Below are 72,089 nucleotides of genomic sequence, written 5' to 3' on the forward strand. Positions count from 1 at the left end.
TCACGTGGGCACGACACTTAACCCCTGAGAACCTGGGCCATTAGCCCCGAATAAGGCTCTGACTATTCAATTATCTCCCATAACTACAGAAATATCTCCTCCATTATCGAAAAATCAACTGCTGCTCAGTTACTTGTGCACATTAACTACCACTTCTAATATTGGACTATAAAGAAGGGACTTAAGAATAAAAGGGATTAACCTCAATCAACGCTTCTTCAAGAAAATCATAACTTCAATGGATTACTTCAAGCTCCTGGATGAAATAGTTGATGAAAGTATAGATATTTTCTCACAGTCCTTCGCAATAGATGATCGATTAGCTTTTCTTTAGGACATTAGCAAAATCCCAGAGCAAGAGCGGCCTCCTCTAGAACTTCTGAACATCTTTGAACTTTAGTGTCTCGGGCATATGTTTGTTGAAGCAGATGTTGAATTTAACCAATGCATGGCCGCCTTGAGATGCCTTTCAGCTCTCGGCAAAGAGTGTCGTGGCCTACCAGCTCGCTTCAAAGCTGCCTAGAAGAATCAGTTGCATAGGACTCGCAAGAACGAGTTCAATCATGGGATGTTGCAGTCGATGACCCATGCTCACGACCGTCTTCTTCATGATTCGGCCGAGACCAATTGGTTATTTCCCGATCGTGATTGACCAGGGAGCTTCGAGCTTATCACATTCAAGGATGCCCAGCTAGAGCTCTACAGGAGTCGTATCGCCATAAGTGAAGCTGAGGAAAGAGCGGCTGAGATGGAAAAAAAATGGCTCTAAACAGCCAACTATCCTACATAGAACGTTCTTCGTCTAAGCTAGCGAGTCCACAAACATCTTGGAGCAAGAGAAAGAATCAAGCGAGGGAAGCAAAAGTTGTTGCTGCCCAAACTTTTACACACACAAAGTGGGCCATGGGATGATTTAACCGTCTAACCCTTCTCTTCAAATCAACCATTTTCTTCTCTTTTTCTTTTATATATATACATTCTTTCTACCTCAAACTTATGGCCTTCAGGCCTTTATTATAAATTGCTTAGCTAGGCCCCTCGTTTAAGGGCTTTTATTTAATTTACTTCTAATTCTCTTTACGGAACTAGGCCAACCTGATCCCTGACAACTTCCCACAACGGAGGGAAGTACTGCTTCAAAAACTGGCCCTCTATAGGCATCGGGGCAATATTACCATCTAAATCTTTAAGGAGATACGCCCTGGATTTTAAAGCTAGCTTGATGGTATATGGTCTATCCCAAGTGCGGGATCATTTTCCCAATGCTCAGTCTTTCTGTCCGATAGGAAGGATCATCTTTCAAACCGTGTCTCCTTCCTTAAAAGCTTTTCCTTTAACTCTTTTTTTGTACGCTCGAGCCACGGTTGCCTTGTTGGCCATGATAGAATTCAAAGCGTTAACGCAGACTTCGTCCATCCCTTCAAGTTCAGCCAACATAGCTTCTGTGAATTCGTCCGGACTTAACTGTGATTGATGGGCAACTCGCATGGATGGGATCATAACTTCTAGTGGCAAAACAGCTTCATGCCTGTAAGTTAGCATAAATGGACTCACCCCCATACTAGTACGAGGCGATACCCTATAGGCCCACAAGGCTTCAGATAGTTTAAGGTGTCACTCCCTTAGGTTTCCTCGTATCATTTTCCTCAAAATATTTTTGACCACTTTATTACTAGCCTCAGCCTAAGCATAATACGGAGTCGAATGGAGAATCCTTATCCCATATCGCTCAGCCATGGCTCTTGTTTACTTAGCCATAAATGTTGCTTCTCTATCCATGATAATAGATTCAAGAATACCAAAACAACGGATTATGTTATTCTTTTTTAAACTGATAATATCCTCCTGATCGACCTTATGCATAGGTCTTGCTTCAACCTATTTAGTAAAGTAGCCGGTCACCACAATAATAAATGAATCCATCTAAGTTAAAGGTGGATAAATCTATCCAATCAAATCAATCATCCATCCTCGAAATGGCCAAGGCTTTATAATGGAATGCAATTCGGCCGCAGGTATGTGCTGAACCAGCCCATTCCTCTAACAAGCCCCGCAGCCTTTAGCGTATCGGAAACAATCGGCCATCATCTCGGGCTAAAAGTATCCGTAACATCTAAGCATGAGTTTTATTTTCCTTCCCGCTTGATGAGCCCCATAGACACCTTCATGGACCCCTTCCATGACGATATTGCTTCATTTTTTAATAAACACTTAAGTAGAACTCCATCGGCCTCTTTGCAATATAATTCATCATCAATCATGACATAATTTATGACCGATCTGCTTATGTCTTTGTCAGTCCTAGTTCGAGGATTCTATAGGTATCCCATAAGAGGGGCTCTCCAATCGTTTTCTTCAGCATCGATTAGATGGACCTCTACTAAGCTTTCCCTCCAAAAAACCGATGGTAATGATCTTTTTTGGACTGTGATCAATCAACCGGCCGATCCCTTCCAAACTTCCAACCCTGCTGCCAATTGTGCAATTTCATTGGCATTTACATTGTAATTTTGACTTACATGCTTTAACTAGACATCATCGAATTGCTCCAATAATTGGATAGCCACTGCATAATGCGGTAATAATGATGGACTAGTGCGCTTGAAAAAACCAACCATCTGGTTTATCACCAGTTGAGAATCCCCAATGATCACTTCATTTTTTACCCGCATTTTTAGCAATATTTCCAAGACGATTATCATAGCCTCGTACTCGGCCTGATTATTAGTACACTCAACTTCTAACAACAATGTGTATTCTTATCGATTCTCATTGGGAGCAATTAAAACTATACTGGCCCTAGATGCCTCGTGGGTCCTTGAGCCATCAAAGATCAATTTCCAAGGCTCAAACTGTGCAAGATTCACATCCATAATACTGAGAAAAATATGCTCCTCTAAGTCTGACGGATGGGCCAGAAATTCTGTTATAGCCCTTCCCTTTGCCGCTTTCTACAGTACGTTGTGCAAATCAAATTCAGATAATGCTAGTACCCACTTGTCAATTCAATCGCTCAGAATGGACCGATTTCACATGCATTTGATTAGATCGATAATGGAGATTACATTTACTTTTTCGAGTAACAAATAGTGTCTTAACTTAGTGGCTACAACGGATAAAGACAAACATAGTTTTTCCATGGCCGAATATCGAGTCTCTGCATCAGGCAACACTCGTCTTAGATAATAGATTGCTCTCTTTTCACAAATCGTCCTCCTATGCTAATAAGGCTCCGATCAATCCTGCAGATGCAGCTATGTATAGAATAAGCGGCCGACCTTTGATAGGAGGCATCAACACGGGTGGCTTCGTCAAGTATTCCTTGATCTGATCGAAAGCAAGCCAATGTTCTCCTTCCCATAAGAATTCGGCCCTCTGCTTTATTTTCAACAAAGGAGAAAAGACGTTAGTCTTACTGGCACAGTTAGATATGAATCGAGGTAAGAAATTGAGATGGCCTAAAAACTTTTGTAATTTTACCTTGTTCCTTGGCGACTTTGTATCGATCACGGCCTAAGCTTTATTTTGATCAATTTTTATTCCTCTTTGATGTACGAGGAACCCCAAAAAGTTACTAGCTGACACCCCAAATGTATACTTCATTTGATTCATTTTTAACTTATGGACTCGCATTCGCTCAAAAGATTTACGCAAATGGACCAAATGATCTTCTGCATCGACTGACTTAACCACTACATCATCAATGCAGACTTCCATAAATTAGCCAATCATATCGTGAAAAACGGCAGTCATTGCCCTCTGATATGTTACCCCAGCATTTTTCAGGCCGAAAGGCATAACCACCTAGCAATAAGTGTTTAAGGGTCCCAGGCACCTCAATGTTGTTTTTGGTACGTCATCCAAGGCTATATATATTTGATTATACCCTAAATGCCCATTCAAGAATGACACAATCTCATGTCCAACAACTCAATTAATTAACTGATTGACCATAGGCATAGGATATTCGTCTTTGGGAGTGGCTAGATTTAGATTTCTAAAATCTACACACACTCTTATTTTACCGGTCTTCTTCATTACTAGGACCACATTTGACATCCACTCAATCAAAAGCCGTTCGATTTCTTCTTTGACTTTGAGAGTGACTTCGGTCGTCATTCTCCTGGGAGGCTGCTTATGCGACTGATATCCTTCTTTGGTTGGTAACCTGTACTCGACCAAAGACCTATCCAGCCCTGGCATATCGTGATCGTTCCAAGCAAAATTGTCTGTGAATTCCTGTAGTAACTTTATTATTTCGTTCCGCTTGGTCGGTCGTAACAAGTTGCTTATAAATGTGGGTCTTGGATCCTGACCCGTCCCCAAGTTCACTTCATCCAACAGGTCTTGAACCTACAAACAATGTTCTTTCACTTCTTCTAGTAAGTCTCTCATATTGAAACTATCTTCCTCAGCCGCTTTATCTAGTTCAGCCAAGTTCATAAAAATTCCTTCATCGTTTTGTTCCAGACTCTCTTTGATCCTCTTTATCCTAGCTGTGAACTCAGCCAGGCACACTATGCCTTTAGTTGTCGTAATCATGGCAACTCTTCGATGATACATCTTGTAGCCGACCGATTGAGGATTAAACCCTTCGGCTGGGTTTCGCTTCCATGGACCATCATAGCCTGAATTATACTGTTCAGGTTCTTCTTTATAAAAATACCTATTGGTCGTCCATATTTATTTCTCCCAATGAACCTAATGGGCCATATTTCTTCGCCACAATAATAAGCTTCGTTGGTATTTGATGAGGCAAAAAAGGGCTTATTATCAGCCAATACGAGCTCAACCCTATTCTAATTCCAAAATATAATAAACTGATGAAAAGAAGAGGGAATACATGCAAAAGAGTTAATCTAATCTCTTCCTAACAGGGCATTATAGCTTGACGAAGAATCGACAACAAAGAACGGTGCCAGAACAAATTTAATACCTATTGTAAGATCGACCGACAAAACATCATGTGTGTTAGTAACGTGGCCGGCAAAATTGCTAACCGTTACCTCGGAAGGAATCAAATCAGTTGTAGTCTTTTCCAATTTGGCCATCATTCTCTTTAGCAATAAGTTCACTACAACTCCATTGCCTACTAAAATTCTGGTCAAAGGACATCTATCTAAATGAGCTAAAATATATAACGGCTTAAGATGATGTGTCATATTAGTAGTGGGTCTGTCGATAATTACTCTGTCGTTACCTCCATCGGTCACCACGGTGACAGTGTCGGTGTGTGACACCTTGCCCTGTCTCCCTTCATCACAGGGGAAAGAAGCATGTTGAATGATAACTAGAGTAGCATGTTCCTCCACATCACCTGGTATTGTGTTCGGTTGAGTGGTTCTTGCCTAAAAATCAGATGGCAAAGTAAGCACCATATTACAGTGAAATATCATCGGTGGCAGTGAACCAAACACGATAATATTACCAAAACCTGATTTCATCAGTCTGACTAGGGGTTATATTTTTTTGTGAGGACAGTTGGTGAATCAGTCGCCACAACCTCTGGCTTATCTACAGGAGTTGTGAGTTCACTAGGTAGCCATTCTCCCGTTGGGAAGCAATCCTCACTAAAGTAATCCGACATGTTATCAGTATCATCTTCCTCTTTAAATTTTCTAGGTGCCTCGACATTTTTGAGGATAACTCCATTCTCTTGATCAGTAGGCAGAGCAATTGCTTTGACCGCTGACGAAGGAACTTGCCAAAATGGGCATGGCAGCTTGGTTTCCGGCTGAAGATGAACTTCATTTTCTTCTTCTTTTTTTCTCCTCAGTGCGACCTTATTTCTCTATCAACGATGCTTCTATGTCCTGGTCATATTTTTCGGGGTCATAGGGAATTTTAGATCTGTAAGTCGCTTCCATATCCCTTCCCGCGTAGCAAGTGGTTTGACCATTTGTGTAGAAGACAATCTCCAATGCTGTTGTCAGTTAGACATTGGCTGCTCTGGCCATTGGCAACCTTGACTGCTTCCATGGTCGTGACTTCCAGGACGATCCTTAACCTGCCAAGGAATTTTTCTGGCAGAACGGTCGCATAGTTGATGATTCTTATGCCCATATATGTCTAGATATTAAGGCGTCTGCTGTTGTTTGGGAACGCACCAGCCGCTCGTTCTGGGCAGACTTTCTAAACCAAGTTCCACTTTCAGTCAAGGTCAATCCATCAAGTCGCTTGTGATCGTATTTATTTCCATGTTGGCTGGGAATGGATCGGTATCAATTAGCATGGCCTCTTTTTCTTTTTCCCAGTACATACCTAAGCGTGGATGCTTGTGGAATTTGATCAAGTCCAATTCGGCATACTGAGTTCCCCTTAAGGTTGCAGAAAGCGCAGGGCAGCTAACCATTTTAATGATCAAGCTAGATAAGTACTCTTATGGTGATCTAGGAAGCAACGGACAGTTCAGTACGAGTCAGTATCCTCGTAAGGCTGTAAAATATGCACGGGCTCTACTATACATTTCCGATGTTAGTATCGATCAGGAGTGAAAGGGTTGCGATTGACAGCCCGTGCAGGGACAACTGTAACGTTTTCCTCAAACCCTCACGATATGTGCGAGTTATCTATTTCTGAACAATCAGCTAACATACACATAAAGGCAAGTAACAAATTCATATCACAATTCATGACTAACCGGCAAAAGTGGGGTGTCCACTCGCTTTGACATTCTGTTGCACACGACCTCCACCAAATAGGGGCATCTGTAGACACCCCACCCTAGGTTGATAAGTTGATTGAGTTTGAACTGATGGATGGTGAACCACACCCCAATCCTAACCCTAACACTAGAAGCCTAAACCTTATGAACCCCAATCATAAACCCTAAACTCATCCCATTCAACCCAGTAAGCCTAATCAACCCAGTCAACCTAGTTCTAAACCCTAGGAACCAAAAATCCTAAAGCCTAGAGTCAGCTCGACAAGTCAACTATACTCGGTCAGCCTACCCAATCCAACAACCCAATTGAATCACCTAGTTAAGCCTAAAAGCAAGCCTGAACCCGAGTCCAAAAGCAAGCCCAATCGAAGAAATAGGTAAAACCCCAAAGTAGCAACCTTACAGCAAAGCCTCCACACGCTTGGAGGAGGCTACATGCCAAAGCAAGTACAAGTGGGGACCGGCAGTGACCATCTTGCCACTGGCCATATTGCACTCCCCATCTTTGGGGTGGCATGTAACACTCTGAACTTTTCAATACCCGAGTATTGAAAGTTATTGAGTGTTACCATGAAATTTAACTTATTATGTACATGAGTATGATACCAATCTAGCTATCCTAACCTTACATATATTCTCCTACACGAATTTGACCGTTGGGAACGATCTCCGTCCATAGATCAAGTTATCTGACCGTTGATTTTAAGATAGGATCATCATATACCTAAATATTTTCACTTGTTCATCATAACCAACCGCTCAGTCAAATATGCACTGTTAAATAGAGACATCTAACCGTTCACTTTGATTTTGGACCACCCGATAGTAGTAAACTAGCTACTTGATCTCTACATCTACTCATACACACGTCAAGTTGATATTCTGATCTGTTTATCTTGTTCATCACATATGAATATGCTTAACCTACCATAAGAACTACAATATGAGAAACTTACACATGTGAACAAGACACTCAAATCTAGCGATACACATGTTCTACCCTTAATCACTCCAGAAACTCATCTTGTATTCTTCCATCTACAAAATTGGCCATACATATACCTATATTCACTATTAGAGTACTAACCATCAAGTTTTTCTATTTTAAACATGTCACCTGACCATTCATTGTATGGTTTGATATATGTACATTCCTTAATTAATTTGGTAAAAAACTCTTTATTCATAATGATTTACATATAAATCCTTTCGTAAGAATTACTTAGAAACATGCCTATAACCATGTAAAACCATTAGATTTTCTAAAACTCTCATGTCAGCAAAAATTATGAAGATGTCATTAACCTCGACCTCTGAATTCTAGATCACATAGTTCCCATGATCCGTTTGATGTGAAAATTTATACTATGCCTATGTATCATAAATTAACCATACATGTCAAATTTCGACCTTTAGATTATTATAAAAGTGAACCAATTGACAAATCAAGCCCTTAACCATTGATTTTGGTATTTATTGAGTGAAGAAACCTCGTGAGTAGTCGTAGTAGGATATTTCCCTTTATATGAATGACTTGGATTACCCATAATATAGACCAAGTACAAAAATATGAAAACCTCACTTTGGTAGACTTTTCCTTAGGCGAGAAGTTATCCTTTCAAAGCCTATCAACTCCTTATAAATCTGAATCTTCCAATTTAACCACTTCCTTCCGTCCGTCGTGACTCAAATTTGGACCATACTCTGGTCTCATATGACTACAATGTTATACAAAATTTAGACCCCGATTTATAATCTTGTACCGTTGAATGCTGAAGCCAGTTCCTTCCTTTTGATACAAAAGGTGTATTTTAGATCTAGGCCTTTTCCACCATCGATCAACGACTAAATTTTTCTCAATCGTTTGTTTATCCTGACTACACATTTTCTCCAAAATTAGGCCCTGATCATTAAGTGTGGACTATTAATTGAGATCAAGTTTTTTTTTACACCCGTTAGGATAATTTTCAAGATTGGTCAATCTAAATTTCGGATCACCAAGAAAATCATGTACCCGGCTCTATTCGATGACCCTGACACAATGGATGAATTAGATTTAAAGAAGGTCGTCAGAAAAGGAAAAATTGAAGAAATTCAATCCAAGTGTGATGTGAAACACGCCCCTCTCATACCGCTCACTCCCTTTTAAAAAGGGGACGTGTGTTCCCCTCTCCATTCACACGCCCAACGCCCAAGGAGAGAGAGAGAGAGAGAGAGAGAGAGAGAGAAAAAAAACAGAGAGAGAGAGAGAGAAAGAGAAAGAGAAGCCTAGACGTCATCTTCCTTCTCCATATATATGATGTCTCCCTCTTACTCAAGCCATGTTGTGATTCATATGGAAGCTTTTCTTGTAAAAGCTTTCATACAAGGACATCTAGCTAGGGATTAGATCGAAGGCTAAGGTGAGGGATTCCTTTAAGCTTATATTAACTTGAGTTGATATGAATTATTTTGTTCCCTCATATGTTTTGAATCCTCCATGCAAATATTTAATTTACCCCAATCAATTATTTATCTATTGGGAATTATGGTTAAGGTATGATTTTATTTTATTTTTTGTTAAAGTGTTATGTTAATTATTCATGATCTTTTTGAATTTAGGTAAGGGTTTTTCCTTTAAGCTTACCTTAATTTAAGTTGATATGAATTACCTTGCCTTTTACCTATTCGCGTGTTACTTTAATTCTCTCTGTACAATTGTTTAATTTACCATCAACAATTATTTACCCTTTGGGATTATGGTATGATGTTAATTACGAGCAATCTTCATTATTTTTATAATGGACGATGGATACAAGTCTTGCCCTTGCTTTACCAATTTTGTTAACCCTTGCTACTCTCTTCTTTGTTAAGTTGGTCATTGTCACTCTCCTCTTTGTTAAGTTGGTCATTGTCACTTCCCTCTCTGTTGAGTTAGTCATTGCTACTCTTCTCCTTATTTTATTAGTCATGTATTATTTAACTTTATGGCTTGGGCTTGTGCCTTGGAATTCTAAAAATCACATAATTTGAATTATCTATGCAAGTGATGTGTTAGAGGTATTATAACTAGTGATTCAAAAATTTATCGTGCAAGTAATGTGTTACGAGTAGCGGCCCTCTTGGTCGGCAAGTAATTCCGTAGTTTGGTTGGCGTGGTGCACAATCGATGTAAGTAAATTGTCATACATGTTACATCACTTTTTTTGGGATTAGATGTCACAAATAGTCTCTTCATGAACACATCGTGTTACGTAATTCCTCCAACCGCGTTGTTGTGTCGCCATGAGATGTTCGTATAAATCCACGTTAACGTTGTACACACCGGCGAATCTTTCTAGTTATGAGATGCGGGGCGAGTCGGGTTTCCATGAATTGTATTCTACATTGTGATGATCACTACATATGATGAACCGCAATCACTTTATTAGGCATGCATTCATGTAGATTGGATGCGCATGTTAATACCTCTCGTAGTGGTGGAGTACGAGACGTATTAGAACTCTTACTTTACTTCTATGAATCTCTTAAATTATTGTTAATCTTAAAGGATAACCATCACTATAAGTAGGGCGTTAACCCTTTCCAATCGTACAGATGATGCAGGTAACATACAGATTGAAGACCTAGAGGACCATCTCCCTATAGAAGATTATACTGAAAGAATAAGAAGATAGTTTTATGAATTAATTTTATACTTCCACTGCGAACTCGATAAATGTATTTAGTTCCCATTGAGAGGGCATTTGATTATTTACTAAATTCTTTTACTCTAATAAAATAATCAATACAGTCGATTTTATTCTCATGAATGTATCTAGATGTGATCTCAATTAAAAAAAAAAAAAAAAAAAAATAAGCGCGATTTTTAAAGCATCCAATTTATACATTATTAACACCCGATTTTCTCGAGCACGAGTATAAACTTTGGCCGTGAAAATTCGCGATGTTACATGGCATCCCTCAAACATGTGGAATCTCCCATTTCTAAACCCAAAGTGTGCGATGGAGGTGTAATTACTCCAATGTCAATCACCTTACCCAATTACACTTTTTCCACCTCATCCAATTCATGAGATGATGCCATGTGACAATATCCAATCTTAACGCCTCAACCACCTTTTGCCCCTCGGATCACCAGGAATTACAAGAAAATCAGGTTTTGAGGCTATAAATAGCTTCATCCCCTTCTCATTTCAAGCATCCAAAACATCCAGAATGGACTCATCCACTCCCATTTCAAAGCCTCATCATCCTTTAGAGGTTCAGCCATTTAGCCATCCTTCCACCAAGGAGAGTAAGAGCCCGTTTGGCCAGGCGGATTGGAAGGGATTGGATGGTATTGGAAGGGATTGGAAGTTAAATCCCGGGATTGGTCGGGCGTGACAAACAGACTGGGTGATCTGATCCCGAGATATTGCAATCCCATGGATCTTAAGACAATCCACTGACAACACCATCATTACCTTTAAATCCCATCCAATCCACCTTAATCCGTTCAAATTTTCCTGGGACATGTTTGGTTCGAGGGATTGGAAGGGATGGGAAGGTTTAATCCCGGGATTAGCCGAGCGTGCCAAACAGACTCGATATAGCAATCCCGGGATATAGCAATCCCATGGATCTTAAGACAATCCACTGACAACACCATCATTACCTTAAAATCCATGCCATCCACCCTAATACCATTCAATCCCTTCCAATCCACCCAGCCAAACAGGCCCTGAGAGAGAGAGAGAGAGAGAGAGAGAGAGAGACAGAGAGAGAGAGAGAGAGAGAGAGAGCCTAACGCTGGTCTAGCCTAGCCTAGCTAGAGTTCAAGCCTTGTGAGCTTCCCAAGTTCAAATATGAGCCATTTGATTTAGTATACCAGTGTTCAAGCCTCATGAGCTACCTAAGTTCAAATATGAGCCATTTGATCTAGCCTTGCAATATTACCATTCATCCAAACATCCAAGATTCAATCAGTTTCATCAAATCAAAGCATTAACATCGTGCAATATTCATTCTCTTTTTAACCCCCTTGCTCCTCATATATATCAGCATTACATCGCATTCCATCGTTTTCTTGTATCTGACCGATATGCTTATGCTTTACGGCTTGCCAATATAATTGAAACTGGCCCACAAAAACCTTAGCTAGTTAGTTATCATTTTATCCTAAACATTAATACATCTTCAAGCATCCCATAATCCCATTTCTACCTACCGTGCACCCTACACTCAATCGTTTTGAACGTATGCTCTACGGCTTGCCGATATAATCGGATCCTGCCTATTAGAATTTTGAATCGATCAATCACCATTGTCATTACATCGAATTACATTTTCTACACGCGAGAACTAGTCTTATTCCTCGAAAATTAGTGAGATCATGTGAAGTAAAGACCGTACATCTGCACGGACAAAGTAGATGCCTAACCCCAACACCTTCCCTCTCTCTAACTACGGCCCCTTAATTAAAATCTTTAGAACGCAAACTCATGAGTCATATTAGGATTAAGAATCTTCAGGTTCTCAATCTTAAACTTTTCTGCAGGGTCTAACTGATTGTAGGATTATAATAATTAGTTTGAGACGACCCTCGTCAAATATAACACCTTTTTACCCCAAATAAAAGCCCTCAAGCGAGACAAGTGAAAGAGAAAATTGATTTCCCGTCCCTAAAAAATCCTCCCTCTAGCATCCACGCATCCACACATACAAGTCATAGTGGGCCCAATCAAAAAGTAACTCCCAAAGTCCTTGTCCAACCATGACTTGACTGCTCCTGATTTTGACCGCTCAACCATGAGCACTTAAATTAACTTTCAGATGGCACCTTAGTCCCATGCAGACTAGAGATCAAATTAAAATTAAAATAAGGACCACGTGTGATTCTTGAGGGCCACACCAAAGGAAATAATTGAGAGAGGAGTTGGCCCTTAATTTTTAAGGTGATAATTATATAAAATTCACTCCAACCATTAGATTCCACACAAAAATACTAGCTTTGTCACTCCAACCATTACATTCCACACAAAAATACAAGCTACGCCGTAAATATATACCCATCATATACATATATGTTTCTCATGACCGCACCTAAATAGTTTGGAAGGCCGGTGAGCATTGTCCTGTATACCATTGTCCGCACTGAAATACATGCGGTCCTTTGGTCCACCTGAAACACAGATGGAACTGACTTTTGAGAGCTTGGCCTAACATGCGACAACTGACCTGATGGTCGGGATGGATTCATAAACATCAGGGTCAGACCGACCGAAACCACAGACAGGATTGTAGGTTGTGGAATGATAATCAACGTGAAATGATAGTTACATCGACCGTGAGATGATAGTTACATCAATTAATAAGGCAGCTTTTTTAAAAGCTTATTTGAAAAAAGCACTTGAATATAAATTCCATAATAGTTAGGTGGTGATTTTTTTTTTCTAAATCACTTCTACAAACTGCGAAGGTAGAACATTGGAAGAAGAAAAACACAATACTCTGTCGATAATCAACCATTAACCAGTATTATAACCGCAGGATGTCTAAACAGGACTCACGGAAAGATTCGGGGCGAGTTTGTCAGAGGCGGTGCAAGCCAACGGTTGGACCACATAACTATGGCAGAAATCAGCTCCCATATTGTAGTGAGGCAGACCAAACCAGAGAGAAAAATTGCAAGCCATTGATAAATAGCAAAATGAATGTTAGGTCCATTCTATGAGTAGATTTGGTTGCTTTTTGCCCAAAGGTCTCTCTCTCTCTCTCTCAGATTTGGTTGCTTTTTGCCCAAAGGACTCTCTCTCTCTCTCTCAGATTTGGTTGCTTTTTGCCCAAAGGACCTAATCAACTCGTTCTTGGCTACACATAGCCAGACCCAATCAACTCATCCGTGACTACACACAAGTCAGACCTAACGAACTCGTTCGTGGCTAAACAAACAGAAGAATACAAATCCCAGGCCTAATCAAATTGTTCATGTCCACACACTAAGCAAGGGCCAATCAACTCGTTCATGGCTACATTTGCCACCAACCAAGTGAGAATGGGGTCGTGTGAAGTTGAACAAACAGAATCACTGATTGATCAGATATAACAATGTAATTTCAATTGATTTATTTTGGGGCATTTTTTACTGCAACCAACCAGGCAATGAATGTCTGAAAATATGGTCGAGAACAATAGGGCTTCCGTAGAGGAACTTACAAGCAAGTGATAAACACATATGGACCAAAAGAACGGATGGGGAGTGTAAATCTCCCAGACATGCCTGGGATTTTAAACAATGGCCAGAATTGCCCAATGGGAAATCTTTTGGGCAGATCTATATATTTCAGGCTGCGGAAATTGAAGTCCCTGCCCATTTCCAATTTTCTTAGACTCAAGAGACAGAAAGCCTGCGAGTTTGCTCAAACCACCATTTCAAACGGCAAGGAAAAGGAACATTAAGCTAAAAGCAGTAATCTGTAATGGTGGACTACTGTATGCCGATGAACAAAACGATGAAAAAACAAAAAACTGTTGAAACATTAAAACAAAAGGCCTCTTCAAACTTACTAATCCAAATAAAGCTTGATTCCTTTTAAGTGAACACCCCCAGCTTCAAACTAGAAAAATAGAAGGCACTGCAGCAGCAACTCTCATCATGGGCGCACTGGATTTGCCACTCCAGCTGGACGTGGTGCTTGCCCGGGCTTTGGCATATCATCCTGCAGAAAGCACACAAATGAAAACGTGGTTGATATAGACACCAAATAGAGGAGCTGTCACTTGTACAATGTCATATTAATCCATGGAAGATGATATATGCACGCACGCGCGCGCACACACACACATATATATATATATAGAGAGAGAGAGAGAGAGAGAGTCACGTTCTCCTGCAAATGTGCACAGGATACTTTGGTGTGGGACAAAGGGGGTAGGCTGGGGCTCATGGTGGACCTCACCGTAAGTGAATGGTAGAAGCTTAGCCGCAAGGCTAAAAAATAAGGTAGACATGTGATTTAGGTGAGCCATATAATGATAAATAGTAGGAGAGAGGATGCCTACCCTTAATTTTTATGGAACCCACTGTGATGTTTACGTGAGATCTACTCCCAACCATTAGTTGCCTCATAAAATGTTATGCATGTGTACAAAAAATTAGGCCCATGTGTGATTTATGTGGGCCATATCAAGTGAAACAATTTGGATGGTGGACGTCCAAGCACTGTTTCCACTCAGGTGGACCACCTGAATTACGGATTTGGCTGATTTTTTAGCCATATAGCTAAATTATCACTATACAGCCTATGGTCGGAGTAGATTTCACATGCACATCATGATGGGGGCCACCCTTGATTCATCTGGACCACACCACAGAAAGCAGTGGGAAGCGTGACATCCACCATTGAAACCATCCTAGGGCCCATAGTGATGTTTAAATGTTCATCCAAATTGTTCATAAGGTCACACTGGCCTGGATGAAAGGGAAACACAAATACCAGCTTGATCCAAAACTTCTGTGGCACCTCTGATGTTTTCAATGGTAGGAATTCGATTCCCACAGTTTTGTATGGTGTGGTCCACTTAAGATTTGAATGTACTTCAATGTTAGTCCCGTACCTAAAATAAGATGAAAAAATGGATGGGCAGCACAGATAAACTGCATACATCATGGTGGGCCCCATGGTGTCTTCATGGCATGGTAAAGGTGGTAAAGGATGGTAAACACCTCAGTACAGAATCCAGAATTAAATTTACTTAGTAGCCATCTAGTTGGGGTGGATCCACTATCATGTATTTGTAAAATCCACTCCAACCATCAGGTGAGTGACCCAATTTTAGGTCTCAAGCGGAGAAACCAACTCCATCCGTGATTCAGGTGGACCTCATGATTCGAAATAACAAAGGGCAACACTCACCATCCAAATTTTTTCCCTTAGTGTGGCCCACATGAGTCACGGATGGGCTTGATTTTTGGGCGTTAGGCCTAAAATGGGATAAAACATCTGATGTATGGAGTGGAATTCATATAAACATCACAGTGGCACCCACCTGAACCAACCAGGCCTAAGGACTGTGAATAGCTTACTTATAAACATCACAATGGCACCCACCTGAACCAACCAGGCCCGAGGACCATGAATAGCTTTAGGTCTGGTGCACAGGAAGCCACCGTGCATATTATATATATGAAACGTCACATATTATCATGACCTCCTTCCAATAGGGAGTGTAAATAGCAGATACTGCAATCCACTATACAGAAAATGCCAATAAAATTCATCACGCAAGCAAAGGTTGATATTCAATGAGATACGGTATGTGCCAGGAAATGCATGATCTAGAGTTGTGTATGATGCAATATTATTTTGCCAAGGCCTAAATGATGCCCACAGAAATTAATAATTAATAATAATAATAATCTACTTCAAGAACCTGGGCCTGTGTCTATTTGATGAAAGCTTTAGATGATTCAAAATCCATGAACAGACCACAATCACAAGCTTCAACATATCATCACCATTATCATAGCACCATCGCAGCTATTTGAGGCCACCTTTAGGAAATCATGTTTAGCTAATTGTTCCTATCCAAGGCTCTATCCTCGGGGAAGCGAAGATCATCTCACCATCCCTTCAATCCAAGTCCCTCTTGAACCCTCTATTCATATTAATGTCCTATGTGTTTCCTACATACCAAGGGGGTATGCCACATGCAAGTGCATATGGAGAGAGGACGCGCATACTGAGGGAGGTGTGGAAGCTGGAGGAAAAGGTCGAGGTTACATGTATGGAGAGCGAATCATCCCAAGTGATTTCTACTGTGGGCCACCAATCCCCACTTTTTTTCAATTCCATGCCCAAGTTGACTTTTAAATCTGCCACAGTTTTGGGGTTGACTTGCTAACATGAGCCAACACATCAGATGTACGAAGTGGATATCACAGCCATCACTGTGGGTGCCACATTGCCTTGCAGATGAGGTCCTAATAATACACTTCGTACATGCTACATGCAAAGAGGAGAGATTGGTGAGGGTTACTAGTAAGAAAGAACTGAAAGGACAAAAATGTCCTTAAAAAAACAAGGCGTGTCTCTTCATATTACTAATTTCAGGAGGAACTAGCCAAATACATTTTGCAAGCAAAATCTAAGACGTTGATGGCTTTCAACACGTAAAATTCCAATTACACATCAAGCAACATCAACATTTTCAAGTTCCCAAAATATCCCTTAGCATTGTTTAAAATGTCTTTCCATATCCTTTAAATATTCAATGTTTGAATCCTCAAGAAAACTAATTGCGGGGGTAAAATTATCCCTGCTAGCATTATATACAAGCACAGTGCATCAAAATCTTCCACTAGAAAGCATGAGCCCAAGAGTCACACCTATTGTCGGGGAGATAAACCTCATCCAGCAATTTAGGAAGATTTTCCATGATTTCAAACACAAAAGTACCACAAATGTCTTCGAAAGTGCAAACTCCAAACCAATCTACCCCTATGGGTTTAGTAGCAGTCTTTAACAAGAATCTCTCTAAAAGAGAGTAGTCTAGGAAATAGATCAGCCAATGTCACATATCCCAGCCAGGTGCCCCTGGCATCCTCAAATCTCGCACTCTTATGGGCTTTAAAATGTCTTTCAAATATTCAATGTTTGAATCCTCAAGAAAACTAATTGCGGGGGTAAAATTATCCCTGCTAGCATTATATATAAGCACAGTGCATCAAAATCTTCCACTAGAAAAGCATGAGCCCAAGAGTCGAACCTATTGTCGGGGAGATAAACCTCATCCAGCAATTTAGGAAGATTTTCCATGATTTCAAAACACAAAAGTACCACAAATGTCTTCTAAAGTGCAAACTCCAAACCAATCTACCCCTATGGATTTAGTAGCAGTCTTTAACAATAATCTCTCTAAAAGAGAGTAGTCTACCCCCATGGATTTAGTAGCAGTCTTTAACAATAATCTCTCTAAAAGAGAGTAGTCTAGGAAATAGATCAACCAATGTCACATATCCCAGCCAGGTGCCCCTGGCATCCTCAAATCTCGCACTCTTATGGGCTTTATCACAAAAGTACCACAAATGTCTTCTAAAGTGTAAACTCCAAACCAATCTACCCCTATGGATTTAGTAGCAGTCTTTAACAGTAACCTCTCTAAAAGAGAGTAGTCTAGGAAATAGATCAGCCAATGCCACATATCCCAGCCAGGTGCCCCTGGCATCCTGCCTTTGCAAATCCACAAAATGAGAGCCTTGCTTAAAAGCAATAAAAGATATTCCATAATACTAAACGATATGACATTGCCATACATGCTCCTAAATCCAAGGATTTGTAGCTTGATTTCCAACAATGGATTTTAGGATTTACCAAATTCCAATCCAATGCAAATTCATGAATTTAACAAGTTCATGGATTTATAGTCTCAATTCCCTGCCATACATTCTCCCAAATCCAAGCTTGATTTCCAACAATGGATTTTGGGATTTACCAAATCCCAATCCAATGCAAATTCATGAATTTAACAAGTTTTGTGGATTTCTCTAGTCTCGATTCCCCACACCAAACATTGCCCCATCCCCTTTCAAGTATATAGCCTACCACATGAGATGATCCTCTCCTCCCACCACTCCTCACCGAGACCAACCCCTCCCATGTGCAAGCAAAGACTAGCTTTTCGCCCTCTCCCTAAACTTAATCCCCTTCGCTCTTGGCTTTTGAACATCCTCCCATTAATAAGAGATGAACTTGCACTATCCTCTATTTCCCATAAGAAATCCCTTATCCGCATAAATGTTGTTTTGAAAAGCGAAAGATATAGTGCAAAGATTTGACAAAGTAACTTTTTAAGTTATGCAGCCACCAAGGGAAATATACAATCTTCTCCTTGAAGTTCAATCTCTTCTCAAATCTCTCCACCACGAGATTCCAAATAGATACAGCCCTCGGAATTGTGCCAGGGGGAAGATCAAAATACTCCATAGGCAATGACTCCACCTCACACCCCAAATTACATATCAAACCTCACCACTAACACCCAACGGCACTCCTACAATCAGATCTTGCCAAAGTAGCCCCTAGACCATAGTTACCTGGATCACAGGCTGCTCCAATATGTGGTAAGGGAACTGGTACATGGTATGCTACTTCATACATGATACATTAGGCATAGGATTATTTAGGCCCTTAAGTTCATAAACTAAGCATATACCAATGATCTACTTCTACCCAGTGCATTTATCAGCTGCACTCTTGCCTCTTGGTGTGCCAAGAAACAAGCCAACTATATCTCATTCCAATGTTGAATCGAAGTATCATTCTATGGTATCTACAGCTGCTAAGTTGTATGACTATTGTGGGACCTTCGTATTTCATTGTGTGGCCCTTCTATCATTTGTTTTGATAGTGTTAGTTCTCTACATGTGTGGCAATAAATCTGTTATTCCATGCATGTACAGAACAACATCAACATTAACTACTATTTTATTCGAAAGTTGCTTCAAGGCATATTCAAATAGCAATGCAAATGGGTCCAATTAATTCAACGGCACATTGGACTCGACCCAATAACAAACAAGTCAGTATCTCAAGCGGGGTGTCCCGTATCGGCCGATACGTATCGGTAACGGCCAATGCCGTTACGCGATACGGGGCCATAACGGGCAACCCACCGATATTGTAGCCGCAACGGCCGTTACGGGCGTAACAGCCGTTACTGCCCAGTAACAGCTAGGGCGTAACGGTCAGAAAACGGTCACTTTTTTTTTAGCTTTTTAAAGTCCGTTTTTTCACTTTTTTTGAAACTTCTTTCTTCCAAACTCTTCCTAAATCATTCTATTACTATTTTCGATGAATCTTAGCTTGATATTTCAGATAAAAACAACTTACATTAAGGATTTTATTGATTCGAAGCTTCGTGGGCCATTTTTCAAAAATTCCTCAAAAATAGGTATTTATACTTTTTATTGAATGTTTTACTATTTTAATGGTATAATATGATGTATTAATCATAGTAGAACATGTTTGCATTTTACAGATTCATGAAGTCATTTTATATATTTTTTAATTTTTTTCTATTTACGCACTATTTTCGGCCCTTTGTTTAATTCGAAAAATCTTTTTTATTGAATGTTTTGTTGTTTTAATGATAGAATATGCTGTGTTAATCATAGTAGAACATGTTAATGTGCATTTTACAGAGTGTTGATGTCATTTTATATTTTTTTAATATTTTCTATTTACGCACTATTTTTGGCCCTTTTTTTGAAAATTCGAAAAATCATTTTCTATTGAATGTTTTGCTATTTTAATGATAGAATATGATGTGTTAATCATAGTAGAACATGTTAATGTGCATTTTATAGATTCTTGATGTCATTTTATATATATTTTTTTATTTTTTTCTATTTACGCACTATTTTCGGCCTTTTTTTGAAAATTCGAAAAATCATTTTTTATTGAATGTTTTGCTATTTTAATAATAGAATATGATGTGTTAATCATAGTAGAACATGTTAATGTGCATTTTATAGATTGTTGATGTCATTTTATATATTTTTTCAGTTTTTTTCTATTTACGGACTATTTTCGGCCCTTTTTTTAAATTCGAAAAATCATTTTTTATTGAATGTTTTGTTGTTTTAATGATAGAATATGATGTGTTAATCATAGTAGAATATGTTAATGTGCATTTTACAGATTCTTGATGTCATTTTATATTTTTTAAATTTTTTCTATTTACGCACCATTTTCGGCCCCTTTTTTTAATTTGAAAAATCATTTTTTATTAAATGTTTTGTTATTTTAATGATGGAATATGATGTGTTAATTATAGTAGAACATGTTAATGTGCATTTTATAGATTGTTGATGTCATTTTATATATTTTTTAATTTTTTTCTATTTACGCACTACTTTCGGCCTTTTTTTTGAAAATTCGAAAAATCATTTTTTATTGAATGTCTTGCTATTTTAATGATAGAATATGATCTGTTCATCATAATAGAACATGTTAATGTGCATTTTACAGATTCTTGATGTCATTTTATTTATTTTTTTATTTTTTTTCTATTTACGCACTATTTTCCGCCCATTTTTTAAAAATTCGAAAAATCAATTTTTATTGAATGTCTTGTTGTTTTAATGGTAGAATATGATGTGTTAATCATAGTAGAACATGTTAATATGCATTTTACAAATTGTTGTTGTCATTTTATATTTTTTTTAATTTTTTTCTATTTTCGAATTACTGACTTTATGTTTTTATTTTTTTATATTGGACAGGTTTTAGAGCTTCTTAAGGTTTAGAACATAAAATCATCTTTATTGATTAGATTCTAAAACTGTATATAAATTTAGAATAGCGAGTGCCGAGTAGACTGGACTCACAATCTCACATAGACATAAGTCATACACTCATACTCATATCTAATCTATATCTAATTATCTAGTATCTACCTAAACCTAAAGAAATGTCTGGGTCTGGCCAACAGGTACGTGAGGATATTGGATGGCAACATTGTCAAAGGGTTGATGGTATTATGCACCAAATGAAATGCAATTATTGTGATAGACTAGTGACTGGTGAAATTACCCGTCTTAAACAACATTTGGCACATCGAAAGGGTCAAGTTGCGGGATGTACTAGAGTACCGAAAGAGATAATGATTTTAATGTAAGCTAGTCTGAATGAGTCGAAGGGTAAACGTGGTACTGTACAAAAGAAGAAAGATGAGATTTTGGATGCAGATCGACAAGAGGTGTTTGGTCCTGAATATATGAGCGTTCGTGATGAAGATATTATTGATTCTGACGAAGATTCAGATCGGGAATTAACTATAACTAGGAGAGAGCTTGCGTCTAGCTCGTGAAGAGAAAGAACATCGCCGCATGTTTGGCGCGCATGGGTCAATACGTGATATGGGGGGGGGGGGGGGAGTGCAACTACTTCTGCAGGTGGGCGTGGGGGTAGGTTTGGTGGGTTACGACGTGATTGGGAGCCGACGACAGACATCTTCACGTGATGCCCTTATACGTTTGAATGAAGAAGTAAATGAGCCTAGAAGACCCTCTATTGATCCAATCCTATTTAGGAAAGAATCAACTAAACAAAAGAAGATAAAACAAATGTGGAGTAGAACTTTCATTAAGAAGCTAGGTAGAGTAGCAGCAAAGTTATTTATACATGCCAACATACCTCCTAACGCGGCCAATTCTCCATATTGGCAAGTGGTAATTGATGCAACAGCAGAAGCAGGTGAAGGAATAAAAGCTCTCACAACTAAGGAGATTAGGGGGAAATGGACAGATGCAGAGTATACGGATGTGAAAGCATACGTGGCTACCTTTAAACCTGTATGGAAAGCCAGAGGATGCACGATCATGTGTGATGGTTGGACTGGCACAACCAGACGCAGCATGATCAACTTCATGGTGTATTGCCACTTAGGAAGTATATACCACAAGTCATTTGATGCCTCAAAGGTAACCAAAGATTCTAATTATATTACTGGACTAATGGATAAAGTTGTGAAAAAAATTGGAGAGGAGAATGTAGTGCAGATTGTAACAGATAATAAAGCATCATATAAGCTTGTAGGACATAAGTTGATGAATAAGAGACGACATCTTTTTTAGTCACCATGTGCTGCCCATTGTATTGATCTTATATTGGAAGATATTAGGAAGAAGAAGAATGTTAAGGAAATGGTCGAAATGGCAAGAGAAGTGATGGCGTCTATTTACAACCATAATCAAGACTAGATTCGCAACAAACTTTATAACATTAGAGAGTTTATTTCAGCATAAGGGAGAGTTGAGTGAGATGTTCGCTTCCCGAGAATGGCTCAACACAAAAAATGGGCAAAAGACGGACACCGGTTGAAGTTGTGAACACCATACAGGACAAATATTAGAAGAGGATCATGTCGATCCTAAAGGTGATGGAGTCACTAATGAGGGTACTTCGTCTTGTTGAAACCGATGAAACACCTACCATGGGCTTCCTATATGATGCCATGGATAAGGCAAAGTTGGCAATTCAACATGATTATAAAAGCTGGGAATCTTATTGGAGGATGATCGACAGGAGATAGACAAAAGGCAAAGTTAGCAATTCAACGTGATTGTAAAAGCTGGGAGTCTTATTGGAGGATGATCGACAGGAGATGGACAAAACAACTCCATCACGATCTTCATGCAGCAGGTTACTTCCTAAATCCTATATACAGATATGCCCAATCATTTGTTGCAGATGATGAAGTTCGTATCGGACTAAAGAATGTGATAATGAGGTTAGAGCTTGACTTAGATATGCAAATAAAGGCGTTGAATGAATTAAATACATTTGGAAACCGCCTGGGTAGCTTTGGAGATGCTCTTGCACCACATGTAGTATCCAGGTTGCAACCGGCCGAATGGTGGATTAATTTCGGAGAGAGTACGAAGACTCCAAAAAATTGCAGTAAAAGTTTTGAGCTAGACAACATCTTCCTCTAACTGCTAAAGGAATTGGAGTTGTTTTGCACTTATTTATTCAAAGAATAGGAATAGATTGCAGATTAGGACATTAGATAGACTTGTCTTTATGAACTACAATATAAAACTAAGAATGCGATGACATCATAGGAGCATTAAAGCCGCCGATGATGCAGGCTACTGTCCAATAAACGTGGACAATATTTATGATAAGGATGACCCGCTTCTACCTTGGTTGGAAACAAGGGAAAAGCAAATTGAAGAGGATAGTGAAGAATTGAAAATTAATGACCCAGAAATACGCAGAGCGCAACAAGAAAGTCGTGCAGATGTGTTGGACCTATTAAGAGGGGCAATGTTTATGCCAAGTACGGCTCGAAATCAATAAAAGAGTACGAACAGTGGTAACATGACCGTGTTGGATGATGGTGATGATGACCCCCCTGCCCCTGGTGCTGACACTTCTGGTGTTGCTCAGCACCCTATACAGCCGTCTACATATCGCGATGCCGATAAACATCGAGGTAGAACACGAGGTCGGACTTGTGAGTGTACCGAGTCACGATACAGCCAGCAAGAGGAGAGTACGTCTAGTGGTGCACCGGGTCCAGTAGGTCCAGAACATCAGCAGGCTCATGGTCCTAGTTATTATGATGGATATTCTTATGGTCAATTAGATTATGATTATGGTGGTTATACTGAACCTATTTCATCACATTCATGTTGGAGTAATCCTCCCGATCCATATCCATATGATTCTAGATATCCGGATCCAAATCCAAGTTACTCATCACAGCAGATGCACTCTCAATCTCAAGAGTCTCAACAGCCTAAGTACGGGCACCAGTATAGCTATTCAACGGGTACTAGTGGATATCCTTACTCGAGGTCGGAGTCGTTGCCTAGTCAGGATCAGTCATTCTCTGGTTTCGTTAATCTAGTATTTCCTTCTGGCACTGGATATTATGGATATGCAGCACCTACACCTATTGGTGAGCCTCAGCCTGATGATGACGATGACGATGACGATGATGTGGAGGTCGAGCAACCACCAAAAAGCAGATTTTCATTTTGGTGGTGACTTGTGATTGTAAGTATATATTTGTATTAAAGTATTTGCAGCAGACAACTCACAGTAGTATTATTGCAAGAAGCCAAGCACACACTTACACTGCTGAATGTGTATTTAAAATAGCTCCCTTGACAACCAATCAAGTAATCCTTAATCAAGTTGCAGGAGAGTATATCAGACACTACTAATTATTTTTTTAATTCTTGACTTGAGGATGACAAGTCACAGACAGGAATCACAGTCACAGCCACAGGTATGTTCCAAAAATTCCTCAAAAATTATTGCAAACACCTACAAATGTAAGATATTTTCATATTACATTCATTCTAATATATTTATCATTGATAGTAGATAGTTAGAAAATTAAGCATATGAATTTTGTAGTCATATTCAGGTTATCTGGTTCATTAATTCATCAGACAGTCCGATACAACTTCTCACCAAAGAGTGGTCCGTTACACCACCATAAACATGTTCCAATTTATAAATGAATGCATATTTGGAGTGCTTAGAATATTCCGAATTTAATCCATATTTTTTTGGCTAAAAAAAAAAAATTTGCACCGTTACGGGCCATTACTCCCCTGTATCCGTATTGGTATAAGAGGGCACTGTTACACCAACCGATACGAGATACCTTGATCTCAAGTTGGACCCCCAATTAGAGCAATTTGGGTCCAAAAATTCATCTTAATTACAAGGTAGGTTGGGCTGAAGAACTCTCAAAAGCAACCTGAATTAACTTGCCTCATGCACGATTTTAAATGGATCCAAGTTGAACCAACCCAAAATTAATGTGATCCAAACCTGGTTGAGAGCGCAAGCCAAATCTAAAAATTCCATGTATCTATAATATATAACACTAGTGTTTGGCCAATTTCACCTCCACAGTTAGTGTGCCTAGAACGGAGAACTTTGAATATTTAAAAGACATAGGACAACATTTTAAATGAAGTTAGGGGTTATTTTGGGAGCTTAGAAATGCGGCCAGCGTCCAACGTACAGTTTAGATTTCACCCACAAAAAGCCACCAAACAGCTTAGATATACAAGCAATGATTAGCAATTTTGCCCATGTAACAATAATATGAAAAGACGTAAAGCTTTGGTTTCTCTCAAGGGCATTTTTATCCTTTCAACTCCTACCTACAAGTAGCCCGCACCCACCTCACCTTCCGTGTATAGCCCACATAAGGTGTACTATTAGAAAGCTCATGAGACAAATGCTACAAGGAGCCCATCATGATGATTGTGTGACATTCATTCCTTTTATCGCTTGTATTGGCTCATGTTAAGACGTCGGCACAAAAATGAGGCAAATCGGAGACTTAACTAAGTCCCAATACGAGAAAAAGTGAAGATGGGTTACCCACAATTAAAACCATTATGTGCCCTTCTCTCTCTATGTAGCACGCACATGTGCGCATATAACCCACCCACCCCCCAAATACTAATTTAAATGTGAATAGCTTCGCACATTTACATGTCAGTATATGACGATGTTATCAAAAGCACGCGCATAATGTCATCCATATGGCATATGCAATGGTCGCATATGCCATATGGATGTTATGCGACCGCATAATGGCATATGCGATTGCATACTTTCCATTTTTCTGATTTTTTTCACCCAAAAATAATAATAAAATGTGTGATCACTTATGTGATTATGCGATCGCACAGGATCGCTTATGCCATTTGGCAACAATAGTATATGATCAAATGCGGTACATTGCACTCGCAAAGTCCATTAATAGAGGCTTATTTACAAAATCACACATTGTCTACCCTTTAAGATTATAAAGAAAGCCTTCTCAAACTTTGTAGCAATGAAATCAATCATTAGTTTTATGTATTATGAAATATATATTTTTTTTTTAAAGCATAAGAAAAAAAAGAGAAAACAACAAATTCTTATAATAGCAAAATCATCCATATTTTCTTTCCTATACATGTGACACATAACACTAAATTGTCTAACATGCATAACAAAGCATTTCACTATCTATAATAAAACTTACCATTAATATGTAATCTATAACACCCAAAAAAATAAAAAATAAAAACATGGAAACCATAAAAAGGTAAATTTCAAACCAAAACAAGTAGTTGCGAATATACCCGACGTCTAAACCGTGGAGGTGGATCACGATTCCTCCTAGCAGTGCGAGATCGAACCCTAACCACATGTGAATGGATTGCGCAGGAAACACAATATTGCATCTTTGCATACAACTTAGGAAGAGTGTAACCTAGAAAAACAATTCTATTTAGGAATGAACGTGAAGTATGGCAATAATAGCTTATTGATATCAACATCATCATTAAAGGGGAAATTTTAATAAATATTACCATCATAAACACATGCTTCCTGAACATCCCTGACAGCAGCTTGCTCAACAATGTTCCTCACAAGAAACCTTTTGATGGCCTTGTCCTTAAATTAAATCAAAATCAGAAAAGGAAGATAATTTGAATTACTACTGGTGTGACAAGAAATCAAAAAGAAAAAAAAACCTTGAGTGCATTTGGATGCACACTTGGAATGAATGCAATTATTATTACTTGAACAAAGTTGAAATAACCAAGTTATAGTTTCCCTCAACATGCACATCAATGGTTCTAGCTCCAAATTATGATTATGTATTAGGAAACGTAAATATCACAATTGCGATTCGAGGGTTACTTCCTCATTCTGAATAGTAGAAACACTTAACTTTTGTCAGTTCCATTTAACTGAATGCCTAAAATTCGATTAATTTTTTGCATCCAAAAGCCAACTTACAGTTTGATTAATGATTTTTCCATGAAGGTATTACCCAGTCATGATATTCCAGTTTGTATGTGTAGGAAAGACATAATAAGGATCTCAACAACTGAAATGGCAGAACACAAAATGGATAGGGAAGTCCTAAAACAAATTGTAGTCATAATCCATCCCCGGTGAGGGCCATCATATTCCTACTGTGGATCATCAAAACTTGGGCAACTTGTACAAAATACATGCACTAGGAAACTATTTATATTCTAATGCATCACGACCTTTTAATTGCTCGATTTCAAAAGAAGACAAAAACCATTTTCAACTACATTTTCTTTGAAAAAAATAGAAATACCAATGGATTTAGCAATTTTTATTTTCTAACAAAATTGCAGGAATGATGTTGAAGATAAGATCCTCTTTAATTTGCATTTATCTTGAAGAAATTTAAAATTTTGACAACTGTGGTCTTAAAAATTATTTTTCTAGTATGGCAACAACAAGATATTAATGACACCATCTGATCTCAATCTAAAAGGAAAAGGATAACTTTAGTGTTACACGTGGTTGTGGGTGATTGTGTGTATTCGCAAGGATTAATCTCACTTCAAAAAAAGAGGTGGGGACACCCTGTGTCCTCAAATATATATGTATATATATATATGTATATATTATTTTTCTAGTATGGCGACAACAAGATATTAATAACACCATCTGATCTCAATCTTAAAGGAAAACAAACTATCATCATATCTAGGTCTCACAACAATGACTTAGTGTTGACAAATTAATGGTGACCTCGGCTTTGCAATAGTGGTTTCCCAATAGAAATTGAAGGAAATTGAAAGATGTGCAAATCTAGGATTCCCAACAGTTATATTTCTAATAGAGATCACCTCATCTCAGGCTCCATTCTTACCAATTGGGCTGACACTGCCCACATTCTATTGTATTTGGACCCTCTTCACATTCTAATGCATTAGAAGTTAGAACCATATTCACTTCTAATGCATTAGGATCCTATAATGCCTCTTTTTCTGATGGAAATTAATATCTTTTGAGGGGATTAGGCTATTAAGTCTTTTTTTTGGGACAGCTATTTTTTCTAACAAAATCGAGAAATTTGTATGTCTAGGGCATACAACAACAACTTTTCTAAGAAATCCAGAGAGGATGTCTATATCAAGGGTTCCTGGTAGCAGCTTCCCAATAGAAATAAAGGAAAAACAAACAATGAGGAAATCTCAAGTTCTCAAAATAGATCTTTTCTAAAAATTAGAAGGAAATGCATATATGGGGTTTGCAATAGCAATGTTTTGCAATAAGAATCCACAGAAACCAAAACATCAGCAGATCTAGGATTCCAAATAGCAATATTTCTAACAGTGATTGCATGACAGACCCCAATTGTCCCAACTATTCACATCATGACATTATTGCCATTCTGATACATTAGGACTTCATATCAAATCGTTTTCAAATAAATAAATACTAACAAATCCAATGACGTGAATATCTAGGTTTTCCAAGGGTTCAAGCCCATAGCCCAGTGATAGACAGCCCACATTTCAACACTGAGGTCTTGGGTACAGGCCCAGCTTACCTACCAAAAATATAGTCCAAAAACAATGGGATGTGTGTATCTCGCAGTAGGATAGAAATGGGCCAGGCCCAGGCTGAAAGAATTCAAATTTGCAAATAGGCCTGGCCGCCTGGCGACAAACCCAGGCATGGCCCGCTTGCACCATTGATTCCAAGGGCAGTTTCTGTTGTACATCAACAGATCGGAAGATCTAGTCCAGGGTTTCCAAACGCAGCTGTTCTAAGAAAACCAAGGAAATGCAGAAATGGAGTTCGCCATAGTGATTTTCAACCTAAAATCGATGAAATCGAAAGACAAGCATATCCAGTCCAGGGTTTCCCAAAGCGGATGTTCTAGGAAAACCAAGGAAATACGCAGAATCGCAGATACAGGGTTTGCCATAGAGATTTTTCGAGCTAAAGTCAATGAAAGCTAAAGGTAGATAGATCTAGTCCAGGTTTTCCAAAGGCGACTATTCCACGAAAATCAGGAAATGTAGATACAGAGTTGAACCATGGCGATTTTGCAAACTGAAATCAATGAAATCGAAAGATAGATCCAGCCCAGGGTTTCCAAATGGGATTGTTCTGAGAAAAAACGAAGTAAATGCAAATGTAGGACTTGTGATGCTAACGAAATCGAAAGATTGGAAAATCTAGGGTTTCAAACAACGATATTCCTAAAAGATCGAGAGAAAACATATCAACGATTAGAGAGAGACGGGGGAAAGAAAAGAGTACCTTAGGGCAGCATTTTCCGCAATTAGAGCAGCGAATGAAGTTGACATGGCCGCGGCCGTGCTTGTTGCGTCCGCCATTCCTGCGCTTAAACGTCTGCAACAACAACAGCAGCAGCAGAGAAGAAGAGATTAGATATACATAGAAGATCATGGAGAAGGAGCAAGTAGTAGAATTCCAGGACATCTCACCATCGCAGTTGTGCTCTCTCTCCAAACCCTAACACTAGGGATTTTCTTCTCCTCTCAGCTGCTCTCCTGTTAGGGTTTTCAAAGAGACCACGCGAACGCGACTACTTATAGGTCACGGAAGCATGAGATCCGAGCCGTATGTGCGCCTTCCGATTTCGACTAAGTAGGGCCATGTTTGGGTAATCCAGGCCAGCGGTCTTTCGCATCCCACCGTAGATGAACAATTAACTTAAAATCCCCGCGGTGGAAGGGAATCGGATTGCATACGGAGTTACTCGATACGCTATTATCTCACTGAGTAAACACAGTTGGGCAACACTAAATGCACGTGGTTTATACACACTGGCCATTCGTTTTTACGTTGAACTCAAAATTGAAGCATATCCAAAGCTCAAGTGGCTCATATGACGGGCCAAAAGTGGGAATAATGATTTCTGCATTGAAACCATGCTAGCCCCACGGTAATGTTTATTTGTCATCCACGGAGGGAAAACACATATAAACTTGATTCAAAACTTTAGTGCCCCAAGCATTAAATAAAATGGATGGCCAGAGTCAATACAATACAGAGATCATGATGAACCTCATAGAGTCTAAACTCACTGTGCAATTAGCTTCCAGCGAGAAGAACCTCGCCACGAGGAGCATCAGACCCACCTTAATGTGTAGATTTTATATCCACACCATCCATCCCTAATGCCATATCATTTAAAGGGCAAGAGCCCGAAAAAGAAATAGATCCGAATCCGATGCGGACCATACCATAGGAAACAATGGTGGTTGACTATTAAAAACCTCTTATCAACCACAAAAATTTTGCATCAAGCCAATATTTCTATTTACATTTATGTAAGTGGGCCCAATGAAGATTTTTTTAATGATAAGGCATTCAATCACCACCATTTCATGTAGTATGGTCTACCTGAGATTTGGATATGTCTCATTTTTTAGCTCATGCCCTAAAATGATCTGGCAAAATAGATGGAGAGCGTGAATGTATGATAATTACATCAAAGTGGGCCCACAATAAGGGAGACACCTAATCCGCTCCCCTCACCACCAGCCAGGGTGTGTTAATGGGCTGGGTTAGCCCATCGAGCTTCTAAGATTGGCTCGTCTCAGGCCAAACTTGGGTGGCAATGTTAGGCCCGAGGGTCGGCTTGGGCTTAACTCCAGGCCCATTTTAAAATTGGGTAGAGCTTTGGACTAGACGACCTAAAGCCCATAACCCGGGCCAACTCGTTAGGATGTACAAAGCATCTTCATCTCTCTCTCTCTCTCTCTCTCTCTCTCTCTCTCACACACACACACGCGCGCGCGCGCGCACCTTATTGCCCCTTGATTGCTTTCTAGGTAACATAGGTAATGTCATACTTGAAAAGCGGTAACTACCACTTTGTCATTTTTTGGATCAGTGATGGTTTCTCAAACAAGTACTTCAATAGATCCATACATACAATCGGGAGGATTGGATAGGTGATCATATATTAACGCAAGCACTGAATGGCCCATATGAGGGCGAGGCATGTCTTTTCAATTGGAGAGCATTTGAACTTGTAATATGTGAATCAGTAGCTGAGATAATACATTACTTGCTTCTTTATTCCTATGTCATCGTGCTGGCTAAGGACACACCTGATGGCGTTTGCAACTGCTAAGATGTAGAGTAACAGTGGTCGTCCAGGTACCGACGGGACTAGTACTGGTAGGTCCAGTAGGTACTTCTTGATTCAGTCAAAGGCTTTCAAACAGTCCTCATTCCATTCTTTTGGAACATTTTTACGAAGCTGCTTGAATATGGGCTTAGATAGAGGCGTGAGTTGGGCAATGAAGTGTTTGATGTACTAGATTTTGCCTAAGAAGCCTCAAATTTCTTTTTTTGTCTTCAGGGGCGGCATGTTAAGAATTTTCTTAGTTTTTTATTTGTATGCCTGGATGTCATCCTTGTTAATGATGAATCCGAGCAACTTGCCCCCAGTTGCCCTGAAGACACACTTCTGTGGATTGAGGCGAAGCTTGAATTTTTTCAAATGGTCGAAAAGCTTCTCGAGGTCTCTAAAATGTCTCTCAATACTTCGGGACTTAATGATCATGTCATCTACATAGACTTCCAACTCTTTGTTTATCATGTCATGGAATAGTGTCGTCATGGCATGTTAGTATGTTGCTTCAGCGTTCTTCAACCCAAATGGCATGACACGATATTAGAAGGTCCCCCACGATGTAATGAACAATATTTTTTCATAGTCTTCCACGACCATTTTGATTTGGTTATAGTCATAGAAATCGTCCATAAAAGATAATATATTATGCCCTATCATGTTGTCGATCAGAGTCTCAATGTAGGGTAGTGGGAAGTCATCCTTGAGATTGGCCTTGTTGAGTTTCCGGAAGTCGATGCACATATAAACCTTATCATCTTTCTTGGGGACCAGGATGATGTTTGTGAGCTATTCTGAATAGTTGGACACTATCAGGAAGCCCGCCTTGTATTGCTTCATCACCTCTTCCCATTTCTTCAGGATCCATTCTAGTTGCATTCTTCTTAACTCCTACTTAATTGATTTAATTTCAGGCTTCGTAGGTAGGTGATGTACAATTAGGTCTTCATCGAGCTTTGCCATGTTTTTTAAATTGCTTGTAGTGGGCCCACATGATATGCGTGGAAGCTTGATGGAACTATGGAATGATGGCTGTCCTAGAGGGGGCTGATTAGGACCAAATAAAATTTATGCCAATTAAATTCAATTGGCTACTTAAACTATTTTTTAATTAAAGCTAAGTAAAGCAATTTAACACTAAGGCTTCCAAGCCATTAGTGGGGTCTAATCACATAGACTATAAATCATATTCCTATGAAGCAACTAATTTATATAAAATAGTGTACATGTGTATGAGGATGTACTAACTATCAACACCCACCATTGATCCAACTATGCATATATAATTAAATAATATTCATCACATAAGTATAATTAAACAAGTGCTCAAAGACAATCTCAAACACATGTATGTATAGTGGTTCGGTTTCCCTACTCCACTCCTGGCGGACGCACCCAACTCATGAGTATACCGGATTTCACTATCGGAGGTTTTAAATCAAGTTCACCTCTAACTTTTATAATCCTACACAAGGACCGACTTCTACAAGAGACTACGTGGTTTTCTATGAGGTTGTGAACAAGTTTTTGGCACAGTAGCCGGGGACTACGGCTGTGTTTTTCTGAGATTAATTGGTAATAGAATTAGTTTATGATTAGGGTTTATTTACATAAAGAACATACGTGACGTGCGATCCTTCCTAAGACATGTTGGATTTTATAGACAATTCATAAAGGACTTTAGCCATCTCTCTCATCCTTTATATAATCTACTTTAAAAGAATGCACCATACAAGTGGATGAAACAATGCCATGAAGCTTTCATTAAGCTCAAGGGTATGTTGACCACCGCTCCTACTATGCAGCCACCCGATTAGAGCATACCTTTTGAGATTATGTGCGATGCGTCTGACTATGCTATTGGGGTGGTGTTAGGCTAGCGAAAAGAGAAGTGAAAAGAAGAGTTTAAGAAGTCTTAGAAGGAGGGGAGGGGGGTGAATAGGGCTATGCCAAATAATCGAATAAAGTACTGAATAATAAATAAATCAAAAATCTTAATTGCACTAATATTGAAACATTGATTCAAACTGATTTGTAGGACAACCTTCACCCAAACAAGTTTAGGTAGGACAATCTTATTTCATGAACGTGATAAGAATTAAAATCTTAAATTGAGCAAGAGTAAATAAAACTACATATTACAAGCATTCACCACTTTAGCATAAAAAGGAATTACAAATATTTACCATAAAGATAAAAGCATTCACCTCAACACAAAAAATTATAGTGGCTTGGTGTGTCAACAACTATTTTAAAACAGCCACACCTACTTCACTCCTAAAATTACTCTCCACGTAATCTTTGCTTTCACTATGAATAAGGTTTTCTCAAGGTCACCTTAAAAACTGATAGAGTTGTGATTTTACCGGACTATCACAAACAAAAACCCTCACTGAGATTTTCTGGCTATCTCAGAAAAACCAAATATAGAAAAAAAACAAATGTATACTTATCTTCACCGTAGAAGAAGCTGTAGCCAAAGAACTTCTTTTCTTGAATGTCGAATGTTCAATGTTCAATTTGATAGAAAGGTCCAGGGTTCTATTGATTTTAATTAAGATTAAACCAATGGCTACTTGTATTAATTCCTTTAAATCTCAATAAGAAGAATAATATCCACTCTCTTTAGAATCAGAATGACAGAGTCTGAGATTAAGGAATTAAATAAAAAGCTATAAAGAGTAATTTACAAATACCGTTCAATAGCTTGAATATAAATGGAGGTTCTCTCTCACTTGCAGAAGGATTTGCATAGTCTTGAATGAATTTTCGGATTGAGAGAGAACCTCAATTTATAGGCAAAGAAGTTAGTTCTTCGACTGGCCTAAGACAATCTTCGACTGACCCAAGCATCGGATTCAGTTCCAACAGATTTTCATATTTGAGCGAGATAAAATTTAACAAATCTTCAATTAGTCGAAGGTGATCTTCGACTGGTTGAAGGAGCTAAAATCTGAACGGATTTAGCTGTTGGACTTCGAGCTAAGAAACATAGGACTGGTCGAAGATTGCCCTTCGACTGGTCGATCAGGCCACTTGATTGGCCAAAGAAGCAATAGATTTTCTGTTTTGCTTCAGTTTGTTCTAGGACCGACCGAGTAAAACTTAGGCTAGTCGAGCCAAACCTTAGGCTGGTCGAAACTTAACCAAATACAAGCCTAAAAATCCAATTTTAAATAGTTTTTGAAAGCACCTAAACCTAAGGTCTTTCTAGGATTTATAATACCTAAAATGACTGAAATTCTGTCTTGAATTATATTAAAAACTTGAACTTCTTTATGGAGCTTAATCTTCTACTAAAACATCATTTGATCTTGACTTCATGTTGTTTTTCGAGCTTGATCTTCTACTAGAACTTGGACTAGGCTTGAACCGTGATCCATGATCTTAAACCATACTTGAAGATCTCTTGATAATATGTTTTGACTAAACGAAATTTGACAAACAGAGTGTGCTTTTGTCACGCCCTAGACTCGATAACCGGACTCACAAGGAGCCTGATTGTGAGACTCGTATCCTAGTTCGTACTGTTCCATATGCTTCCACGATCCTCCAAATCGAATGTCGGTGACCCGCGATCTGTTATCGGTGCTTGCGCGCGATCCTGAGTCGTGTCTCGTATATCAAAGTTGGCTTGACCTAATACTTGTATTCCTGCGACCACGTCGTCGTCGCAGTTCCGATGCCTCATCTCGCGCGCTGAGGCAATACCTGGGCTAGGAGATGTGGGCCTGCGTTCAGTTCGAGAAAAATGCCGCGCGTTGCTAATCCCAAGAGAATTCATCACATCAATCCCATCAATCATTTAATCAAGTATACATCACTCCCATCACTTACACTCATCCCTAAGTACAACTACCCATCCCCAAAGTCAACTCTCTCTCTCCACCCATCACTCCCCATCACTCACCCATCACTCTCTCTCTTACAACCCTCTCTCTCATATCTCTCTCCCTCATTCTCTAAGCAACCCACGTCCAACATTTCCATGAGAGAGAGGAGAAGCTAGTGTGGCCCACCTCCCTACCACTCAATCCCACCATGCAAAGACCATCTCCACCATTGAAATGCATCCCTTGGAGCTCTAGGATGCGTTGATGGAAGGAGGAGTCCGAGAAGATCAAAGGCGGGTGTTTCTATAGGCTTAGATTTTATTTTTTTGATAATGGGCCAAGTGGGGCCTACCGATTGATGATATGGATCTCACTTTGGACCCTAGATGTGGCCGATGGCCCATTATGATTCTCATGATCATTCCATGATGGGGCCAATCTCCATGGACCCTATCATGATGTTTACTTTCTAAGTTTGAAAGAGGTCATCTAAACCTTTCATTTTGGTGGACAAAGGATCTCCACCGTTGATTTTGATCGGTGAGCCCACATGTAATGGGACCCACTTGATTTATGTTGTGATGTACGGAAGGGAGGGCCCATAGTGTCGGGGTCCCTCCATCACTCGACCTTCCTTCTTCTTTCTCTCTCTCCCTCTCTCTTTCATTTTTCTATTGTGTGTGATGATGTGGCTGCGTGGCCCACTTGGATGGACCCCACCTTGGTGTATGTCTTATCCACACCATCTGGCCGTTTGGTGGCCCACCTGGACAGCATGTCTGTAGGTGGGGCCACCTTAATTTGTGTTGTATCCAAAATCGTCCAACGTCCCTGGACGCTGGACGTTAGTGAAGTGTGAATTGGCGGTCTGGTGTACCGTCCAGTGAAAACAAAAATATCATTTTGATTCCAAGACTTGAGTGGACTGCTCATGCAGGCCCCACCTTGATGTATAGATTTAATCCACGCCATCCATTCCATTCCCCAGCTCATTTTAGACGTTGAGCCGAAATATGAGGCCAATCCGATTATCTGGCTAGCTATTTCATAGAAAATAGTGGTTTTACCATTAAAATTCATTCTGATGTTTCTATACACCGAAACATGCCGCATATTGGGCTCATTTGGACTGTCTTGAGCCATGGAATACAACAGGTGGAGCGGATCCACCTGATACAAGCACTGCGTAGGAAAAACCACACGGAAACCAAAAAAAAAACATATGCAGCAGCATGCGCTGCTGCGTAGGCGCTGGAGGGCCAGGACATGGTCCCAGCCGTGGGCCCCATGTGAGGTCTAATGCACATCAACACCGTGCATTTGGTAGGCCCCTTTTTGGGTAGTGGGCCACCCCAAAAATCAGCCGTATGTGGTGCTCAGGTGGCCCACATCACAGGGAACAATGTGATTGAATGTCTGCCATTGAAACCCTTTTTGGGTTCACAGAAGTTTTAGATCATTATGAAATTGTTTTTCCTCTTCAATCCGAGTCTGTGAGACCTTACCAACAGATTGGATGGCAGATAAGCGTTATGGTGGGCCCCACATGGGACCCACTGATGTATGTATTGTATTACACACCGTCCAGATGGTTGGACGGTGGGTAGTACTTGGACGGTGTGTAGTACCATGATGTATGTGTTTTATTCCACCGTCCACACCACTGGACGGTGGGACCTAACCCACATGATGTATTTGTTTAATCTAGATTGTCCGCTGTTCGGACAGTGGGGCCCGCCATGATGTATGTGTTGCATCCAAACCGTCCAATCCTTTGGCAAGCTTGTCTTAGGGCTTGAGGCTAAAAATAAGACAGATCTAGGATCAAGTGGACCACATTATAGAAAACAGTGGGTTTGAATGGCCACCATTAAATCCTTGGGCTTCAAAGTTTGGACCTATATGATATTTGTTTTTCCTCTAAGTCCATGTCTTTTGTGACCTTATGAATACGCTGGATGGGAAATAAACCCTATGATGGGGCCCACTAGAATTTAACCATGGAAATCATGATCACCACTGCTAATTGTTGTATAGTTCAGTTGATCTTTTGATATGATTCATTTTTATATAATACTTTATATTTATCTCTATAAATAGATGAGTTGGGCTTGGCCCATTGATTAGGCCCATTTGATTAGGCCTGATGTTGAGGCCCATTGTTGAGGCCCACCTTGATATATATGAGGCCCATGTGATGTAACCCATTTGATGTACATGAGGCACATGGGTTGAGGCCCAATGGGATGTATATAAGGTCCATTGCATTATATGATTCCACCATGGTTTATGTAATGATATTTATGGCGGGCCACGCCTTGGGAGCAATGATGGTTTGACGTCCACATTGTAAGGATAATATTGGTTGAATGACTGCATTATGACTCTCCCTAGGGTCCATTGATAGGCCCAACTTGTTGTGTATGAGGCCCATGTGCAGGGCCCACTTGTGATGTATATTAGACCCATGTGTAGGGCCCACCCATTGTGTATTAAGCCCCATGGGTTGTGGGCCATCGTGATGTATTTCCGGCTCAGATGGTAAGGCCCGATGTTATGTATGAGAGGCCCATGGGATGTGGCCCACTATGATATATTTGAGGCCCGGGTACGAGGCCCATTGTGATATATTTAAGACCCATGGGATGTATCCCAATGTGGTGTATTCGAGGCCCATGGGATGTGGCCCATTACGATGTGTTCAGGGCCCATGGGATATGGTCCATTGTAATGTACATGCGGCCGTATATGGGGACCATTATGATGTTACATGTGACCTTATGTGAGGACTAATGTGATGCATGTGAGGCCTATGTGATGAGGCCCACTTTAATATACTTGTGGCCCATTTGTGAGGCCACCTTAATATATTTGTAGCCCACCTATGAGACCTATTAGTGCGGCCCATTGATGCAACCCACTTGATGTGTATGAGGCCCATTAGTGCGGCCCATTGATGCAACGCACTTGATGTGTATGAGGCCCATTAGTGCGGCCCATTAATGCAACCCACCTGTCGTGTATGAGGCCCATATGTGAGGCCCATATGTGGTGTATATCAGACCCATTGATGAGGCCCACTTGGGTATCTGAGGCCCATGGGTCGTGGCCCATTGAGATGTATTTTCGGCCTATATGTCGTGGCCTATTGTGATGTATTTCCAGCCTATTTGGTAAATCCCATTGACATGTATTTAAGGCCCATATGGCGTAGCCATTGTGATAATTTTTGTAACCCATTTAATGAGGCCCATTATGATGTGCATTAGACCCATGGGTTATGGCCCATGTGATGTATCTGAGGCCCATGTGCAGGGCCCACCTGTTGTGTATATGAGGCCCATGAGCGAGGCTCATCATGATGTGTTCGAGGCCCATGTGATGCGGCCCATAATGATGTGTATGTAGCCCTTGTATGAGGCTTGTGATATTGTATATTAGGCCCTCGTGTGAGGCCATGGGCCCACTATATGTTCGGCCCTATGTGGACCACTCCTTGGGAGCAATGTTGGTTGAATGTCCACATTGATGGGCAATGATGGTTAAAGGTCCACATTGTGACCTTCCCTCAGGCCTCGTTAGGCTAATTATCGATGCCGATTATGAGTATGTGACAGCATTGCATCATAATACATGCTCATAAGCATCATCTGCATGTTTGTAATGAGATATGATTGACCATTGTATGTGCCATTGGGCAGATGGTTTATGAGACTCCCTGATAGGTGGAGTTATCCCATATGAGTGCACAGTATGCACAGGATTGATGCATGATTGGACTATATGACTCATACATCTTGCATTGTGTGATTGTGATTACTGTACGCCCTAGCGACATCAGGGCTATGACCTCCACAGGCATATCATGGATGACTAGATGAGACACCAGAAATATTTTAGTTCGAGCATCTGGGCACTTTGGATGTCCATGGGTGAAAGTCCCTAAACCTCTAAGGCCAGGAGACGCCCCAACGTTTAGACCGAGTGGATACATGAGCGCCCAAGTACCGAATACCAGTAGGCTGCGTCTCCCACTGTGTCGTGATCTGTTGGGAGGGGGTGTGGCCTTATCTGCCCGAGTGAGGGGGCTATAAGTTAAGCCGAGTTTGACCAGCTCCCAAATGGGTTCGCTATCGACGAGCCGAGTAGGCATTGGTATACTACTGACAGGCGGGTAGTGAGGTCTTTTCTACTCACTGAGCTACACAGCCGACTGGGGCGGTGGCCAACTTGGAGTGTACTAGACCCTGGTGATGATCCCAGAGATGCACAGTACTGATTTGTAGAGCAGGAATTGCATACTCAGTATTATATTCATTCATTCATTCATTATCTGCTCAGATTGGTGGTGCGCAATTATTTGTTACGTGTAACTTTGTAATGGCCAGAATTTCGGTTGGGGCGCGTGACTAACTTGAGATTAGGAGTCTACCACTTTAAGTCTGACTGTCCAAATTTAAGTATGAGACTAGTTTGGATAGAAGTCCCTTGTGATTGACCCCATAGCCTGCGATACTACGTACTATCATGCCGACTTCACTCCAGCTTAGTCATTTCATTCGCACCGCATATTGCATTACATTAGCAACACTTAATATTTTGGGATAATATGTTTTTACATTTATATGGCTTGGATGAGGTTGAGGGTATTCGTGGCTCGTCAAGATTTGCATATTGTATTACATACTCGGTATCTGATATTCGGCTCATTTTAATTTACATTCCATACTCTGATATTGTATGACTCATGGACTTACCAGTATGTTTCCACTTACTCTGATATTGTATGATTCATGATCTTGCCAGTATTTCCGACATTGTATGATTATCGCATTGTATTTGTGTGCTTAGCGATTATCTCGCGCACACACTTTCACCACACTCTAAGCTTTCTATAAGCTTATGCACGATAGATGCGTGCAGGTGGCGTTAGGTCGCAACAGCGTCGAGCTTGGAGCATGCAGCTGTCTTCTGGAGCTTTGATTTCCATATATGTATTTCCCTTTTAGCATTGTATTTAAACGTTTATATTAGTGGATATGTGATGATGATGTTGCCTTTGTGATTCGAGTAAACTTGTGGTTATGCTCATTACGAGTTAAATGTACGTTGGAAAATCTTCCTTATAAGATCCCAGAATCGGAATCTGGTGTATACGCGCTGGGTGCCAAGAATGGGGTACTACGGAGGCTGTCGGCACCGGATTCGGCGATATGAAATTTTGTGAGCCCGGTTTCCGGGTTTGGGGCGTGACACTGATAGCCAGTTTTGGCCGCAACAGCCTCCATAGTACCCCATTATCGACTCCTGAGGCAGGTTCTGATCTTGGGATCCTACAAGGAGAATTTTCATAACCATATATTCATTCCAATGCGAGCATACCTAAGATCATAGTAAGTACATCACAGAAATAACAAAGGCACACATCGCAAAATCCACTATAAATTTGAGCTTTTCAAGTACATAGCTGAAAGGAAATACATCTGATGATAAGAGATAAAGGAAGGAAGATCAACAACACTGGGTCCTTGGCTCAACACCTATCCAAGCTCAGCTACTATGACGCTAACCTAGGATCTCTATCATGCATCAATCGTGCATAAGCTTATAGAAAGCTTAAAGGGTGGTGGAAGTGTATGACAATGGTGCATAAAAGAATAATAGGAGATACAGGAAGAGAAACATGATCAATGTCAATATCACTAGCCTTACCGAGGCTTGTTATGAATGGGATGCAATGAGTACTGGGCGCCATACCAAGGTGATGCATAAAGGGCTTATATAGCCGATGCAAATGTGATGTGAAGTGATGCTAGTCCTCATATCTAATCCACAAGTCAGTACAGTTCCATCATAGGGAATCTACCGGGGTCAAGTACACTGCAGGATGACTGCCGCTCTCCAGATCCACACAGTCAAATGAGTGTAAGAGACCTCACTACCGCCCGTGGTCAGCCAATCACCAGTAAGGCTCGACAATAGCGGACCCATTCATGAGCTAGTCAAACTCAACTTAACTATTACCCTCTTTATCTCAAGCAGGTAAGGCCACACCCTAATCCAACCGACTACACGACAGTGGGAGTCGCGGCCTAACGGTGTAAGGCCCTCGTGCGCTCATGGTTCCACCTGGTCAAGGTGCTAGGGCAGATCCTTGATACCATGGAAGTTTTGGGGTTTTCACCCAAGGGCATCTTATGCACCCCATATGCTTAGGTAACATTTCTGGTGTCCAATCATGGCTATCCACAATGAATCTGTGGAAGCTACGACCCTGATGAAGTAAGGACGAATATCCACATACTATGCAATGCCAGATGCATGAATCACACAATCAACCATGCATAAATTCCGAGCATCCAACGTGCTCAAGAAGGGATGCTACATCCCTCGGAGAAGGTAACATACAATGCCTAATGGCACAACCATGACCACACACGCACATTGTCAACTAAGCATGCAATGATGTACATGGGTCATGAGGATGAATCTAGACACACTATGTGGCGATATGCAATGTATTACACTCCTCTTATCCAAGAAGGAACCAAGACTAGGTACTTAGATGGTATCCATAAGGAATCCCACCACTAGTGGGAGCCCATTTACCTGGGGTAGCCCACGAGACTAAGCATACAAGCTACATGTCTAAGTAATACAGAAGGAGCCTAGCAAGAGTCTAAGATGAGCATTCAATCACACTTAAATACAACCGGGCCTAGAGGGGTCCATAATGGGGACATTTAACCATCATTCCCTAAAAGGCATAAGAACTATGAACTATATGGATAGAAGGCCTAAGGCTCACATTCAAGATCAAAAATAGGTGGTCACACACACACACACATATACATATACATATACATATACATACACACACACACACACACACACACACACACACACACACACATATATATATATATATCCCTCATAATGGGCCATAAGAAAGGGGGTCTAATGCTACATTCAACAACTTGGGTCCCAAGAGGGGAATTAAGGCCCAAGGCTCAATTCCTAATGGCCATAGAATTTCATACATTAAGTTGGACTTGGTGGGTAGCCTGCGTACATAATGTATGACCCAAAAATAAGTTTAAGTTTGGATGAAATGGGCCCCACTACATCAACCCAATAACTAGTAATTTAAGTGGCCAACCTAAGGGCCCAATACCATCCATATCTGAGCCCATAAGTCCATCAAAATGGTGGAAGTCAACCCAACATATGGCTGGGCTAAGCTGGGATGTCCCTACCCACTCTGGGCCAACTGGATGTCCCAAAAATCTGATCTAAAATGGGGGTCCTCATATGATCACTAAAGGTGACCCAAAAGAATTCACTAATTGAACCCAAAGATTATAAAAATATAAGCATGCAATCTATACACAAGTTCTCAATATGGTAGGCCCCACAACCAAATAAGTTTTAACCAAAACAATTTGCATTTAAGGCCCCTTGATAAACTTTTGGCTTGCTTGACTTCCTGGACCTGCTAAGGTCTAGAAATTAGTCAACTATGTGGAAATAATTAATCTCATGAAGGCCAATAATACTCACTGGGGGCCCAACCAGATTGAGAGTGTGTATATATCATGAAAAGATCAAGTAGGCTTGCTACTGGATTGTGAGTCTAGCAACAACCCAAGGCAGAGAGTTTTTCCATGATTGGGCGATCCAAGGCTTGAATGGCCTGGACCAACATACGTTGAGGTAGGCTCCACATACATCCATATTGAGCCTCAAATAAATGGCCTAGGGTCTATGGTGGGCCTTTAACCATCCATAGAGAAACCCATGGGCCTACCTTCGGATCACTCAGGAGGACATCCAACCTCAACCGGTTCCCAAGAGGTAGCCCGCCACTACTCGAGCATGAAATAAGGCCCAAGGCCTAAGGCAATCCATAGCCTAGTGGGCTTATACTCAAAGCCCAACACATAGGCAATATGGTGGGCCCTCAAGCAAGGTTGGGCCCAACCATAAAGGTCACAAACCCACATATTGTGGTGGACATAATGGGCAGCCCGATACTCCAACCATATGGGCAATTTCCATGCTTAATCCAAGTGAATTGGGCCTCACAACTTAGCCCAAATGCAAGGTTAATTTAGTGGGCAACCAAAGGCCCAACTATTTGTGTATTTGGCCCATAAACCCATCACAATATGTAGAAACATATAAGCCTAAGGGTCCAATGGACCCATCTAGAAAATTCCCGCCCAACAAGGCCTAAAGAATCCAATAACTAGCTATATACATGGACCCAGATAAACCCAACTGGGGTGGGCCTCCAAGTGTGCACAATCAAGCCCAAATGCACCTTAGAAAATAGTAAGCATATGTGCATAATTCATCTTTAAATCTAGTGGGCCATGCTGTCCCAAATCATGCCATTAGGGGCAGCTAATATGGGCCTGTTGCTGAAATTTCCAGCCCACCCATTTCTGGGCTTGCTGGAGTCCAACAATATTAAATATAAATTAAGTTTATGTTCATTGGTGGCCCACATATGTCCCTGTGGGTCCCACCAGATGAGCGTAATGGATCACACACATAAATCAGGTGGACCATGCTGTTGGATTGGAAGTCCAGCAACAGTCCAATGGGCCTGGGCGTCCCAAGGTGGAAGGTCCTATGGGCTTGGGCAATTAGCCCAAAAAAAACATTAAATTGGGTCCCAAAAAAATGGATAACTTCTAGGGTGGTGGATCATGTCCCACGTGGACCACAAATAGATGGATGACGAGGATACACAACACATCAAGGTGGGCCCACAAGGAGGGCAGACGGCCAACCATGGCTGGACGTCCCAGCTTGGTGGGCTGGTCCAGCCCGCGTCACGAATTGTACAGGGGTCCGTTGGCCCCGAAACTTGGTAGGTGGGTCCTAGCATGGGTGGGCCATATCTATGTAAATTTTTAAAATTTTTGGAATATCAAAAGTATTTTATTTAATTTAAAGAAAACTGACTGTCCAAAAAATTTCTTTAGTGCAGATTTTTGACAGGCCTTGATCTGAGCTTCCAATGGTGTGGATTAATGGTCTTTAAAAATTGGAGAAAAATAGTTTGTGTCCCCTTATATGTGTACTACAAGGTGGGGTCCATGGTTGTGGCCTACCAGTGAAAAAATTATTTTATATTTAAGGAATTCCACACTGATATGTTGGTGGAACAATGCAGAAATTACAGACTAACCACCTCACTTGAGCCACACCTTTGGGACCTCAATCAGGGTCAGGTGGGGCTGAAATTTGGTAGGATTATAGGTGGGACATAGGTCTTCAAGAATCATGTATTGGATGACATCAAAGTCCCCACCGAAAGACCAGAAATCAGGTCCCAATATGGTCCAAAATCTGTCCAAACAGACTGGATAACAACATATACTTCACAAAAATAAATTGTAAACATAAGTTAAATGGGGACTTAACCGTTGTAAATCTTGGTGTGGTACTCCCAAGTGGGCCCCACAAATATCCAAACCATCCTATTACCAAAAAAAAGCTTGTATACACTCCTTTTTGTGCACTTAGGGGCCACACATTCAATGGGAGGGACTGTGAAAACTTCTCCTCTCTATGGATGGTTGGGATCTTGTTGGTCCACAAGGGGGGCCACACACTCATGATCAACACTCTCAGCAAAAAAAGGAGAAGTAATCGGCCACAAAAGAAGGGTCTCTGCCTGATAAGGGTCGAATATTGCATATCAGACCCTAATTATTGCATGATTTTACATACATGATAATGCTTAATGGAATATTTTAATTATATTTTTGTTGCAGGATGAAATCAGGAGCGTTGATGGAAAAAGAGTACTACAAGCATGGATTTGACACTCCAAAGTCACCAGGCAAGGGATGCACTCCAGAGAACTAAGACTGAAGAATTCACGTGCCAAGGATCCGAGGAAATCAAGCCGTTCACGTTAAAAAGGCCCGAAAATGGTCCATAATGCAAGATCACATGGTTTCCGCCATCCGATTGACTCGAAACTTCATACATGGCCTGGAGGCCATAAATAAACCGTATATATTAAATTTTAACCATTGGATATCTCGAGAAGTGGCCCAACAGCCAGATCAGCCATTAATTTCCAGTTTGGGGTCCACCTGCAAGCTACATATGCCTCATCTTTGGTATCAACACTTTAAATTATATGGAGAACCATATGGATGGAGGAGATTTGGTGCATACATCATGATGGACCTCACATGTGCACTGCATGCACACAGTGCGGACGCACACCAGCCGTGCACCCATGCACTCAAGGTCGGTCAGCAGGCGCTGACCGATAAAATACAAAAAAAAAAAGAAATTTCTAAATATCGCAATAGCGTTAAACGCCGTTCGGCGTCGATTTCAGTAGTGGGGCCCAACAATCATTATGTCACAAGATCTGAACCGTCCACTGTGCCTCTTAGGTAGGGAAGACCATCGCCTAGGTGGAATGTTGGCCTCATACATGCGATCACATGATCTCCACCATCAAACGCGAGACGGACGGTAGAGTAGGAAATCAGGTGGACTGCATCAAAAGCTATCCAAAAGTAGTCATTTCCAACTAAAATTTCGAGTAGATTACAATGGACGGCATGGATTTACAATCAGAATTCGATCATGGGTCATTTGGCACCACCGACTTCAAACGGAAATTTCCGTTTTGCCTCTGTCGTGAAACTGGGACTTGCGGTCCCCTGTTGTGGGCTCCACACATTGTCCTAACGGACAATCCGAACTGTCCATCAGAGTCCCTGGGTGCCTCTCATCCAAGCCTAGTTGACAGAGTTGAAAAAGAGAATGAGGATTGATTTTTCAACCGTTCAAAAGTAGAATGAACGGTAGGTTTAAAAACTCTGTGGCTGCATCAATGGGTACCCAAAAATATCCCTTCCCTAATGTTTTTTTTGAGAAGAATCCAATGGACGGATCGGATTACCCAAAATAATGAAGGAATGGGTCCCACCAGCATCACAGTGGAAGAAATACGCGGCCTCTGTTCGCGTCCCGACAACTGTCCGTTTTCGAAAGCTGGTGGGCCACATCTATGGTTCGTATGATCGATCTAAGCCATCCATTATGTCGAGCATCTCAGAACATCCCAAGAGATTTTGATTTAATAGACAACATGCAAGGAACGGAACGTGGGAGGCTCTGATTTTCAATGCGTAATGTGTATACACGCACCGACTTCTGTTTCTCAACCGACCGGTTGCTATTTTCATGCACAGCTTTCCACCGTCCTTCCAGCACCTATAAGAAAGAAAAAGGCTGGTTTTTACAGAGAGGGGGGAGTGGCTGAGAGATCCAGAGAAGAGAAAGAGAAGAAAAGAGAAAAAGGAGGCAGATCCAGGGCAGATTCAAGGAGAGCTTGGAGAAGCAAAAGAGAGAAAGCAAGAGGGAAGAAAGGCTGGTTTTTGGCTGGACGTGGAGCTGAGAACAGAGAGAGAGAGTGGCTGGGAGATTCAACAGCAGAGAGTTTGGAAAAAGAGAAGAAAGAAGGGAGAGAATGAAGGTTGTCTTTTATAAATCTTGTTTTTCCTTCTTTTCAGTTGAATCTATGAGTTTCTAAGTTCTTAGCTAGGGCTGAGATGAAGCCCCTAATTTGAACAACCCTGGTTATGTGTTGATTTCATTTTGATTTAATTGATTTGTTTCTTTCTCTAGTATGCTTAATTGAAAGTTTTATGCTTCTCCATTCTAAGAGCTCAACCAAAGTCTAGTTATGGATGTTGTTTGGAATATTATTCTAGGTGCTTGTGTCTGATCATGAACAGGTTCCTATAGAGGAAGAAACAGGAATCTACATCTCTCCATGCCTGACCATGGATGGAAAGATATGATCCATATGCTTTAAGGAATTATACATTCTATGTGCCCAACCAAAGACATAAAGTGCGCTTCATTTATTTTGACATCAATCTGAATTAGGGTGAATCAACAGGTAGAACAAGGTTTATGATAATTAGGGGTGGATTCGAAAATCCTAGTCTTCTCCTTTATTGAATTTTTCTCATTTTTCTCAGTTATTTTTCTATTGATTTTTATTTAGTTTACTCAATTACTATCGCAAATATTTGTTGGATTAGTTAAGAAGAGTCTTTAATTTTGAATTGTGACAACTAGTCCTCGTGGGAACGATCTCGTAATACGTACCATATTTACATCTAATTCGTATACTTGTGAGTTTAAAATCATTTAAATCAGGTTGATTTAAATAAAACATCACTGCCTCATTGAGGCCCTTCCCTTTATCACACACATACAAGTAGATTTCATTGCATAGGATGCACATATTACATGATCAAGCTTATCAAATAGAGAAGATCAAGAGTCTAGATGACCCAAAGATCCCTGATCTAAGGAAGGATGAGGTATGAAGGGATCTATAGAGGATGGTCATTTGCATGCACATACATGCAATGTAGGATGAGTTTTAAACCACATCCATGGAGTCTTGGGGCCACCATCATCTCTTGATGGGCCCCACATGCTCCAATATGAAAGAAAAGAGGGAGAATAGCCACAATGCAAAGAAGTCTAAAGATTTGAAGAATAAGCACCCGCCCCTTAAGGATCCTACTCCAAAATTACATCAATTTACTCTCCATGCTCCAAGGGACATGTTTCAAGGGGTGAGATGGGTTGTCGAAGGTGAAATGGGAGGGGATTAGAGGGAGAAGGGGTTGGATAGAAGGAGAGGGTGGGGAGATGTGGAGGTATTGCTAGGAAAAGAGAGAGAAGAGAGTAGAGAGAAATGAGAGGGAGAGAAGAGAAATTGCTAGAAGAGAGAGAGAGAGAGAGAGAGAGAGAGAGAGAGAGAGAGAGAGAGAGAGAGAGAGAGAGTCATCATGAGTTCTCTCTCATAGGATAGGCAATCATAATGCTTGGGTGATATAAACAATGCTCATAGACTCATAGGCTTCGAGTAGGGATGGGTAGTGTGTGTGGGTAGTGGGTGGTGTAGAAGATGGGGTTTAGGTAGTGTGTGTGTGTGGTGCGTGTGTTGTAACTTGTGCAAAAAGATGGGACCACCTATAAATTCATGCACACAACCCCTAGGTGGGCCACATGATCATGATTAAGGGCTATAACATGAGATGCACACAACTTATGATCTATACATCGGATGGACGCACAAGACGCGGCGTCGGAACTGCAACGACAAAGTGGACAAGATGGCGTAGGTTTCGGCTCGATTTGAGTCGGGTCTACATGACCGGACTTAAGGATGACCGCAAACACTATCCGAGGGTCGCGGGTCACCGAGATTCGACCGGTAAGACTGTGGGATCAAGAGAAATGAAATGCATGCCTATACACACACATGCACACACATGAACTGAGGTTGGGTCTTACAACTTAAACATTATAGCACTTACAAGAAGAAGCCCTATGTAATTCACTATGCTAGTATAACTTTATAGTCTTCCCAAATAAACTACTCTACTACGGAGAAGGAACTTTTAGCCGTGGTGTTCACTTTGGATAAATTTAGGTCGTACTTGATCGGATCCAAGATCATCATTTACACTAATCACGCGGCGCTGAAGTACATTCTTTCTAAGAATGATGCTAAGCCTCGCGTGATAGGATGGATCCTTCTACTCCAGAGTTCGACATAGAAATACGAGATAAAAAGGGAGTAGAGAACATAGTGGCTGAACATATCTCTAGGCTTGATCTTCCTGATTCCCCTGACTCGACACCGATAAACGACATGTTTTTTGACGAACAATTATTTAAACCCTCCCAATTACCGTGGTTTGCTGACATTGCAAATTATCTTATAACAGGTTTCATGCCGATATATTGGACTATGCAAGATAAGAAAAAATTCTTCACTGAGGTACTTAAGTTTTTCTGGGATAATTCTTATCTATTCAAATATTACCCAAACCAAATTCTATGGAGATGTATGCCAAACAATGAACATCAGAATGTTATCTCCTTTTGTCACTCTCAGACCTGTGGTGGTCACTTTTCTGCTAAAAAGACCATGACCAAAATTCTGCAGTGTGGCTTTTACTGGCCTACTATGTTCAAAGATACTCATGAGTTTTGCAAAGCTTGTGAGCGTTGTTAGAAATTAGGAGGATTATCCCGGCCACTAAACCCAATTCTTATCATTAAAGCATTCAACTGCTGGGGCATCGATTTTATGGGACCATTCTCCCAATCCTTTAGAAATATTTATATTTTGTTAGCAGTAGATTATGTCACTAAGTAGGTTGAAGTGATCCCGTGAAGAACAATGATCATCGAACGGTCATTAGATTCTTAAAAGAAAACATCCTTTCCCGATTCGGAATGCCTCGGGCCATCATTAGTGATGAAGGGTTATGCTTTTGTAGTAGGCAATTTGAGAACTTAATGAAGAAATATGACATCTCTCATAAGTTGAGCACTCTATACCACCCGCAGACAAGTGGACAAGCTGAGATTTTCAACAGGGAAATTAAACAAATTCTGGAAAAAACGGTTAACCCTGATCGTAAGGATTGGTCAATTCCCTTAATCGATGCAATTTATGGGCTTACCGTACAACTTTTAAGACCCCCATTGGAATGTCTCCCTTTAGACTCGTCTATGGGAAAGCTTGCCACTTGCTCGTGGAATTGGAACATAGAGCCTACTAGCACATCAAAAATTTAAATTTTAACTTAGATAACGCTGGCTCGCTTTGCAAACTTCAATTAAATGAACTCAAATAAATCCAGAATGACGCTTATGAGAACTCACAAATTTGTAAAGACGAGATGAAGGTGTTCCATGATAGGTACATCCTTCGGAACTCATTCATTACCGGTTAAAAAGTCATTCTATACAATTCTTAGTTACATCTTTTTCCAGGAAAACTTCAATCTCATTAGACTGACCCTTTCACTATTCTAATGTCTATCCTCATGGGGCCGTCAGGATAAAGAATCTGACAAATGGAAATGTTTTCAAAGTAAATGGACATCGTTTAAAGCCATTTGTTAAGAATTTTGATTTAAAGGATATGTTCATACCTCTGATTGATCCTCCTAATCTGATGGAGGTTTAGTTAGGTTTATTTCTTTCATAAAATTTAAGATTAGGTTAGTTTGTTTATTCAATAAGTTTAGTTTTCATGCTAACCCATCTATATGTTGAGAACTTTAGAAAAACTTCAAATTCTTATTCTTCAAGTACTACTTTTCCATCACTTCTCCTTTCTTTTTGTTGTTCCATGTGCATTGCATGCTCTTTTTTTAAATTTTTTTTTTTTTTTTTTTTTTACATTGAGGACAATGTATATGTTAGCTTGGCATGTGGATTAGGTAAACTAATCAGTATTTTCTCAATCTTTGAGAAAAATTTTTGAAAAATTTCAATTTCCGAAATTAAAAACCTGTTTGGAAAGCAATAGTTTGTGCACTTAAGAATGCTTCGAGTATGATGATAAGATAGAGATTAAATTTTGAATTGGAGTTTGATCAACTGAGTAGACTATCATCTAAGTTCTTTCATTTAATTAATTAAGGGGAAGTTTGAATATCATGTTGACCTAAATCACAAGACACATTCAATTTATTTTATGTGAATTATGCTAGAATTTCTGATTGTTGGTATGTGAATTATTGATAGATGTTGAGAATTAAGTCTGGAGAATTTTATCTACCTCAAAAAGATGAAAAGAACCAATTAAAAAAATAGAGAGATCGACAAAAAAGGTCATGTGTGATGAAAAGGCTGGAAAAGAATTTTTTCGAACAAGAAACAAATGTATTCGATTTGGGATATTATCTTATTCAAGCATAACAGAGAGAGAGAGAGAGAGAGAGAGAGAGAGAGAGAGAGAGAGAGAGAGAGAGAGAGAGAGTATTATAAACAATCATCATATTTTATTATCACTAAGTTCATTTAAATCCTCAAACATCCCTTGATTCTAAAATAGATTATTCAGAATATAGAAATTGACACAAGTTCAAATATCAAAGTTGGATATCAAATCCATCAGCATTTTGTCTTATAATTTGATCATCTCTTTAAGAGGAATATGACTCGAATATCTCTTTTACTGATTTCGTCCCCTTGAAGCTTGAACAGAAAAAAATCTGGAGACTTGGCCATTTCAGCAGCATGCCGGCTCCTTGACTTCATAGACTGCAGGGCAGTCTAGTTGCGTGGACCTGTGCAATCGATATGGTTTGCACAGGTTCACGCAAACCACCGAATCCTTCTTTTTGTCACCTTCAGTTTTCCTCCTTGCTCTGCTTTCTCTCCAAAATCTTCAATCCGTTCAAATGAAGGAGGGGGGGTATTTATAGGCCCTCGCACATTTGGTACCTCGATGTTGGTGCCATGGGACCCACCTTTCGATGCTTTAGGTCTTTTTACAAAGAACCAGTTATGGAATTCGTTGAGTGCACCTGCGTAATAGATATCTTGGTTGCGTGGTCCCGCGCAATGGATATTGGTTGCGCGGACCCGCGCAAACCACCCTTAAGTCACTTCATTCTTCTTCATTCTCAATTTTCTTTCTATTTCTCCATCTTCTTATGCTTCAACCCTTTCTTCATTTTTTTATGCCTCAACAGATGCCCCCTTGATCCATTCTTTGTTTCCCCAAAATTAAAGAAAAAGGATAAAATAAATCACCCTGACATGGTTTGTGCGGGTCCGCGCAACTGAGACCCGCATACCATACTCGACGCTGTTTGGTATAAATACTCTGAACACTTCTCATTTCTGCACTTCCTTTCAGTTTGTAGCAAACCTTTGTCTCAGCGATTCTCCCCCGCGCAACGAACTTCACTTGCGCGAACCCACGTAATAACTCCTCTGTTCGCGGAAGCCTTTTGGCCTTTGTGCTGACCCGCGCAACTGACTTCTATTGTGGGAGTCTGCGCAATCAGGACTTAGTGAAATTTTCCATCATGTCTTGTGCTCAAGCTTCCTCTTTTAGAAGAAAGAACCGTCCATCCTTTTCTTGGTTGAAACAACCTCTTTCTCATTCTTGAAAATATGTGGCGATAAATGAAGAAACTTTAGATCTCTATAACCCTTTCCCTAGTAATCAAGCCATTATCCCTATCAACTTATGGCGTCACTGGTCGATTTTACACAGTGAACCCTTTGACCGACAAAATATCTTTGTCTCGGTAGACGACTAGGTCACGAGAGAGCCGAGAATTATGACAGGATATTTAGGATAAAGCGGGCTCTGTCAAAGAGCGGGTAGAATTCACAAGATGAGATATTTGCGTCCGCACTATGATCCTTAGCAACCTTCCTCTTTCCACTACTTCAAAACAGCTCAGCAACTCTTCTTTCTTGAGAAATTACCCTGGAGTACAGGGAGATTCACAGTCACAGGCCTGCTGTCTACCCATGATTTTTATAGTGCCTGGGCTCGCGCTGTCGTTCGGAGACATACTGCCATACTAGAGTAGATTACGCTTTTTGACGCCGTTATAGCTACATCGGAACACTTCCGTGTGGATGTTACTATCCTTAGATGCTTTCTTGATCATTGTTCTCCAATTACCAACTCATTTCATCTTCCCCTAAGCAAAATGAGCATTACTTTATGGGATCTATTTTGTATAGCAGGACTACCCATCATGGGTGATATCTTTGACGCGTATATACCTTCCAATGAAGAGCTTGCCCTTGCATCTACGAAAGGAGGTATATCCGAAATTTCTAGAACTACCTTGAACTTTTCAGTGCACTGGCCGCTTTCCCTCATCTAGATCGTATCACTTCTCTTGAATGGTTGGCTCATTTTTTTCAAAAATTGCAGTATACTCCTTTCCTCTTATCTTCTATTTTCGTAATCTCATTCTTAAATAATTTTTGCTGAAGTATTGCATCTTCCTCTTAACAGCTTTGTAGGCCACAACCATTCAGAACTCAAGGACATCTATAAGAAAACAGAACATTCTACGGAATATAGTCCTTCTTGTGAATTAGCCGCCTTTCTTGCTTACTGGTTAAGCTTAGTAATATTTCCTGACCTCGATCAAGCGGACACTATTAGGCCTTCATTCTTCGTGGATGTAGGAGCAATGGCAGAAGGCTGAAAATATTCACTAGCTCCTCTAGTTTTGTGTTCTCTCTATCACGCTTTCGGAGATGTTATTTCTGGTTCGAAAGATCTTATTTCTAAAGCCTTTCCTATCTGTGCTCCTTGGCATCTCTTCGTAGGCTACTTAGGAGTATGCTTACCTTAGAAATTTGCTGACTCTGGAAGGGCATATTCGAACCCCGATCGACTCCCTCTTCAGCATTTTCAATTGAGAGATATGATTAAGGAATCAAGTGGATGGATTTCTAGAAGAATAAAAAGCAATGATCCCATTGATTTTCACCAATTTCCATTGTTTAGCTATCCTGAAGATGTAGACGCTATTGATGATGATTCTATCTCATTTGGTGGACGTTCCTTCATTGTTTTTATCAGATCTAGTACTCTTCCATGGAGAGAAGGTAGCATATTCTGGTGCGAACCATATTACCCCAGTAGGTTTGCTCGCCAGTTTGGCTTTGATCAAGCCGTACCTGAGACTCGCGACATCGTCACAAGAGCGATGAGAAGTTATGGCATTGGGCTATATAATTGGGCCTCGATATGGAAGCAACTTTTGATCGTTTAGACTGGATCGCATTTCATAATTCCTGGCCATAATTACCCAGTTAGTGCTTCTTACTCCTGGATGTGATGGTGGGTTCACCAACATTACTTGCTAGACAATTATCTTCCTATAGATCATGTCATGTGGATTCCTCCTCCTTGCCTTAGGGATTATCAGAAAGACCAGGGCATCGACTATTTTGAAGAAACGAGGCCCCCCCCCCCCCCCCCTTTTCCAGATCAACTTAGTACGAAGATCTCTTTAGAAAATGCTATTTATGAAGTAAAGCTTGCAGATGCCCATGAAGGATGGATAGCTTTCGGCACCCCTCTGACAAATACTCATAAAGTTCCTGCAAAGAATGATGATTCCTTATAGTTCCATCCTCCTCCACCTTTGCAGATATTATGAGATAATCCTCCATCAAAAAGGCAGAAAATGTCAGGACATCATCATCCACCTCAGAAGGATAAGCATATTATCATTGAAGATTTGTCCTCTTCTGAAGAATAAATATATTTTAAAACATTTAACTTCGGAGTAAAAGATACCAAACATTGGATATTTTGATATGACTTAATATAATTGTGATTTTATTTACTTTAGCAGAAACATATTCTCCTTATGGAACTTTGTGATTCCTGTCATTATATCAAACAATTGACATATTTCAGTATACTTCAGTTGAATATATGGTCATATATTCTTACATCATCTCAGTGTTTTGTGTTCTTACATATGCATTCATTATTGGGGTATTCTATTTTCTATTCTGAGATATTTTGCCTCCTCATAAATTTCCAAATCATAATTCATTTCAAGCATATTCATCTATGCAATTATCATGATATAATATTGCATGAATAAAAATAATAAAGCATTAATCTACTACGATTGTCAGTATGGGATTCCCTATATGATTCTCATTTTGATAAGTAGTGCTAAGTTTCGATTTAGTCAGTTACACAGTTTAAGCTCTTGAGTGGTGGAGCCCACACAGTTTTTAGGACTCTTGAGTAGTGTAGTCGGGTCTCACGTGATAGTCTCTGTAACTCTTAGGAGCTCGCTAGACTTCTCACAGCCTGGTGAGTTCACAAACTGCGATCCATCAGAGGGGTCCAGTGAAGCTACCGGGGCCGGGAACTCGGTTGGAATTACGCACAGGGTTGGTCACAGTAACTCTCTAGAGTTCATGGAGCTCACAAGGTGACCTTTGGGGTACCAAATCTAGGGCCGCCAGTTTGTTAATAAGTAGGTTTAAGCCCTTCCTCATGAGTTAATACTGAAATCAAGCCAAAGATCTGGGGGATCTTATGCATGGTTGGCTTATCTATGGACATGGCTAAAGAGCTCACACTGTAACCCACTTTTCCTTTGTCTACAAGGTTGATCCCATTCACGGGAGGGTATTTTCCTCCGTTCCCTGTGACGCTGTTGGAAAGCTATACAGACGGCATTGGTCTCACGCATGACAGGCCATTGAGGACTTTTTAGCCTTTAAGGCTTTTAGTCATTGGCTTCGTCAGCTACCCACATGGGTATGCATATGATGGCCTTCACGGACTTTTTAACGCCACTGGCTTCTCATTGCCACTCGAATGACGAAAATGATAGGCCTTATGTGTAGCTGGCCCTTTTAGGGCTTGACTAGGCTGCCTTAAAATGCCTTAGAAGACAATAGTAGGTGTGATCATCATTACTGCGAGAATGATAGATATCTCTGATTGAGATTGATACATCACCACTTTTGCTAATATCTTCAATGGTATCCATCTGTGTTGTTCATAATATATCAGCTTAGTGACGATACCAATTTCAATAGAATTTTACAGGGCTCGCTTGATGATGACGATGCTCACTTTCCTTTTGCAATACTTGTTGGTATATAGCCTTGATATGCTTACGAATTTCTTCTTTATTTTTTCATTTGATGATACATAGTCGTAGTCTTGTTTTTTCTTGCCAACTTTTGATATAGAATCATTATACGGATAATATTCTGGATCAAAATTAGTAGCATCTTCAGGGATGATATCTTTTGATGAAGCGAGCATTGACCGGTATACTGATACCTTGTCCATCTTGATCCACAACTCTATATGCACCATTGGAGTATACTTCTTTTATTATGTACAACCTATCCCATTTAGGCTCGAATTTGCCCCATGTGTGGCGGGTGACTACTATAGGTCTTTTCAACATTAGCACCATATCCCCCCTTTTCAAAGAACGATATTTAACTCATTTATCAAAAGCGGCTGATGTCCTTGCTTGATACAATTGCAGTCGCTGTTGGGCTGCCAGGTGTTTCTCATCAAGTAAATCCAGCTCTTTCAGCCTTATTTTTGCATTTTCATCATCTGTAATAGACTGATGTACAGCCACTCTGAGTGACGCTACTTGTATGTCAATCAGGATTACTGCTTTTACACCATAGACTAGCGAATACAATGTCGCTCTTATTGCTGTCCAATGGGTAGTTCTGTGTGCCCACAATGCTTCTTGTAACCTCTCATCCCAATCAAGCTTATTCCCTGTCATTGTCTTCTTTAGTATCTTGACTATCGTTTTATTAAATACATCTGTTAATCCATTGGCTGGTGGATAGTAAGGTGTTGAAAATGAATGATGAATGCTGAATTTCTGACATAGCTTTTCCATGCCTCTGTTTTTGAAGGGAGTGCCATTATCTGTAACAATTTTCTTTAGAATACCATGGCAGTATATTATTGCGTGATGGATGAAATTGACCACATCTCTCTCTTTGACATTACGTAATGCCATCGCTTCTGTCCACTTAGAGAAATAATTTGTCACTGCCAAGATATATTGCCTTCCTTTGGACGAAGGAGAATTTATAGGACCAATGACATCAAGTCCCTAAGCTGAAAAGGGCCAAGAAGTAACCGACTGATGGATATCTTCTAGAGGAACGTGTATGACATCTTCGTGAATTTGGCATTTATGACACCGCTTCGCATAATCTATCGCATCGTTGAACATAGTATGCCAATAATACCCCATTCGATGTATTTTATGGAATAAATTTTGGCCAGCTTGATGTGCCCCACATTCTCCAGAATATGCTTCTCCCAATGTTTGACATGCTTCTCTTTTGTCCAAGCAACGAAGTAACATTCCATTGTAAGATTTTCTGTGCAATACTTCGCTGCATATGATGAATCTGCTTGACCGTTGTTTAATTTATTGTCTCTGTGCTTGGTCTTCTGGCAGGATGTTATATTTGAGATAATCTATGAAAGGCTGATGCCAATCATCCATCATTATCTCTAAACATGATTGTAACACCTCGAAAATCGGGGGTCGCGCAGAAGCTCAACTCCCGAGTTCCAATGCATCACTTATGCAACATAGATAATAATGATTAAATGTTGTCCATATTAGTGCATTAAACATGAGTGGGATTACACTAAATCAACATATCATACTCCAGAGACAATTAGATTACGCAAGCGGAAGACTGTGATAAATTGTAACGACCTTGGAATTTTTTGTGCTTATCTTTCCTTAAGTAGTTGTTTTGGGGTAATTAGCGCTTTACTCGATTGCTTGTGAAATTCGCATCAATCACTTTAAATTGTATCTGCATGGCTCTAAACGTGTAGATTAGTGAGCGCTACGTTACTCTGAAATCTGGGATCCATCGCTAAATCCAGTTGTTCTGGGGAATTTTTGGAAGATCTGGATCGGACCTAGACCCCGCGTCGAAAGTCCGATAGCGATGATCTTAGGCTGTTACAGTCACCGAGTTGGGCTTGATCTTCACCTCGAAAATCAAGTCGATCTGATGTTCTGGGTCGATTTGGTTGAGCTCGGAGTGAAGAGTGTGAGAACGGTTGGAATTTATTAAGCTTTTATTGAAATCTGAGTCGTGTCGCTTGCGCGACGATTTTAAGCATTCTGACCATTGGATTCTGACCCAATTTCACCCTCTGATCAGGATAGTTGGCCCAGGCATATCCTAGTGCTTGTGGACCTGATCGAGTTTCCGCGACCGTTGAATTGAGTGTGGTCCGCCACGGCTAATCTGAAGAGCCGGTCGGTACGAAAACTCAGCCTGACCTAGATCCATGGTCAATGAGCTTAAGTCCGACCTTTCGTGGTTATAGGCCCACCAGAAGTGCTTCGTTGGATCGAGAAAGGCGTGCTTTGGTTATAACCTAAGTATACCTTGACCCTGGGGTTATTTCCATCATTTTAAGGCCTATATATAGTCCTTAAACCCTAGCTCTCATTTCCATACGAATTTTCTCTAACCCTAGCTTGGAAAGAGAGTGGAAAAGAGAGAGTTAGTGAGAGAGATTGGTTGGTGATTCATCTTGATTCTTCCTTGTTCTTCTTCACCTTTGAACCTTTATTTTGAATCGTTCCTCTGACAATTCTGAGTTCTTTTGGGGTAAGTTAACCTAACCCTAACCTGTGTTAGAGCTTAGATTAGACTTGGTGTTGTTGTATCTCATTTCTATCCTTATTTTAGGGTCTTCTAGCGCCGTTGACGAAGACAACTCGTCTAAATCAGTTCGGCGGTTCTTTCTTCGCTTAAGGTGCGGACTTTAAGTGTATATGTTATGGTTTTCAAGGCTTTCAATCCCAGTTAGTGATTTATTCTTGTTATGGATGAGATTTCACATGTCAAATGTTATGTTTACATCGCTTTCCAGATATGCATGTGCTATATTGAGATTTGTGTATTCTAAGTGTATTTATAAAGTACCGTATACGTATAAAATACGCACTTGTGTTTGCCATGATTATTTGTCATGTATGTATGCTAGATGCAGGTATGACAACTCCTTGGTAAAAGGAATTGTCTAAGTGCATGTATTCCAACATACGCTATATATGTTGTTCCTTGTATGCTAAGTGTTTGTAGAAATGCATGAATGATCTAAGTGTAACTGATTACACTAATTGTGGGCGTTGAGAAGTGATTCTCAATACTCCTATTGATGCGCATGTTTTCCTTTATGCAGTTACATTCCAAGTTATTTAAATTCAAGCATCTCCTATGCTTACAGTTATGTTAAGTTGATATTCTTCAGATGTGTATGTACCATGATTTGAGCTGTTGATCTATTACCGCTTTACATTCCATATGAATATCTGTCGTAGTGTAGGATGTTTGGGACTATGCCTTAGTCCAGGAAATTGGTAATTGACCCTATGAATCGTGGTTGAGATTGCTTTCGCCATGTAGGACGTATTAGACGAACCCGAGCCGTATTAGAGTTGGCGGCAGTGGTTTGGCCACGCGGAGTGTTTGCGCACTCTATGTCGTTCAACTCAACGTGCGCTCGTGCTAGTCGAGTTCATCAAATAACCCGATTGTCCGATGTATGTTAACCATGTATGGACGCTACTGCTTGAATCTAGGGTACCGAACTTACCAGTGAAATCCTAATAACCATGGTACCTGATCCGCTAAGACTCATGAGCCGGACATGGTGGTATGGGACACCGTGGTCGAGCTGTCGGCCTACGCTGGGGTGACGAGCCTCCCCGTAGTGACCAGTGAGCAACTTAACTCGTGAGCCGATTATGGTGGTATGGGACACTATATTCGTGCTGTCGGCCTACATTGATTGGTGACGAGCCCTTTGTAGTGACCTCGAGCATATCTGGATACCGCAAGGAGGCGACGAGCCGATCTGTGGTAGTAAGGGCATGAAAGGCGTACATTGATTGGTGACGAGCCCTTTGCTACGACCTCAAATATAAAATCGTATGAGATGTCTAGGATTGACGACCCTAGTATGGATCACTGTTTGGATGGTGACATGAGGAAGGTATCTTAGTTTCCCAATCCTGTTGTGTGAAATGGACTAATAACAACTTGGTAATCATATCCATGCTCCGCATTTGCATGTGCTTTGTAGATGTGGCGCACTTTGAGGCGATGTCATGCGTAACGTAAGATGAAGACGCTGAGGGTGTACGCGTGAGGGCACGCATCATACCGCATTCATACTTGCATTAACAAGAGTACTTAGGATTTATTTAAGTGTTCTGCTTTATCATTACTGTTTGATTGAACTGATAACATGTTAACCAGTGCCTTATTGTTCCACTGAGTTGATCACTCACTCCCACGTTTCTGGGGCGGTGTTACACACCCACCAGACTCTGTCTTAGGCCCTGATGTTGCAGATGTGGATGCGACGTCTGAGGCAGAGCGGGAGCTGGATGACGACGAGGCTGCTTTCTCCTATATGCAGTTTTCAGACGGGTTCTAGCGAGCCTCGGTCTGATGCGCCGGATTCCTGGGATATTTTGGGGACTGAAATGATGTAATTTGATACTTATAATTTTGTTAAATAACACTTTTACACGATCTGGTTGTATATGTAATTCAGGGATTTACACTTGTACACATTTTACTATAAGTCTTCCGCTTGCTTTATTCACTTATCCCTGAATCATATCTGTGTTTTGGCTTAATCTATTCCATGTTTTATGCACTAATACAGTCAACATACATTCATCATTAAATATGTTGCATAAGTGATGTTTTGGAACTCGGGAGCTGAGTTATGCTCGACCCCCGAATTTCAGGGCGTTACATAAATATATAAAGCATATAAGTGGTTGTAAGTCCCCAAAGTATAAACATGTCACTAGGTTAAATAATTACATGTACAGTTCCAAAATTTACAAAATGATACAATGTAATGACATCTAATCCATTTCCCTAGCCCCGGTGATGCAACTCCAGGTCTATATAGACCCGCCAGAGAGTTGCATGCAGGAGAACTCCTCATCATCATCATAAAAGTCAGGCTCTACCTCGTAAGCATCGCCATCACCTGTAGTTACAATAGAGTCTGGTTGGTGTTTTAAAACATTATCCCAGAGTGGGAGTGAGTGATCAACTCAGTGGAGCTATAAGGGAAAGGTTAACATGTTATTAATTCAGTTTAGTAGTAATGATAAAGTAATATAGCAATCATGTCCTAAGTACTCTTGTTAATGCAAGAATGGTATGCGATAATGATGCATGCCCTCGCCTACACTCCTTCAGTGACATCATCTCACGATCACCCATGCACCACTCCGGACACATGCACTTCCTCGCCAAAGCACATGCAATGCAGTGCATGATCATTTTAGCCAATATTTAGTTAGGCTTATTCATACAACAAATTTGGAAAGCTATGGTACCGCCCTTTATATCATTTACCCAATCAATGATCCATCTAGGGTCGTCAATCCTAGTTAATCATACGATAGACAAGTTATAGGGCAACATCACCCCTGATTTGGAAAGCAGTGGATAGGCAAGTTCAGGTCGCTACGGAGAGGCTCGTCACCTCAGCGTAGGCCTAGTTTATACTCGAGGTCACTACGGAAAGACTCGTCACCTTAGCGTAGGCTGACAGTTCGAATACAGTATCCCATACCATCGTATTCAGCTCATGAGTTTGGTTTGCTTACTGGACACTACGGGGAGGCTCGTCACCCCAGCGTAGGCCGACAACTCGACTACGGTGTGCTATACCACCATACCCGGCTCATGAGTCTTAGCGGATCATGGTACCAAGGTTAAACAAGCATTTCACTAGTAAGTGTACCTTAGATTCAAGCAGTAGCGTCTATACATGATGAACATACATTAGGCCAATCGGGTTACTTGACAAGCTCGACTGGTACGAGTGCACATTAAATTAATCGACATGGAGTGCATATGCACTCCTCATAGCCTAACCACTATTGATAATCAGCGTGTCGATAATCAGCGCATGACTTGGATTCATTGAACGTATCCGTTGAGGCGAAACTAGTTTGGCCACTGATCGTAAACCGTTGCCGATTGCCTGGACTACGTATTAGTCCCAATCATACTCACATACAATAGGCATTCATATGTGATAGTCAAAATAGCATGTGACAACCAATTCATATATAAATCTCATTCGAGCATTTTAACAAATACGTATTGCACATGTTATCATACATAGGCATTTCATCAATAAATCACGTAGTAGCAAGATAGGTTACATGAAGAAAACTGTAACTATAGATAAGGTTATTGAAAATCCTATCTCAGCACCCTCATTAAATACATTTCAGCAAGCAACTTCTAATTTAGACATTTTATCAAACACTTAGACTACACATATCAACATACATGTAATAAATTAGTTATAACCTATATTATACCAAATCCTTTCGCAAAGGAGTTGTCACACATACAATGATCATGTATAATCAATCAATAATCATGTTAAGCACAAATCATAATTCCATATCCATTCAGACATTTCAACAAACACATGAAATGCATTATATTAACATAGTTTACATATATGTGTAATACACAGACAACATCGCATTTAAGTACATGTGACAGCAATCAAGTCAGTCATAAATCATTAACTAACATTGAAAGCCTTTAAAACTATAACCTAAACATTTATAGTTCGCACCTCTCGTCGGTACGCTCGTTACGAACTCGGTTTGTACACCACGTCCTTGTCTACGACACAACGGCTACTAAACATAGAAATATGTTAGCTATTTCGCTGGTTTCTCTATTTGGGTCCCTAAAACAGATTAGGGTTAGGATTTCTTACCCAAAAATGGACTTGGTTTCGACAGTGTAGCGTTACAGGAGAGATGATTCGGCACGTGGAGTGGTGGGAGTGAATCCCAGCAACAAACCACTAATCTCACTCTCTTCTCCTCCCTCTTTTCTCATCTTTTCCCTCTTCTCTCTCTTAGGGTTTAGGAAATTCGTATGGAATGAGAGAGGGGTGGGTTAAGGCCCTTATATAGGCCTAGAACTGGTGCAAATGGCCCCAGGGCCATGGTATACTTAGGTTATAACCAAAGAGCATCTGTTTCGGGCCAACGAAGCTCATCTGGAGGTTCATTTCCTACATGCGGTTTGAAGAAAGTTCTCTAACAATGGATATATGTTAGGTTAAGATTTCAGTCTGATCAGATTTGTGGATCGATCGTGGAGGACCAGTTTCAGTTTAACGACCATCGTCACTCGATCAGGGCCACAAGTACACTGACATGTATTGGAAAATTTTTCTGATCCAAGGGTGCAGTTGGGTCAGGATCTGACAGTCTGAAACCTTAAATTTGGCTTGCAAGTGAACAACCCAATTCACTTAAGTTTGAGTTTATTTTCTAAAGACATTCGCGTTTCTCACACACTTCGCTCCGGGCTCAAGTTGTGCGTTTCTTGATACTATTTGGACTTGATTCTCGAAATAGTTGTCAAGTCCAGTAAGGTGGTCATAATTATATAGTTTCACGGTAATCAGACTTTCGACGCGTGGTCCAGGTCCGATACGGTGTATCAGTGTGCTCCTGAGAGCAATTGGGTTTTGAGATTTCTCCTAGGTTTTGAGGTAATGTAGAGTTAGCGATTCTACTTGTTTTGGGTCTTACAGTTTGTATAGAATGCGGTTCAAGCTAATCTACTAATTAATTCAGTTTAGTACTTAATTAATTTTCATCTAATTTTTACATAATTTGATCCTTAACGATTTCTGCCTGAGGTGGTGCTCAGGTCTTTGTACGGATTTTTTCGAGACGTTACAATCTACCCCCCTTAAATAAAAATTTCATCCTCGAAATTAGTACCATTTCGTACTCCTTGAGACTTAAGGGTAGTTCTTACGGACCTCGGCTTCTGTTTCCCAAGTAGCCTATTCCTCAGTGTGATGCGTCCACAGTACCTTCACTAGCGGGATAACCTTACTGCGCAACACCTGTTCCTTCTTGTCTAAGATACGCGTCGGTCGCAGTACATAAGTAGCATCTTCACCTAACTGTACCTGCTCCCATATCATAATGTGGGAATGGTCAGGAATGTATTTTTTTAGCATTGATATGTGAAATACATTGTGCACGCCTGTGAGTGGTGTGGGCAAAGTAAGGCGGTACGCTACTAGACCCACTCGGTCTAGTATCTAGAATGGGCCAATGAATCGTGGCGTGACTTTTCCCTTCTTTCCAAACCGAAAGACTCCCTTCATGGGGGAAACCTTAAGAAACACATGATTCCTAACCTCAAACTCTAGCTGTCACCATCTCATATCGGCGTAGCTCTTCTGTCTGCTCTGCGCTGCCAGAAGTCGACGCCTGATAATGTCGATCTTCTCTGAGGTCACCTGCACTAACTCTGGACCAATCAAACTCTTCTCGCCAACCTCTACCTAGCAATGCAGCGCTCTATATGGGCGCCCATACAAGGCCTCGTAGGGAGCCATGCCAATACTTGCTTGAAAACTGTTGTTATATGCAAACTCAGTATGGGGAAGACAGTTATCCTAACTATCTTTGAAATCGAGCACACATGCCCGCAACATGTCTTCTAACACCTAATTTACCCGTTCCGTCTGCTCGTTAGTCTGTGGGTGGAACGTGGTACTAAACTTTAGTTTCACACCCATTACTTCCTGGATACGAGTCTAGAAGATAGATGTGAATCGCGTGTCTCGGTCTGACACGATCTCCATAAGAACTCGATGTAGACATATTATCTCCTTGATGTACGGTCTGGCTAAATCGTCTGCTGAGTTTGAGACTTTAATCGGGAAAAAATGAGCCGATTTCGTCAATCAGTCCACAATCACCCAAATGGAGTCATGTCCCTTCCTCGTCTTCGGTAACCTTGAAATGAAATTCCATGTCCATTCAGCTATGGGCATGGGTTAAAGTAAACTAGCAGGTCGACGATGTTCGGCCTTGATCTGCTGGCATGTGAGACAATGGGATACATAGTCTGCTATGTGGGCCTTCACGTTGTCCCACCAGTACGAACACTTCATATCTTAATATATCTTCATACTTCTGTGGTGCATCGCCATCTTCGAATTGTGAGCAGCTTCGAGAACTTCCCTTCTCATGTCATGAAGATTTGGGACGCATAGGCAGCCACAATAACATAAACCCCCATCCATACCAACTCTTCATTCTGAGTTGTATGATGGAATGATAAATTAAAGAAGGAAGACGAACATTTGTACCAGAAAGGATGGAATGCAAAATCCGAACCATGAAAGAGGTGAGTTCAGTTTTGTTGCCAGACTGAGGATAAAGATTTGAAATAAATATCCTATGAAGGACCCTGTATCTGGGTAACAAGTACTTTGAAGCAAGTGCATTCTCATTTTGACTCCATTGTGCATCTATATTACACAATGCTCTTGTAAGCATACGTTTTTCTGATTCAGATTTTTTAGCTACTAGAGTGTTAATTGGAATACCTTCAACATTGACAGGTATGTTCATTAAGCCAGAAATCAGATGTTGGTCTACTTCAAATGGACCTTCTCTAGTTGCTATAATAAAAGTTAAATTTTTAGTTGAAAAATTAGAAATATATGCAAACATAGCTTACGCAATAGACCGGTATGCCGGCCCACTCCAATGTAGAATGTTATCCCATCCTACAGATTGGAGAAGAGGAAATATCTTAAATGGAGGAAGATATTCAACATGTACAGGTCACTCAACTATAACATTGCGCAACTGTAAATCTCGTACATAGGGAGGATAATCTTCAGGTGACCGAAGGTGGCGCCTTATGATAGGTGTCGATTTAGATGTTGAAGGACTACGAGTAGTTTTCTTTCTACCTCTAGCATCCATTTGCAACTAGGAATACAAGAAATCAAGAGGTTACAAAAGATGTAGAGTGGGTTTTCTCAAAATCAGATTTTGAAGAAGAAAACCCTAAAAATCTCAATCAAATAAGAAATAACCTCAATGAAACAAGAAATAAATCACTCCAAGGATAAAAAAGAAGTGATATGGACTTGAATCTATAAGGAAAATAGAAATAAACCACTAACCTTGAAGATTAATGAAGATGGGTTCGACCAATCGTGCTTAGACTCGTTGGAGAAGAAGCTCAAATGAAGAAAAGAAGGATTTCCCCCCAAATATAGTCAAACCCACAATTCCACGACTGGTCGAGTACTTGCTTGACTGGTCGTGCCACGACTAGTCGAGCATGTACTTAACTGGTCGTGCATAGCCAAAAATATGTATTTTTCATTAAAATTTGAAATTTAAATAAATAAACAAACAAGAATATACATTATAATACAAAAATGCATGAATAATTAATTCAAATTGCACATACCAAGATCAAATTTTAATTTAGAAAACCTGCTTTTGTCGAGCGATTTTGTGAATATGTTAGTAAGTTGAGTCTTGGTCGGAATGTATTCCAAAGAAATTGTCTTTTCTTCCACTAATTTACGAATATAATTATATCTAATGTCAATGTGCTTGGTTCGTGAATGCTAGATTGGATTTTTAGATATATTAATTGTACTAGAATTATCACAATATAAAACCATAGAGTTATATGCAATCCTGTAATCGCTTAACATTCTTTTCATCCATACAAGCTAAGTGCATGCATTACCAGCAACAATGCATTCAGCCTCAGCGGTAGAGAGCGATACGGAACTTTGTTTCTTACTCTGCCAAGAAAATAAGTAGTTCCCAACATAGAAACAACAACCACTGGTTGATTTCCTATCGTCAACATTACCAGCCCAAATCAGCATCAGTGTACCCAGCGAATTGAACACTAGTATCATGTGGATACGAAAGACCCAAATTATCTATACTTGTGACATATCACATAATCCGCTTAACAACAGTTAAATATAACTCTTTAGGGTCAGATTGATATCTAGTGCAAATTCCTACGCTAAATGTAATATCAGGTCGACTTGTAGTTAAATACAACAAACTACCTATCATACTGCGATATACTTTAGGATCCACTTTCTTAACTGTAGAGTCCTTTGAGAGTTTTAAAGTTGTACTCATAGGAGTATCAAAATTTTTCCCATTCTCAAATCTGAACTTTTTAACTAAGTTCAGAGCATATTTGGTTTGAGAAATGAAGAAACCATCAGGTTACTGTCTAACTTGAAACCCTAGGAAATAATTCAATTCCCCTACCATGCTCATTTCGAACTTAAATTTCATAAGATTTGCAAACTCAACAGTCATGTTAGCACAGGTAGATTCATAAATAATATCATCAACATAAATCTGTACAATTAAAATGTAATCATTATGTTTCTTTACAAATAAAGTTTTATCAACACTTCCCATTATAAAGTGAAAACTTAGTCAATTTTTCATACCATGCCCTGGGAGCTTGTTTTAAACTATAGAGAGCTTTTTTTGGTGATAGACATGATTAGTATTCTTAGGGTCTTCAAAACCCATTGGTTGTTCAACATACACTTCTTTATGTAAATCACCATTTGAAAAAGCACTTTTTAAATCCATTTGATATATTTTAAAATTTCTAAAGCAAGCAATGGATATAAATAGTTTGATTGATTCAAGACGAGTTACTGGGGCAAAGGTTTCATCATAATCGATGCCTTCAATTTGAGTGTACCCTTGTACAACCAGTCTAGCCTTGTTTCGAATTATATTACCAAGTTCATCAGACTTATTTTTGAAAATCCACTTAGTTCCGATAATATGTTTTCTTTTGGCCTAGGAACTAAGTACCAAATATCATTTCTTACAAATTGATTAAGCTCTTCGTGCATCGCAGCTATATAGTTTTTGCCAATAAGAGCTTCTTTTACATTAGCCAGTTCTATCTGGGATGTAAAGCACACGTAGTTATACACATCTTCTAGTTGTCTACGAGTGTGAACACCAGTGAGAGGATTTTCAAGAATCTGATTATTGGATGATCTTTAATAGTTCTTAGTTCAGAGTTGTTTTGACTTGATGAAGAATCTGGTTTATCAATTATAAGTACTTCATCATTATTTGAACTTGAGACAGGTGTATTCAAGTGATTGTCAATGACCACATTAATGAACTCTTGAATAACATTGGTTCTCTTATTAAGAACCCGATACACTCGACTATTCAGAACATATCCTAAAAATATCCCTTCATCACTTTTGGTGTCGAACTTACCCAGATTTTCTCGGTCACGTAAAATGTAGCACTTGCTGCCAAAAACTTGAAAGTATTTGACAGTAAGCTTCTTATCAAACCACATTTAATAAGCCATTTTACCATTTGATTTTCTACTGTAAACACGGTTAATTATATAACATGCAGTATTTACGGTTTCGACCCAAAGATTTTTAGGGAGCTTCATACTATTTAACATTACATTTACCATTTTTTAAAGTACTCTATTTTTTCTTTCTACTATACCATTTTGTTGTGGTGTTTTGGGCGCAGAGAATTCATGTGATACTCTCTGATCACTGCAAAACTTCTTAAAACCACTATTCTCAAATTCTGATCCATGATTATTACGGATCTTACAGACTTGTGTCTCCTTTTCAGTTTGGATACGTTTAAGTACCCTTTTAATTTCATTAAGAGTTTCTAATTTGTCTCTTAAGAAGACTACCCAAGTATATCTGGTAAAGTCATCAACAATTATTAGAATGTACTTTTTGTCACCTCGACTCTCCGTTCTAGTTGGTCCAATAAGATCCATATGGAGGAGTTCGAGTGGTTTAGATGTGGCATTGGAGTCCACTTTTTTGTGAGAACTCCTAGTTTGCTTGCTAATCTGGCATTCGCTACATATTTTATCTATTTTTTGTATTCTGGGTAAGTCTCTTACTAACTCTCTTTTGCTCAATCTATACATGTTAACATGTCCAAGCTGTTTATGCCTCAACTCAGTCTCATTGGTATGGACCATGTAACACGATAAATTAGATGAGCTAGAGTCACTTGCAATATAACAATTTTTAGAAGTTCTGCGACCAGTTAATATTATAGAACCATTTTTATTTAAAATTTCACATCGTAGGTTAGAAAATTTTATGCTATGATTTTTATCGCATATTTGAGAAATGCTTAATAAGTTGTGTTTTAAACCTTCTACATATAAAATATTCTCAAATAAAGGGAGGTTAGAAAGTTGAACAGTACCTTGGCCAGTAATCCTGCAGTTGCTACCATCACCAAATGTGATTGAACCATCAATCATGTCTTTAAGATTGGTGAACAGACCTTTAGCACTAGTCATGTGCCCGGAGCATCCACTGTCTAGGTACCACTTTAAATGGCTTGATGCTTTGAAAGCTGTGTGAGCAACCAAGTAAGTCATCTTAGGAACCCATTTCATAACTGTTTTGGGTTTAGGAGTATAGTTGGTCTTTTTATGATTGTAGTTGTTATAAGACCAACCCATTGAGTTATATTTTAAGAGCTCCTTAAGTAAATCAATAATTTTCTCAGCTAAAGGATTACGATTCTGATTTTTATAGTTGATATGGATACTTTTAGGTTTTAAGGATTGAAAAGTTTTAGCATTTTTAGAATAATTTTGATTTGAACTTTTCCCTTTTGAGTTTGAAGACTCTCCTTTCACAAACTTAGGAGGAGTATTCTTATGTTTGGGAGGGATATTTTTGTTGTAGCCCAAACTGGATCGGTTGCCACATTTTCTGGATCCAGATAATAGTTTTTCTAACTTAGGATCTCCTTGGGCATACCTCCACGTATCCTTTAAACTCAAAAGTGAAGAGACTTCAAGTTTTAATTTTTTATTTTCAGATTTTAGATTTTTAATAAGAAAGGTTTTGAAATCTAACTCGCATTTAGTTTTTTTAAAAGAATCTGAAATATGGGATTTTTTTAAAACAAGAGTATCAAAATTTTCTTTAAGTTTCAAAAACTTTTCTTTCTGAAGTTTTAGTTTTATGGCAATTTTACAACTTTCCTTGTATAGGGCATTATAAGCATCTTGCAGATCTTCATTTTCATGATCACTATTCAGATTTTCTTCACTAGTTGAATCATCATGATTTAAAAAAGTGAACTTAACTAGAGTCATAAGGGCTTTGACTTCATTACCTGACTTGGTTTCAGAATCTTCTGATTTAGAAGAGGCTTTAAAGCCAGAAGATTCATCCCAAGTAGCCAACATACCTTTCTTTTTTAGGTTTGTCCTTTTTAGAATACTTGTTTGCTAAATGCCTATATTCATGGCAGTTGTAACATTGACTATCTTTTAAAGATTTTAAAGTTTTAGATTTAGATCTTTTCTTATCATTAGATTTTTGAAAATCAACCCTCTTTTTACCTTTAAAAATCTTATAAAACTTTTTAGCTAAAAGGGCCATATCATCTTCAGAATTTTCTAAATCAGAATTACTATTTTCTTGAGAAATAGATTTAGAAGACATAAGGGCGATGAATTTACCTTTAGGAGCTTTAAAATTTAACTCATAGGTTTGTAAAGAACCAACTAACTCTTCTACCCTCATATTATCCGTATCACGAAGTTCCTAGATCGCGGTCACCTTTGAATTGAACTGTTCAGGTAGTGAGCATAGTATCTTTGCATAGACTTTACTTTCTAAGATTTTATCACCGAGACCTCACATAGAGTTAACAATGTCATTTAATCTAGTATAAAAGCATGAATGTTTCACTTTCCTCCATACGTATTTCCTCAAATTTAGTTGTGAGGATTTGGACTTTAGATTTCTTGACGATTGTTGTTCCCTCGTGTGTCATTTCCAAAATATCCTAGGCTTTCTTTATAGTATCACAGGATATAATTCTTTTGAATTCATCCGGTGATAGTACACAAGTTATGACGTTTAAAGCCTTTGCATTGGTAATACTTTCATTTTTCTGAAGAGTGGTCCAAGAAAAATAAGGTGTGATTTTCATAGTTTTGAATCCATTAATACCAGTTACTTCAGTGATAGGAGGGGTCCATTCAGTCACTGTGGCTTCCCACACACTCTCATCCATGAATTTTAAGAAAATCCTCATTCTGGCTTTCCAATAGGCATAATTGGAGCCATCAAATGGTAGAGGCCTAGTGACTGAAAGACTATTAAAAGTTGACATCTTAAATAGCTCAGATTGATTAGCTCAGAAAATAAATCCAAATAGAATAATTAAAGACGAGCTATTAGGCTATGATACCACTTGAAAAGGCTGAGCTATATGTCCTAGATTGGGGTAGGGGGGGGGGGGGGGGGGTGAATAGGACTATGCCAAATTAAAACTTAACAACGGAATTTAAATAAATTAAATACAGATAGCAATAAATAATACCACAATGCTGAATTTAAAGACAACCTCAAAAGAACGAGTATTGAGAGGTTGATACAAATGTTGTTCTAAGGACAACCTTACACTATAAAAACCAAGGGTTTATGGCAGGACAATCTTACTAGAACGGTTTGTATATCAAAAACTTAAACTGTTATAGAGGAATAAAAAATAAATAGGAAGAAAGGAAATCTAAGCTATTACAACATTCCCACGCATCCACGTAAGGATTACAACATTCTCCACAAATGTAATAAGGGAAATTACAATCATCCACTAAAATAAATAAACATTCAAACCACAAAACACAAAGAATTATAGTGGTTTGCTTGTGTGAACACCAACTGTTTAGAAAAATAGCCATACAACTACTCCACTCCTAATATCCTCACACAGTGGATATTAGCATTTACTATGAAAATAGGTTTTTCCAGGTTCACCTAAAACCCTCACGATTGTGTCTTTCAAGTGGGCTTACACAATTCAAAAACCGCACACTCTGAGTTTTCTGGATCACCTCAGACAAACCAAAACAGAGATTTTTCTGGCACAATCTCAAAAATCAAAACAGAAATTTACAATAATGTAAAATACCTGGATATTCTCTTTTTAATGCTACCCGGTAGAACCAAATCGGAGTAGAATTTCAACATAGAAGTTTAATGTTCAAACTCACTTTTGAAATGGTCTAGGTTCTAAATTAATTTTTAATTAAATCAAGTTGGGCTAGCTCTATTTGATTTTGATTCCAAGAAAGGGCAATTCTCAATCCCTTCTTCAAATATGATTGGAATAAAAAATACAAAATCAAATATAATAAAGCTAAAATAAGAGAATATTAAATGAGCACAATATAGCTTAAAAAGAACATTAACTTATCTCTCAGAGTGGCGTATTGATTTATCTTGAATTGAATTAAAAAACTCTGAAATTCGTACTCTATTTATAAGTGAAGAAATCACGTTCACGACTGGTCCTTAGGACACTATGACTGGTCGTAGGACCAACTGATTTTTGAAATTTTGAGCATGATAAGCTAAAGCCATTCCACGACTGGTCATAGGGCCTCCACGACCGGTCGAGGGACCTCCACGGCTGGTCGTGTGGAACCTGTAATAGTTACTAGAATTTCAGTCGTAGCTGCAGGACTGGTCGTGAACGAGTCGAGCACTGTTCACATGACCTGTCGAGCAGTCTCCAGGACTGGTCGTGGCTTAACAAAAAATTCTGAAAATCTGCAACAAACTTAGGACTGGCCGTGGAATTTCTTGGACTGGTCGTGCCAGTGCTAGGTAGTCGTACAGAGTCTAAGACTAGTCGAGAAATAGTCTATTCACTTATAAAATGATATAATTGAATTATGTATTCAAAATGACCTACCCTAAGGTCCATCTAAGGTCATTCATACCTTAACCATGATGTATGAACATTGACATCTCTTTTTCTTCAGTTGATAGTCATTCTTTGAAG

At 39.8% G+C, this 72,089-nt stretch overlaps 1 protein-coding gene across 1 annotated transcript; it reads right to left on the reverse strand.

Annotated features, from left to right (window-relative positions):
- Nucleotides 1-14,038: 14,038 nt before the first annotated feature.
- LOC131223810 (small ribosomal subunit protein eS26y-like) lies at nucleotides 14,039-29,604 on the reverse strand. Its single transcript, XM_058219321.1, has 5 exons — nucleotides 29,445-29,604; nucleotides 29,257-29,349; nucleotides 26,526-26,610; nucleotides 26,295-26,425; nucleotides 14,039-14,343 (listed from the first exon to the last, which is right to left on the reverse strand). Exons 1-5 carry the CDS (start codon nucleotides 29,445-29,447, stop codon nucleotides 14,278-14,280), a joined length of 378 nt encoding a protein of 125 aa, XP_058075304.1. The 5' UTR covers nucleotides 29,448-29,604; the 3' UTR covers nucleotides 14,039-14,277.
- Nucleotides 29,605-72,089: the final 42,485 nt, after the last annotated feature.

Source organism: Magnolia sinica, chromosome 13 (genome assembly GCF_029962835.1).
Source record: "Magnolia sinica isolate HGM2019 chromosome 13, MsV1, whole genome shotgun sequence".
In the NCBI taxonomy this organism is placed as follows: Eukaryota; Viridiplantae; Streptophyta; class Magnoliopsida; order Magnoliales; family Magnoliaceae; genus Magnolia; species Magnolia sinica.

What these genes read in the sequence shown, in the direction of transcription:
- LOC131223810 (XM_058219321.1), bottom strand. An exon ending in GCGGAAAATGCTGCCCTAAG is followed by an intron (nt 26,611 to 29,256) that starts GTACTCTTTTCT and finishes ATTTAATTTAAG; the next exon opens with GACAAGGCCATCAAAAGGTT. An exon ending in CTCCACGGTTTAGACGTCGG is followed by an intron (nt 14,344 to 26,294) that starts GTATATTCGCAA and finishes TGCTTTCTGCAG; the next exon opens with GATGATATGCCAAAGCCCGG.